The 72,089-nt window shown below is 36.4% G+C and overlaps 2 protein-coding genes across 2 annotated transcripts; both read right to left on the bottom strand.

Moving 5' to 3' along the window:
* Window positions 1–24,737: 24,737 nt before the first annotated feature.
* On the bottom strand, window positions 24,738–38,232 carry LOC121422007. The gene is made up of 7 exons (XM_041616810.1): window positions 37,862–38,232; window positions 31,569–31,850; window positions 30,550–30,624; window positions 29,812–29,849; window positions 29,373–29,419; window positions 27,948–28,065; window positions 24,738–26,580 (listed from the first exon to the last, which is right to left on the bottom strand). The coding sequence occupies exons 1-7, from the start codon at window positions 38,123–38,125 to the stop codon at window positions 24,738–24,740; spliced, it is 2,667 nt and encodes an 888-aa protein (XP_041472744.1). The 5' UTR covers window positions 38,126–38,232.
* A 2,778-nt stretch (window positions 38,233–41,010) lies between these two features.
* On the bottom strand, window positions 41,011–57,751 carry LOC121422006. The gene is made up of 7 exons (XM_041616809.1): window positions 57,290–57,751; window positions 54,205–54,241; window positions 52,211–52,310; window positions 50,789–50,942; window positions 48,876–49,068; window positions 48,281–48,562; window positions 41,011–41,491 (listed from the first exon to the last, which is right to left on the bottom strand). The coding sequence occupies exons 2-7, from the start codon at window positions 54,223–54,225 to the stop codon at window positions 41,147–41,149; spliced, it is 1,095 nt and encodes a 364-aa protein (XP_041472743.1). The 5' UTR covers window positions 54,226–54,241; window positions 57,290–57,751; the 3' UTR covers window positions 41,011–41,146.
* Between the last annotated feature and the right edge of the window lie 14,338 nt (window positions 57,752–72,089).

Genomic DNA, 72,089 nt, shown 5'->3' with positions numbered 1-72,089 from the left:
GAAAGCGAGAAAAGATGGAAAGCAAAAACCGTATTTATTTTGCCTTGGCTAGGAGAATGAAACTCAATTCAGCAGACATTAACACTAATGAGGTTGACAAGTACAATTCATCCAAACAGAAGCAAATGCAATCAGTTTGGGTTACCCACCAAGCATGGATCCAGAGTCAGACTTTGACGGGGTGCTAATTTGTCACAGGAGAATTTTTCGCTAAAGTTTGTGGATATGGGTGAACTATTTTAAAATGCTTTAAGCGAGGAAAGATGGAGAGAGCAAAACGGCAAAAAATAGTGATTTTGGGAGGGGGGCTGTCAACATACTATGATGTTGACAAGTACAGTTTAAACAAATACAAATATCTGGGATTACCCACCAGACATACCATAATGTTGACAAGTACAGTTTAAACAACTACAAATATCTGGGATTACCCACCAGACGCGGATCCCGAGTAATGGGGTGTTGCAATAAACTAGCGATCAATTGCAAGTCAATTTTCGGTCACTAAATCAATCATAAATCTTGCAGTTAATAGCAAATTAGTGACTGATTGCTGATTTGCTCCTTGAAACAAGAAGTTTAATCTTAATTTGCTACAGATAACGTTCGATCTAGTATTGTAAAATTGCAACAGAATATTTGTAATTGATCGCAAATATTTTCTTGCAACACCCGCCAAGACTTTAGGAGAAATTAAACCTCAAAAGTGGGTAGGCCCTACATCGCTCCATTTCACGCGGTGCGCGATTAAACTATTTCGTGGGATGCACCGTTATATCTTCCTTCCGCCACCCCCTGAATCCGCGCCTGCCCCCTGTTGCACCCACAAATGTAATAACGCCCACAAATGTAATAACGCCCACAAATGTAATAACACTTTACCCACAAATGTAATAACGCCCACAAATGTAATAACACTTTACCCACAAATGTAATAATTTCACCCACAAATGTAATAATGCACTTTACCCACAAATGTAATAATTTTTGATCGCCCACAAATGTAATAATGACTTTACCCACAAATGTAATAAATTTGAAGGGATTTTTGGCAAATCCGTTCTGAACTAAAATCGTATAGTAATGCGTTCATATAGCACAAAAGTGCAAAGTCTCTCTTCCTGACCCGGTTGATTAACATATAATATAAATCCAAAGTCTTTATTCCAGACCCGGTTGTTTAAAAAATTATAATATAAATCCAAAGTCTTTATTCCAGACCCGGTTGTTTCAAAAATAATAATATGAGCCAAAAGTCTTTATTCCAGACCCGGTTGCTTAAAAAATTATAATATACAAGTAAGTACAAAGTCTTTATTCCAGACCCGGTTGTTTCAAAAATAATCATATGAGCCTAAAGTCTTTATTCCAGACCCGATTGTTTCAAAAATGATAATATAAGTCCAAAGTCTTTTCTCCAGACCCGGTTGTTTAAAAATTATAATATAAATCCAAAGTCTTTTTCCAGACCCTGTTGTTTCAAAAATTATAATATAAATCCAAAGTCTTTATTCCAGACCCAGTTTTTTAAAAAATTAAGTCCAAAGTCTTTATTCCAGACCCGGTTGTTTCAAAAATTATAATATAAGTACAAAGTCTTTATTCCAGACCCGATTGTTTCAAAAATGATAATATAAGTCCAAAGTCTTTTCTCCAGACCCGGTTGTTTAAAAAATTATAATATAAATCCAAAGTCTTTTTCCAGACCCGGATGTTTCAAAAATTTAATATAAATCCAAAGTCATTATTCCAGACCAGGTTGTTTCAAAAATAATAATATGAGCCCAAAGTCTTTATTCCAGACCCGGTTGTTTAAAAAATTATAACATAAGTACAAAGTCTTTATTCCAGACCCGGTTGTTTAAAAAATAATCATATGAGCCTAAAGTCTTTATTCCAGACCCGGTTGTTTCAAAAATGATAATATAAGTCCAAAGTCTTTTCTCCAGACCCAGTTGTTTCAAAAATGATAATATAAGTCCAAAGTCTTTTCACCAGACCCGGTTGTTTCAAAAATTATAATATAAATTCAAAGTCTTTTTTCAGAACCTGTTGTTTCAAAAATTATAATATAAATCCAAAGTTTTTATTCCAGACCCATTTCTTTAAAAAATAATTATATAATTCCAAAGTCTTTATTCCAGACCCGATTGTTTCAAATATTATGAAGTCCAAACTAAGATACGATAATGATGTTCCGGTGGAATAAAAATGAGAATCGAGCCTAGTCTTCTCTCTAGACCCAGTTAATTAAAACTGGTGGAATCAAAGTCTTTGTTGTTGTTTTAAATTATACTTAACTTATTGTGAATATACGCGCTATGAGTAAATTGAGAATCAAGCATAGTCTTTTCTCCAGACCCGGTTATTTAAAACTAAAACCCTATAGTAATGCCTTCATATAGCACAAAAGTCCAGTCTTTTTCCAGACGCAGTAGTTTCAAAAATTATAATGTAAGTCCAAAGTCTTTTTTCCAACCCAGTTATTTAAAAAATTATAATATAAGTCCAAACTAAGATACCATAATGATATTCCAGTGGAAAAAAAGAAAATCGAGCTTAGCCTTTTCTCCCAACCCTGTTATTCAAAAATTGTAAATAACAATACAACAACAACAAAAACCGTATAAAGACCCCATAATCTTATTAATGCTGGATAACATGGACATATAGCATAGTCTTTCAGCCAGACCCAGTCATTTGTTTTTCAAAATAAGGCTAAGAGTAAAAATATAAATAACTCCAAATCTAATACCAAGCAATCCTTGAACCTAAGAACATGTTTTTAAAAAGAGGTTTAGAATGTTGTCTTTACTCCAGACCTAATCATTACAAAAATTACGAAAAAAATCTTCTAACATACGACCCTATCATATTCTCTTGGAATAACATGAGTTGTAAAACGGACTCTTTCCTCCAGACCAGGTTATCTAAGAAATGAATTAAAAAAGAAAATCAAATCTAAAACCAATTTTTAAAATTTACACCCAGTAAAAAAATATGTCTGTACCCCACACCCAGATTCTTTTGTATAATAATACTAAGACCCCTACAAAACATTGTAATTATGCATTTGCAAAGAAAACGTCCATTTTCCAGACTTGGTTATTATTCAAAAATAAAATTGTCTGAAACAAATACCCAATAATCTAACTACTGTGAAATAACATGGAGATCGATCGTAGACTTTCCTCCAGACACAATTATTTCAAGAATAAAAAAACAATAAAACCCAACCCCCAACAACGAATCTAAGAACCAACAATCCTCCAAATTAAGACCAAGTACAAAAGCACATGTTTAGAGCGTTGCCTCTATTCCAGACCCAGTCATTTACAAATTAATTCAAACAATCTTAAAACATAAGACTTTGTCATATTCTTATTCCTGTTGAATAACATTATTATTATGCTTAGACCTTCGTCTAGACCTAGCTATTTATAAGATAAACAAATATTGAAAAAAAATCAAAGCTGAGACCAATCTTTAAAATTAAACCCAGTTAAAATGCTTGGGTTTAGAGAGTTGTCTTTACCCCACATCCAGATCTCTTAAAATACAAATTAAGCAAAAGATTAATCTAAAAACTTAGACACCAGCATCTCCCAAACTATAAAACCCTGTGATAAGGCATACCGTAAGTTGGTATACAACTTGTTTTTGTTTCATGGAAGTGAAATAAATAAAATTGAATTGAATTGAATTGAATACCACAAAAACGTCAAATTAATAAAAGGTGTAAATATTCAGATCTGAATGGTACGCGCCTTAAAAACCCAAAATAACAACAACAACAACGTTATTCTACATCAATGATACTGTGGCGTCTTTGTTAATATAGTTTGTCTGTTTTTATCGTTTCTAATAATTTCCTATTTTGAAATAACTGCATGGGTCTAGAGCAAAGACTACACCATATTTAAAGACTGGGCGTTGTGCACCTGTAATCCAAGCTATGTGGGAAAGATTTTCTTTTATATAATATCTCATAGATCGTCGATCAACAACCTTATCGTTTACGGGAAGTAATCCCCATATTGTGTGCTGATATCTTATTCCTCAGTTTTTTGTTTTATATGTATTTAAAGGTTTTGTGTTTTTTTTTCATAAAAAAGGAATGAATATACAAGAAATAATAATAATAAACAAGTGGAATGCCTCTGACCGTCTCACCTGCATCACGCGATTCAACATAGCAGCAGTGCTGACTTTGAAAACTACTATAACTCGAACAAGATGTTAAGTGATACTTGGTTACTCTTATTTCCACGTTTTATGAACTAGACCAATACACTTACAGAGATAGGATGGTAATTCAACAAATACCCCCAATGTGGCCAAAATTCATTGACCTCACATGACCTTTGACCTTGATCATGTGACTTGAAACTTGCACAGGATATTCAGTGATACTTGATTACTCTTATGTCCAAGTTTCAAAAGTCAGATCAATAAACTTGCAAAGTTATGATGGTAATTCAACAGATACCCCATTATGGCCAAAGTTCATTGACCTTTGACCTTGGTCATGTGACCTAAAATGCACACAAAATGTTCAGTGATACTTGATTACTCTTATGTCCAAGTTTTAAGAACTAGACCAACATATTTTCAAAGTTATGATGATAATTCAACAACAAAAAATCCCAATTCGGCCAAAGTTCATTGACCCTAAATGACCTTTGACCTTGATCATGTGACCTGAAACTTGCCCAGGATGTTCAGTGATACTTGATTACTATTATGTCCAAGTTTCATGAATCAGATCCAAAACCTTTTTAAGTTTTGATTGTAATTCATCAGATACCCCCAAATCGGCCAAAGTTCATTGACCTTAAATGACATTTGACCTTGGTCATGTGACGTACAACTCATGCAGGATGTTTGGTGATACTTGATTAACCTTATGTCCAAGTTTAATGAACTAGGTCTATATATTTTTTAAGTTATGATGATATTTCAAAATCTTAACCTCAGGTTAAGATTTTGATGTTGATTCCCCCAACATGGTCTAAGTTCATTGACCCTAAATGACTTTTGACCTTGGTCATGTGACGTGAAACTCTAATAGGATGTTAAGTAATACTTGGTTAACCTTATGGCCAGGTTTCATGAACTAGGTTTCTATACTTTCTAAGTTATGATGTCATTTCAAAAACTATTCTTAGGTTAAGATTTGATGTTGACGCCGCCGCCGCCGCCGTCGCCGTCGGAAAAGCAGCGCCTATAGTCTCACTCTGCTATGCAGGTGAGACAAAAAGAAGTAATAAAAATAATACTAAATAAATAGTTACCCTACTTCTCATACAGTGGGAGGCAAAAATAGTCAATCATGACTTATTGCCAAATAAAAACATGGAATGGAATGGTTATCCCCTCTTGTTAGAATGTTTTTCTTTTATATGATATATCATAGATCGTCAATCAACAACTTTATCGTTTTCGGGAAGTAATCCCCCTATTGTTTACTGATATCTTATTTCTCAGTTTTTTTTTTCATATGTATTTTAATGTTTTGTTATTTAGGTGTTTTCAAAGAAAAAAGGAAGGAATATACAAGAAATTATTTTTTTTAACAGACAAGTCCACCCCAACAAAAACTTGATATGAATAAAAAAAAGAAAAATTCGACAAGCATAACACTGAAAATTTCATCAAAATCGGATGTAAAATAAGAAAGTTATGGCATTTTAATGTTTCGCTTCATTTCACAAAACAGTTATATGCACATCTCGGTCGGTATGCAAATGAGGAACTGATGACATCACTCACTCACTATTTCTTTTGTATTTTCTTAAATGAAATATGTAATATTTTTTTTTCGTCATTGTCATGTGAAATGAGGTTTCATTCCTCCCTGCAACACGTGGAAATGTATTATTTTAACATTTTGTGCTTTAGGCAAGGAGGTCCTTATCGTCAAATTCGTAAAAATTGAAATAATGTATAATTCAAACAATGAAAACCAAAAGAAAGAGTGAGTGAGGGACATCATCGACTCTCTCATTTGGATGTGGCTGGCTCGTTCATATAACTATTTTGTTAAAAATAAACAAAACTTTGAAATGTCATAACATTCTTATTTTACATCCGATTTTGATGAAATCTTTAGCATTGTGCTTGTCTGATTTTTCTCTATTGATTCAAATCAACATTTTTCTGAAGAGGTCTTTGTTTTGTTGTTGTTGTGTTTTTAATGACTTTTATAACTGACAGAAAGACTACGCTACATTTCCATGTTATTCAACATAAATAGGTTCGCGGGTCTTTGTTTTTTTATAATTATTATATTTTTTTAATAAATGGGTCTGGAAAAAAGACTTTGGACTTATATTCTTGTTTTTTAATTAACCGGGTCTTTAAAAAAGGATTTCGCATTTTTGTGCCATATAAACACATTACTATAAAGTTTCAGCTTTTAGTTACCAGGTCTGGAACAAAGACTATGCTTGATTTTCAATTTACCATTAGCGTCTGGAGAAACGACTAAGCTCGATTCTCATTTTTATTCCACTGGAATATCCTTAATGTATCCCATTTGGGATTAAAATTATAATTTTTGAAATAACCGGGTCTGGACAAAATACTTTGGATTTATATCATGATTTTTTTAAACACCCGGGTCTGGAAAAAAGATTTTGGATTCATATCATGAATTTTGAAACAACAGGCTCTGGAAAAAGACTTTGGACTTGCATTATTATTTTTTAAACAACCGGGTCTGGAATAAAGACTTTGGACTTATATAATCATTTTTGAAACAATCGGGTCTGGAATAAAGACTTTTGGCTCATATGATTATTTTTTAAACAACTGGGTCTGGAATAAAGACTTTGGACTTATATTATTATTTTTTAAACAACTGGGTCTGGAATAAAGACTTTTGATTTATATTATAATTTTTGAAACAACAGGGCTTGGAAAAAGACTTTGGATTTATATTATAATTTTTGAAACAACTGGTTATGGAGAAAAGACTTTGGACTTATATAATCATTTTTTAAACAATCGGGTCTAGAATAAAGACTTGGATTATATGATTATTTTTTAAACAACCGGGTCTGGAATAAAGACTTTGGACTTATATTATTATTTTCTAAACAACCGGGTCTGGAATAAAGACTTTGGATTTATATTATAATTTTTGAAACAACAGGGTCTGGAAAAAGACTTTGGATTTATATTATAATTTTTGAAACAACCGGGTCTGGAATAAAGACTTTGGGCTCATATTATTATTTTTGAAACAACCGGGTCTGGAATAAAGACTTTGGGCTCATATTATTTTCAAAACAACTGGGTCTGGAATAAAGACTTTGGATTTATATTATGATTTTTTAAACAACCAGGTCTGGAATAAAGACTTTGGACTTATATTATAATTTTCTAAACAACCGGGTCTGGAATAAAGACTTTTGATTTATATTATAATTTTTGTAACAACCGGGTCTGGAATAAAGACTTTGGGCTCATATTATTATTTTTGAAACAACCGGGTCTGGAATAAAGACTTTGGGCTCATATTATTATTTTTGAAACAACCGGGTCTGGAATAAAGACTTTGGGCTCATATTATTTTCAAAACAACAGGGTCTGGAATAAAGACTTTGGATTTATATTATAATTTTTTAAACAACCAGGTCTGGAATAAAGACTTTGGACTTATATTATAATTTTCTAAACAACCGGGTCTGGAATAAAGACTTTTGATTTATATTATAATTTTTGTAACAACCGGGTCTGGAATAAAGACTTTGGGCTCATATTATTATTTTTGAAACAACCGGGTCTGGAATAAAGACTTTGGGCTCATATTATTATTTTCGAAACAACCGGGTCTGGAATAAAGACTTTAGATTTATATTATAATTTTTGAAACAACCGGGTCTGGAATAAAGACTTTGGGCTCATATTATTATTTTTGAAACAACCGGGTCTGGAATAAAGACTTTGGATTTATATTATAATTTTTGAAAAAAACCGAGTTTGGAATAAAGACTTTGGATTTATATTATAATTTGTTAATTAACCGGGTCAGGAAATGAGACTTTGCACGTTTGTGCTAAATGAACGCATTACTATACGATTTTAGCTTAGAACGGATTTGCCAAAAATCCCTTCAAATTTATTACATTTGTGGGTAAAGTCATTATTACATTTGTGGGCGATCAAAAATTATTACATTTGTGGGTAAAGTGCATTATTACATTTGTGGGTGAAATTATTACATTTGTGGGTAAAGTGTTATTACATTTGTGGGCGTTATTACATTTGTGGGTAAAGTGTGATTACATTTGTGGGCGTTATTACATTTGTGGGCGATTATTACATTTGTGGGTGTAACACCCCCCCCCCCAATAAAAAATACCCACCAGTAGCGGAGAGGGAGGGGGTACATCAGATCTTCACATGTTTCTCAGCTTACCCTATGGTTGCATGGTGGTTCAAAAATAAAGATTTGAAAAAAAAAAGGAAAAACATGAGAAAGAAGGCTTGTAATAAACTCGTTTATTTAAAGACAGACACCGATCCAAATTCTCCGTTAGAACCACAAAGTGACTGGTGCATTTACTTATTTGTGTGTTTTCCTGTAGATATTTATGGAGCGGATGTAATAGCTTCTGTTTCAGACGGCTTGCATCTATCGAGTCAAATTTATTTGTTTTCTATTATCAATATGTGATTAGAAAGAACATATTTTAGTGGCGATGCTACAAGAATATTATCACTTGATATTGAAAACATCAAGCATCTGTGATTAAAAGTAACTGGTCACTTTGACAATAAAATGCATATAGAATAACACTTTATTTTATTGTTATTATCATTGTCCTAACTAGGGAAATTCCGTTTTAACCAATCTAAATAAAAAAAAGAACAAAAAAGAACAAAATGTGCATGTGTGTGCGGGTGTGTGTGTGTGCGCTCACCCTTACTTGCATTACAAATACCTGTGAGGACATGGAGAAGTTACATTACTTCTGAGGACTTCTTTAAAAATGCATTAAAAGTTTTAAAACTTGAAACGTAATTATCCGTACAAATCCTAAAATTAATATCAAATATTCTGATTCATCTTGTTATTGAACTAAAAAAAATGCAATCGTTGTGAGGACTTGTTAGATACTAATATACTTTTGAGGACTATACTGACTGGTATGCGGAATGTGTGTGTGCTCATATTATTAACCATAATTACGAGGACGTTCGTGTGTGTGCCCATAATAACTATAATTATGAGGACTGGTGTGTGTGCCCCTCATACCTATAATTATGAGGACTATTGTGTGTGAGCCCCTCATGATTATAATTATGAGGACTCACACAATCAAGTATGTAAGAGCAACGTAATGAGGACTTGTGTGTGCGTGTGCCCATAATAATAACCATAATTACGAGGACGTGTTTGTGTGCCCATAATAACTATGAGGACTATTGTGTGTGAGCCCCTCATGACTATAATTATGAGGACTTGTGTGTGTGTCTAACAACTATGAGGACTTGTGTGTGTCCCCATATTAATAACTACAATTATGAGGACTAGTGTGTGTGTGTGCCCTTATTAATAACTATAATTACGAAGACTTGTGTGTATGCCCATATTAATAACTATAATTATGAGGACTTGTATGTGTGCCCAACAACTATGAGGACTTGTGTGTGTGCGCCCATATTAATAACTATAATTATGACGACTTGTGTGTGTGTCCCCATATTAATAACTATAATTACGAGGACTTGTGTGTATGCCCATATTAATAACTATAATTATGAGGACTTGTATGTGTGCCCAACAACTATGAGGACTTGTGTGTGTGCGCCCATATTAATAACTATAATTTCAAGGACTTGTGTGTGTGTCCCCATATTAATAACTACAATTATGAGGACTAGTGTGTGTGTGCCCTATAACTATAATTACGAGGACTTGTGTGCGCGCCCATATTAAGATGACTTGTGTGTATGCCCAATTAATAACTATAATTATGAGGACGAGTGTGTGTGCCCATATTAATAACTATAATTATGATGACTTGTGTGTGCGCCCATATTAATAAATATAATTATAAGGACTAGTGTGAGTGTGTGTGCCCCTCATAACTATAATAATGAGGACTATTGTGTGTGAGCCCCTCATGATTATAATTATGAGGACTCACACAATCAAGTATGTAAGAGCAACGTAATGAGGACTTGTGTGTGCGTGTGCCCATGTTAATAACCATAATTACGAGGACGTGTTTGTGTGCCCATAATAACTATAATTATGAGGACTTGTGTGTGTGTCCCTCATAACTATAATTATGAGGACTATTGTGTGTGAGCCCCTCATAAATATAATTATGAGGACTTGTGTGTGTGCCTAACAACTATGAGGACTTGTGTGTGTGTCCCCATATTAATAACTACAATTATGAGGACTAGTGTGTGTGTGTGCCCTTATTAATAACTATAATTACGAAGACTTGTGTGTATGCCCATATTAATAACTATAATTATGAGGACTTGTATGTGTGCCCAACAACTATGAGGACTAGTGTGTGTGTGCCCTTATTAATAACTATAATTACGAGGATTTGTGTGCGCGCCCATATTAAGATGACTTGTGTGTGCGCCCATATACAGAACTATAATTATAAGGACTTGTGTGTATGCCCATATTAATAACTATAATTATGAGGACATGTGCCCATATTAATAACTATAATTATGATGACTTGTGTGTGCGCCCATATAAATATAATTGTGGGGACGAGTGTGTGTGCCCATATTAATCACTATAATGAAGATGACTTGTGTGTGCGCCCATATAAATAACTATAATTATGAGGACGAGTGTGTGTGCCCATATTAATAACTATAATTATGAGGACTTGTGTGTGTGTGACCCTCATAACTATAATTATGAGGACGGGTATGTGTGCGGTCAAATTGCCAAAATTATATTTTTGACGGAAAATGCACTTCCCAATGTTTTCACAAAAAAATCAAGCTTAGCCAAAATTATGGCGTTAAAGTAATTTTTCTTGAAAACTCTGCCCATCAATACACAAAAACTGTCATAATTATGTGAGTGGGAGTCTGAAGATTGGCATTAAAGCAAAATTATCATTTCGTTGTACGTGAGAACCTTCATTTACATAATTCTTGGTACATGGTGCTCTCAAAAAGACCCTTGTGACTTTTGAAAAGTAACATTTTTTTCTCTTATGCGTGTTCACTCACGCACGAAATATGGAATTATGCTGATTTTTACACACAAGCTAGCTAGAAAGTTGAATAACATTACCTGTAAATTTTGTTACTGGACACTTGCCCGTTAAAAAGTTATGCTCCTTTCAAGTAGGGGGGGAATAACTTTTTTGTTGCGTTTATAATAATCTCTCTCTGTTTAAAAGAAAGTTCAAACTGTATAATCTCATTTTCACACACTTATCAATCTGATTTTATATTGTAATTTCTTTATTTGTATCTTTAAATGTATATGTATGAGTTATTGCAGATATTACAACCTTGTTACTATGTATTTTAAGGGAACTTTACTTCACAAAGCCACCAGAATGGCTTTTCTTAAGTTCTTTTTTTTTCATTCCGTTTGTGACATCAATGAATCAATGAACTGATTATACTCTCTAATGTGACTTGGTTTTCTATTAATTTATACTGCTTTATACACATATGTTTTATATTTGTACTTTATTCTTTTGGAATTGAAATAAATGCATGAACAGCAGCAACAACAAATTAAGAGGACTAGTGTGTGCCCATATTAATAAATATAAATATGAGGACTAGTGTGAGTGTGTGTGCCCCTCATAACTATAATAATGAGGACAAGTGTGTGTGTGCTCATATTAATATCTATAATTATGAGGACTGACACAATAGTATGTTGGGCAACAGAATGAGGAATTTGTGAATTTGCCCATATCAATAACAATTAAATTGAATAATATGAATGACTGATATAAGAATGTGATAGTAAATATATATAATGAGCTCAAACTTTGACTTTTCCTATTGAAACAGAACAGGCAAAATTTGATCAAATTATAATTTTTTACTATTACGCTATTATAGGCAGGGCCCATTTGTTTTATACTTGTATCATAATATCCCGACGGTTCTGTTTATGCTATGTGATAGTTAAAACTACCACATCATGTCTCAAATCACTCTAATCATTATATATAACTTTTTTAATTGCTGTCTGAAGTGGTTTTGGCATTAGGTTGGAAACATTTACAAACACAATTGGGCAAACTACTTTGAACCCCCCCCACCCCCAACAAACTTGAAACAGGTTTCACTGTAAAGGGCTCAGGCGCAGATTAAAATTGAAAAACCCATTGCAAATATATTTCTTGAATAAAAATCTAAATTGAGTGTAAATAACCCATGCGCACGCTTCTGCAACTTCAATTTGCAATGTTCTACATACAGGTGTATTCTGTATTTCCAACGTAATTTTTCCTGTGACATCAGCCTACTATATGCACACAAATGTATTAAACTAAATGGCCACAAAAACACTAAAGTCACAAACAAGAAATTACATTGAACACCTAATTCAAACATTCATATTAAGGCTTTATTCATCTGTTTTGATAATTTCTAAAATAATTACATAAGTCTGTATCAGTTTTCTACAGAGCAAAGTTTAAAGCTAGTCTCTATTTATCATCGAAACAACACCAAAAAATTATTGAGACACTATAAAGATAAGGTAAAATTTCTGAATTGAACCTGTACCCATTAGAACCTTAATTGCTTAAAGAGACAAAATAATGTCATGCACTTTTTGATGGCTCTAGTCCAATGTGTTGTAATACACCCACTTTGTACCATTTTGAATATCAAATGAAAGGTAAAAATCCAAAAGTTGCAAAGACTCTCACTGAATGTGCCCATCTTTTCAATAAAACACAACTGTAGGGGAAGGCGGGGTAAGTTGAGCATAGGGGCAAGTTGAGCCACCAGCCCCAGGCCAATAATGAATGAGTCAGACATTGTGGTGGTGTCATGTATTGATGACCCATAGCATAACCCCTAAACCCACCATATTGTTTTCAACTTTGAAACAAAAAGTAGTTTTTTAGAGGGAAAAATATGAATTTCAGCCAAAAAAGTAAAAAAGAGTGTGAAATAGATAAGTGCTATATAACACACACGTCTTTAAATACAATAAAGACATGATAACAACATTATTAGTCCAGGTATGGATCTTCATTATTGTCATAGTCTTTTATATGATGGATGCATACTAAATGTGTGGATACAAAATTATCGCACTAAGTTCGGACTGGGGTAAGTTGAGCCAAACAGCATGGGGCAAGTTGAGCCATGGTAATTCCTATGGTAATGTATCTTAAAAAACAAACAAACCATAAAAATAGATTGAAATGCTGGCTGAAAGGAGCAAATTTACATGACTGCTCTTTTCCTTTTAAAGGATGTTAGTATTTATAGAGAATTAGCAAGTGAAAAGACTTTAAACAAAAAATTGACATGCTGGTTCTCCCCTCATACATTTTGTACATAGTTTTTGTGGCTCAACTTACCCCAGAAGGTGGCTCAAACTTACCCCATATATGGGGCAAGTTGAGCCATTTGACATTGTTTTTTTCAAAGGTCACGATGACTTTCAGTGTGGGGATAGAAAGTTATATATAGGTGGAAAATATTTCACAAGAATTAAATTTCAAGGCAAGGTACTTATTTCGACAAGATTATTAATCATATCAATTCTAACATGCAAAAAGCAAAAACTGTCACAACTTACCCCGCCTTCCCCTACTGATCACATGCCAACACTCACAAATTGTCATGGGGCAATGAGCCTTTAAAAGCAGCATGTGAGTAGCTTAATTATAAACCATTTTTGAAATTGCACTTTGTTCAGTTAATTAGCATAATTTCCTTAAAACAACCTTTACCGTGCTTTTTGAAGCACCGAAATGTTCAGTCAACCTTGCCTAAGTCGAATCTGTTGGGACTGAAGAAATAGCTTTGACTTAGAGAGAATTCAAGTTATGAGGGGTAAAAACAATAGAATGTAAAGAGAAGAGGACTTGAAAAGACCTTCGACTTAGGCGATTATTTGACTTATGCGAGGTCGACTTAGACTTAGACATGGTATTACCACATTATGCGAATGAAATGTTTTTATATCAAATGCGGCATGGTTTCTAGATTAAATTTTGAAGTGTCTCAACATCTTTTTGTGGCAGTTAATTTGACTATTTATGAGAAAATACTTTCAATCTAATGAATTTATCAAGAACTTCACTTGTAAACTTACAAGAACTGGTACACAAAAAAGGTATAGGTGCAATATAATTATGTAGTATTAAATTCAACATCAAAAGTAAGTGCCCTCTCCCGAAGAACCCCCCATGATTGCCATAGAATCAATTTCTTTTCAAAGTAACACCAAGAAAAGGATATAGCTATGGTATAGAAACCAGTTTCTATACTGCCCTATTTGATATCTTCATGCTGGTCATGATATTAATATCGATTTGTCCCATCAAGGTTCATGAAGGATTGTAAACAATGTTTTGGCACAACACCTCACTGGTGTTGTCGTTTCTAAGTTTGCAAAAAATCGCACTGTCCGTTAGGGAGTCATGAGACCTTTTGTGACCAAAGGTACGATTTTTTTTTTCATTTAGTGTAGAAAACCAATAGCAAAGTGATTTTTTCCTTTCTATTTTGGCTGTGGATTTTCAGGTAAATTTCAAGCACACCTTATTTTCCCATAATACAGGTCTGTTTCGTTTCTACTTCAATATCCTCGGGATTTACATACCCTTTGTACATGTTGGTATGAGTATATTGTTTTTCCCAATTTTTTTCAGGTTTTTCACACCCAACACAGGACAACCACGTAACCTGCATACCTGCAAAAATAAACCTTTTTCCTGTTTTTATATTCGCGGATCATTGTATACATGATGTTAATCAAAAATGGCAGCATGGATGTAATTCTTATCTGAAAAAAGCATCCTCTAAAACATGTTTATTGGCATGACTGGAATGATCTTGTAAAATATAAAGTACTATTTTAACACATCATGAAAACAAGTGTATAATAATGATCTCCCATTGGGTTCCAATGGTTAAACAATCTTTTGAACAATCTCTAAAACAAACGTCAAACTTGATACGGTTTAATACCATTAATCATACTTCTGTTTACAAATCTCGGTGCAGCGATGTCAGCTATTAGGAGCACTTACTTAGCGTATATTATTAACTACAATTAAGAGGACACAACAATGTATGTAAAGGCAACTTGGCATAGTTTTATGTTTGGCATCGGAGGGGGATAATTGGCACGACGGCGCCAAAATGCTGCTTTCATGCACAATGTGCCCCCTAGAAGCTGGAATATTTTTGATTTTTTAAAAAACTATTTGGTAAAATTTGGTGAATACTCTTAATGAAATTTAGATAAATCATCACCATGCCTATGTTTCATGTTGAAAAGTGGTCTTTTATATATACACCCATGCACAATATTGTCCACCCCTGTCAAATATTGGGGGGGGGTATATTAAGTCCCCAGTTTTCCTTGATACAGAAAACGGAAAGATTTCACAGAATTTGTTATGGGAAGAAAACAGAATTCACAGCATTTCACGGAAAAAACAATTATCAAACCAAAAAATTTTAATTACAAAAAGTACAGTGAAATCATGAAAATCAAAGCAAATTCCAATTAAACGAAACAGTGTGTCAGTGGAAAATCTGCCGATCAAACACGTTTGCAGTGTTAAGCATGTGTTCGCCAAGCTTATCCTGCAGTGCATGTTTAAAATGGAAATTTATGCTTTTTAAAGATTTTCACTGTTTACAATTGATTTATGTGTTGTACATGTCACCGAAGGAAACAAAATTTGCATTCTAGGAAATGGAAAACTGGTGACTTTGGGATATATACAACTGTGCTGACTGTAAAGCACACTGACCTCAATGCACTGAGATAGGTAAATGGAAAGCAGAACAAATATGTTTCATAAAAATGCAAAATACAACTTTTGGTAGCACTATTTAAATCTCAAACTTCAACATTACTACTGTTTTTAACAACTCTGAAAAAATTATGAACACATGAAACCTTCATAAAAATGCAAACTACAACTACCAATAATTTACAAAATGTAAGTGTCCCAACACAACCTCTTGACACAAACTTACTCGTTTCTGTTGAAGGGGGACTTTTTGATACAGATATATGGGTTGTCTATCCAAATAATGAAAGGAAAGTCATTTTATCAGCTTTAATAATGATAATTCTGGTGTAGAACAATTTCTTTGACGTTAAACAATATCATTACGTCATATGTCACTTTATATGCATTGCTTTTTTTGCATATAGGTTGCATCTCTTCTCTGGTAAGAAATCTGGTGTATCATACAAATGAAATATCATTATGTACAGAGAAAGCCCAATCCCAAACAACTTCTAATTGGATGGCCTCAGAGAGGGACATTAGCATATGACTCGGCCTTCACAATATTTTACCCATTTGCCTGAATACACCCAAGCAACCTGTGAACCATTAATAATCTATAATCTCTGTTTGGGAAAGTTACCCAATTGCATAATGACACATCAGAGATGTAACTTGCATTCCAGCAAAAAGCCTGAAAACGTGCATAAAATCAAAGCAATAAGCACCAAAATGGGCTGAAAATAAATGAAAGTAAACTTTGGCTTCCAAAAAGCCTGAAAAGTTACATCTCTGATACATGTATGGCTACTGGACCAGCTGGCCTGTTTGCATACGCGCTAATAAAGGACATCAAACTATCGCGTGATCTGCGTGTATTACGTAATGAGCAAGGCAGGCTAGTTGGCACAGTGCTGAGGTAATATTCGAAGTAGACTTTAAAATAACATCACATTGGGCTCAGTTCGAATGCATATCGATACACTCCCCTGTGTATACCTCCAACTTGGATTGTCTCGACAGACAAACTTTACACCAAGTATATGCACAACATAGCAAGAGAAATCAACAACACATTATAGGAGAAATCAAACCCTGAAATGAATCCTTTACCAATAGGATACAACATTATATGGACAGGAAGCTCTTAAATACACTACTGAAAAGTATGGATGTGTTCTAGGCTATGCTGTGACCGGAGAGGGCGGTTTCCTGGGAACAAAACGCTCGACTAACAGCCTGTCAGAAGTCATGAGGCAGTTATGGCAAGATGGTTAGAACAGTAGTAACAGGAAGATAACTTTTATCTACATGTATCTACTACCCTAGAATTCTTGCCTTTTTGTTTTTATACCCATTTTACAGGAAGATAACTTTTATCTACATGTATCTACTACCCTAGAATTCTTGCCTTTTTGTTTTTGTACCCATTTTACCTGGGCTTGATTCTAAAAATATCAGTAATGTCACCAGTATAATATCGCTTTTGAGAACAAATCTAGTTCATGACTGGTACTCCTTTGAGCAAGAATAAGGTGCAACATCTATCACGAGCATGTGTGATTATTACTCATACTATGTTAGCAAAGTAGGAAACAAACGGGGTCAGGCCTTTCTGAAACTGACCCCTGGTTCCTGTACTCAAAAACATAGATACACAATTTTTATTCTCGTCACAACCTGTTTGGGCAATAATTCGGCCTGGTTTCTTGACGAATTTTAGGTCAACCAGATGTCAAACTATTTCAATAACCATCCATTGCCTCTCTTTACGTTCACTGCTGCACCAAGTAATATAAAGTAACCTAAAGTCCATGAAATCCTGTGAAACAAGAGTCTCCTGGTTCTTGGTTCTTATTTCACTATTTGATGGAGTGTCGCACCTCATATTGCAAGTTCCATATCGCTCTTTGCATTGGCACTAGCTAAAAGGAGTATAGTAGCAATCATATCAAAACATCTAACTTTGGGAATTTGGATGAACATTGTTTTATCCTCATCACTTTCATTAAAAACAAGTTCAGACAGTGAAGATATGCAAAATACATGTACTTTAAAAGCAATTAGCTACAGTAACTACAATTCGTAATGCTCTTAAATTCCTTGTTCTTTAGGTTAACAATTTGTACAAACAAAAAATATGTGATCAAGGTGTTAGAGGTACAGTTTCTTTGCCAATGGATTTTTGCACTGGAAGTTATTTGCTACTTCTTTTATCATCCGAGAGACAATATTTTGCTTTCCAGTGCTTACTATCGTCTTACAATGTTATCCTTTTTGTAGTTTTCCTATGATTTACGACACGACTTGTTTTGTTTGATTTTGTTGTGTACTCTAAATTTTATTTTATCCCAAGGGATATCCTGCAGAACTGGAACCTTCTGTTGCAAAGCGACTACCTCATGCTTTTGAGGTACAGTATGTGTCCTGACATGTTTGACAAAGTGTTTGTCTACTGCCTCCTGTTGCTTGCGGCTCCACTTAATTTTCTTGCGCAAGCCTGTATGAAGAAATCAATGAGAATGAAATTATAAAATAATGAGAATGTTGTAAAATAGTTTTCTTTTTCTTCCATAGTCAGCAGTCAGGTATTCACATATTGCTATTTTCAACAAGGGCCCAAGGGGGCTAAATGCTCAGCTGACTTGACGAAGTTCCCTGTGGCACCCACCCCCCACCCCATAATAGGTGAGCGGCAAGACACACCTTTTCCCTCAAAGCATCTTTTTCATCAAAACACAAAACTCAAATTTGATGATGTCACATGAACACTTTAACTTTCTACAAAAATTTGACCAAGCGATGAACTGCATTTGCCGAAAACAGGTATTTGTCAACTTAGGAAATTCATATTTCTTAACCCTAACTAGGCTGGGGGGGGGGCACTTCCCAGCCCCCACCCCACCTCTGGACGAAGATCGCGATCATCTGGCCGCGTGAATTTTTTTTTTAGCGCGCCGCTCGCTGACTTTTTCAAGTCTTCTGCAACTTTTACGACCATGAGATCTCACAAAATACTCCGGCCTAGTTAGGGTTAACCATCACAAGATGAGCAACTATTATGCCAATACCTTTCTGTGATCTTTTGGGTAGATTTTGGCACTGGTGACGTTTATCATTACGATTCGGTTCTGCATCACGGTTCAGTTGGTTCGGTTCTGCATCAAAGCTTGGATTTGGTTCTGTATCAGAGCTTGGATTTGGTTCTGCATCAGAGTTCTCGTCTTCTGAACATGGCTCTACAGAATTAATATTAACACACACAAAAAAAAACCCTAGCACTTGAATAAGATATCTAGATAAGAAGCTAAGCCACACCCAATAAGACTTTATGATGAAATCTTTACAAAGTTTCCCACACATCCGAAAAATATGTCTTGCACACCTTCCCACCAAAACCAATGTGTGTGCCAAGTTTCATGACCATTGGTCAAAAACTGAGGAGGTGGTTCGCAATGCAAGATTTTTAATTGATTTTTTTTGCAATAAATATGCCATTTCCATGGCAAAAAAATTTCCCACACATCCCCCCAAAATACGTCGTGCACATCTCCCCACCAAAATCATTGGTCAAAAACTGAGGAAGGAGTTCGCTCCGCAAGGTTTTGCAACGGACCGCCCGCCAGTAGACTGATACCGATATACCCCCTTCAAATTTTGTTAGGCAGGGGTGTAAAAAAGTTGTACTAGCCTACCCTAAAAATTACTCCCCGACCCTAGAGTTTTTTTTTAATTATTACTGCGCAATTTCATACGAAAATTGCGCAATGTCACAAGAATTCTCAATAAAGCAATTCAAAGAAAATTTGTATGGATTATTTTTGAAGTTTCAAGCATATATTTTTATTTCTGCCTGCACTTTCTATGTACAAGTAACTCTGCCTAAGTCAAATCTCTTGGGACCATCAAAACCGGTCCGATTTAGGATAAATTTGACTTACAAGTGGTAAATGACACAGGTTTACTATAATTTGTTTAAAGAAATTTCTTCAACTTAGGCAATTATTCGACTTAGAGATGTTTGACTTAGGCAGAGTTGACTGTATAAATAGGGTATGTATGTATCAATGGGCGTACTGCACTGCTAGGTAAAAAAAAAAAAAAAAATCAGTAAAAACTAGATGATCTCGACTGCATGCAGTCAAAATTAATGCCTCCGCCCTTTGCCAGATCTGATATGGTATACACTTTAACAGAAGTTTGAAGTAAAAATGTTGAACCATTCAACCAGATAGCCAAGTGAGGACATACATACATGTACATGAATGCAAAATAGCAAAGCAATTAAACAGTTCACCTGTTTGACAATGATGTGTGTGGTACATAAACGGATGGTAAAAGTGAGGACGTGTGAATGATACAGCACAAACAGTTTAACACTACAGCTTGACCATGTGTGCAACACAGCGTAATAATTAAACAGTTCATCTGTTTGACCATATAAGTGAGGACATATGTGGTACAGAAACAGATAGTAAAAGTGAGGACGTGTGAATGATACAGCACAAATAGTTTAAAGCTTGTGTATAGTTTTGGTAAATTCACCAAAATGTGCCTATCACTATTCCAATTCATTGCTAGCTAATATGAATGGGTATGCCCTAAGATAGTTATGATGTGGAGGATATGAAATGAATATGTGTTTTACAGGGTAAATTTTGCGATTTTACATGGAAATTTAACTTTATCGGGTTACCCGATAAAGTAAGAAAATATGTATGTTTTTTTGTGTTTCAATTAAAACCTATTCCAAATCATGGAATGGGCTGAAACTTTCAAGATATGTTCTTTGTCTGTAACTTTTGAATATCTAATCACTAAATTTATAAAAATAAGTGCTTAAATGCTAATTTTTTAATTTAAAAGAATCATCACTGAGAGAGGGCGCTATATATTCAAAATTTGAATATTTGAAATATTCTCAGAGAAGTGTCCGTTGGGAAAATATCTAACGGTCACTATGCTTCAGTAAGACTATCATATTTGATGATATTCGATTATCAATCACATTGTTGACCTTTTACCAAAGCTATACACAGGCTTTAACTGCTTGTGTGCAACACAGCATAATAATTAAACAGTTCATCTGTTTGACCATATAAGTGAGGACGTGTGTGGTACAGAAACAAAGTGAGGACGTGTGTGTGATACAGCACAAACAGTTCAACTGTTTGACCATGTGTGCAACACAGCATAATAATTAAACAGTTCACCTGTTTGACAATGATGTGTGTGGTACAGAAACGGATGGTGAAAGTGAGGATGTGTGTGTGATACAGCCCAAACAGTTCAACTATTTGAACATGTTTGCAACACAGCATAAGAATTAAACAGTTCAGCTGTTTGAGGGCGTGTGTGGTACAGAAACAGATAGTAAAAGTGAGGATGTGTGTGTGATACAGCACAAATAATTTAACTGTTTGACCATGTGTGCAACACAGCATAATAATTAAACAGTTCATCTGTTTGACAATACAAATAAGGACTTGTGTGGTACAGAAACAGATGGTAGAATTGAGGACGTGTGTGTGATACAGCACAAACAGTTCAGGGCAAGTCCAAGCTATTTCGCAGCGGTAACGCATGGGATATCAGAGGAAAAACCAGGCCCTTTTTCAAATCAAACGTTGAAACCCTAGTTCCATGGAATGGCAATGCGTTTTCAACTCACTACCCAAGCGTTACATCAACCGATTCTGAAAAATGATGCACCTTTAGTACTCCAAGACAGTTTAACTTGAAAAATCTTAGCCCTACCATATCAAAAGTATACATTTTCTGAATGGAAAATTCATGAGGAATTATTTTATGGTAATTTATTCATTGGTAACGCATGGAACCATAAAAATACTCCTTTTTTAGCTTTGAATTTGCTCACAAAACTGTCTGAATTCAAAAGGCATATCAAAACTTGTAGTTCTTCTTATATAATCAACATGCCAAATACAAATTTTCACGTAAATCCAACTTTCAGTTTACTTGCAATGTTTAGTTTACAAAAACATGTATGATAACGCATGGAACAATTTTTCCACCATGCGTTATGCAATAAATATGCAGCAATATTCTGTGTACAAATTTTCTTCTGAATATTACTGTTCAGAACATAAAATACATACGTACATGTACCTGTAGCAAAATACATGTAATGACTAGTAACATTTATAAGAAGATTAAAAACTTAAAATATAATCATAGGCATACGAGGGGGGTTAGGTGGGTGGGGTGCTGCCCCCCCCCACAAATTTTTCGACTTGCAATTTTTTGGAAAAAAGACTAATATTCAACCAGAACCCCTTGATTTTTCCCGCAAGCAAGAGAGAAAATATTTGGGCAACAGACCTCACCCCCCCCCCCCATCAAACTGGTCACTGTAAACCTATGAATGTTTAATGAATTTCATAGACCTCCCACATTTTTAATTTTTAAGTTTAACAGAGTAATTTGACCTGCTATTTCAGCAGGTACCTGCTGTTGTTCATTTCAAATGTATCTAGCACATGATGGTCAGTATGTAGACCTTGGCAAGGATGTGTACAAATATATAACTTAACTTTACACAAACCAAGATATAATTTGAATAGTAAAAAGCCTTAATTGTTATCATGGTGAATTGCTTTTACTATTATTCTTGGGGGGGGGCACGATAATCCACAGTGGACAATTCCCTGGGAACTGGATGACTCTCATCCAGACTATTCCTCACCAAGACAATTCTGCACTAGGGCGACTCCAAGCAGGGTGACTCCCACCAGGGCAACTCCCCACAAGGACAATTCCCCACTAGGACAACTACCCACAAAATGAATACTAAGTACTACTACAAATTAGGTATCTTTGTGAAGAACAATACATGGGCAAACTTTTGATGTAAATAACTATATTAGAAATTATTGATAGGTAAAATATATGTAAATTAAAACATATTTGTTTGAAGGAAATTTCACAGAAATTTATAGATTTTCTTCTGAAATTTTTAGATTAAAATCATAATTTAATTCTTGGACATAATGATGTGAATAAGTTTAGAATCATTGTACGGAAAATTAAATGTCCGTTAAATTGGTATGCAACAGAACAGGAAAAACTTCAACAATGATGATATAAATGATTTAACGTGTAAATGCATATTTACACTTTGACGAGTTTTATTCATTTTGCATGGTTGCCTTGGAAACCATATATTTTTCAAGTCTTACGATCTTTCAATTGCCAAGGTCTTTTCTTGACCCTGTCAGAAAATGCTTGTCGGCAAGCCCCACCATTTGCTACCCCCTAAAACCATAACTAGAGCACTTTTTCAGCTTTTCTCGCTTGAAAAGGAGCAGATTCTGCAAATCACAACTTTTCAGTAAAATTACCATAAAATCAAAATGCCTTCATGAAATTTGATGACTTTTGTGTCAAATAAAATTTGAAGTGTTTATCTACCAAATAATATAAACAATAATTATATTCATTCATTCATGGCTTTGTACTTAAGAGTGTTTTGTAACACTTTTTCTGGGCCACCCTGTATAAATACAGCCTTTGATTTTTAATATTTTTTATTTGTACAAGTGAAAGTTAAGATCGTTGCTAGTGGCCAACAACAAAATATAACTGGAATAGACATGAAAAGTACATTGCTTTTAAGAGAAACACTGAAATGGATGTGAAAATATGAATATGTCTTGTACAGTATCTGAGTGAGCACATATATATACTTCCAAGGTTTATGATCATCACAAAATTCCCCATCAAAACATTTTGTGCATAACATCACTGAAATGCATTATTGATTAATCTTTTAACCCTATCTAGGCCGGGGTATTTTGGGAGTTCCTATGGCCGGGGGGGGGGCCTCCCAGGCCCCCCCTAAGATCTCGGCCGTCGACCGCGCGCCGAAAATTGGCACGCGGGTTGCCTGGGACATAATCTACAAGATTGTATAGTAATTTAATTCATGCAAATCGCTATTAAGTGATTATGCTAATTTATGCGTAATTAGTATGCGAAATCATACTTTTTCCTCTAACTCCCTAAATAAAGCTCCAAATGTACTAATTTTTGGTATAGAAACTCTTTGTGGTGTCCTTAGCAAATGAACATGAAAAAAATTGGGATATCAAGTCATTTTCTTATGTATTATATTGTTTTTCGCAATTTCTTATGTATTTCTTTGTTTTTTACACCTTTTGTTTTTCATTGTTTTTTCAATGAAATTTGTTGGGGACTCTTCTGTGATCATAAAAAGCCTAAAATGAATACATTTAGACTAGCAAAGCTAAAAATAATCATACATTAATGAATTTTGGTTGAAAACACAATTTGCATTGACTTTGTACACGAAACCATGTTTTTGAGCAATTTTCAGTCAGACATGCACTTACTTAATGTTGCGTAATTTCGGAACCACGTACCCGGGTGATGCAAAATTGGTTTCAAAAGTTGCGCGAGACTTGAAAGTAAAAAGTCAGCGAGCGGCGTGGTCAAAAAATTTTGCGCGGCGAAAATATCACACAATTCGTTGAGGGGGGGGCCTCCGAGGCCCCCCCGGCCTAGATAGGGTTAAAGATGAAGCAAAATGAATCTGAAATCAAAATGCACATGTTCCTGGATTCATCACTTTTGTTTCCTGCAATAATCTAATCAGAGCTCAGGATAAGAGCATCCCAACAAAGTCTTTTAAAAGAGGGTACACATACTTGAACTTTTCTATTTAATTACAAGTGATTGAATAAAATAAAAATCAATGCTAATGTCCACTGGTGAGAAACAATCTATTCATTCAAAGTACTAAATGCATTGAAACAAAAGGAGAAGCATGTGCTTAGAGAGTTCCAACTCATTTTGCATGATTCCATCAGTAAATAACTTACCATCCAGGCTCACGTTGATGTCATCCAGTGACTGTCCTGCAAAGTTGGCTAGGGTGCCCTTCTCCATCAACAGAAGAAGTTTTGAGATCTTCGCAACTTGTAGGGTGTTCTCAGGGAGCCTGTAGAAGTTCCGGTGAACATCTATATTGTGACCCATAAACCCAGCTAGCAGGTCCAACTCATTGTTACGCAAAGAGAGTACTTGTGCCATGGTTCCAACATGCTTGCGAAGTTTTGTTGATGTAATGTATTCTGGATGTTCTGCACTACTCTCATCTGCGAACTTCCTGAGACAGTCTGAAGCTCGATACGGGAAGTTACCTGAAGGTCTAGCAAAGAGAAAGCCGTTGCTTTCATCTACTCCAACTGGTCCTCTCTGTGATATCAGCAGCTCTATATCCTCTATCATTTGCCCTGTTAGAAGAATCGGCACCCTTCTTCCTCTTTTTCCACATATCACTGCATGGTGCAGACCTGCACACAGCTTCTTCTCCCAACAAGACAGGCCATCCAACACATCACTATTTTCTTCAATCTTGCGATTCTGGAAGTCACTTACTTTTATCCGTTCAGCTTCCCCTGATCTTCTTCTGTTAAACATTACTAATTGACAAAGTAAGGCTGAAGAAAGCATGCTGTATTGGACTGCAGGGTTCTGCGATTCCTGCTGAATTGTTGCGGCACATTCTCTGATCCTTGCCGTCACATATCGGTGCACTATCGATACGTCACTTGAAATTGGAAGAGTAGTCGGTTTGTGCCATTTCCGCTGCTGAAGTGTTGTCAAGGCTGCACTCGACACATTCTGACTCCACTCCAAAACACATAAATCGTTAAAGTCTGTGGCTCTTGCCTTCATAACTGGATCAGCATGCTGCAAAGCCTTGCTCTTCAAAATCTTGGCACACCGTTTCAAGCAGTGCCCTAGTTTGAGGGCAAGTGAGGGTGTTACGTATCTCCCAGTGTCTTCATTATGTCCTGCTAAGTTTTTCACTGCTTGTGTGATGTCTCTGAACTTATTCGGATTAATACAATCTTCTAATGATTGTACAGAGGAATCAAGTTTCCTCATCTCCTGCAGAAGTCTTGCTGCCTCCCTCATTTTACAACTTACATACTGGTAGTTCTGAGAAGTGAGCTCTACTTGATTCAGAAACTGACAGCCCAATTTAATGATCATGGGGTCATGCCTGGCTATGAATGATATTTCACCTGAAGTCATTGTTGCAAAGACCTTCTCCTTCAGTTTCCTGGGCACTGAGTCTGGCAAAGGCAAGAGTGTTTCACATCGAGCTTGCAGGGATTTCCCACCTTTTTTTCGTAGATCGGATTGTCTCATGAAACAGTTTTTTTTGTGTCGCCACATATCCATACGCAGGTAGTACCCAAAGCATTCATCACATGGGATGTAGTCACGGGGATTGGAAATGTAAGTTGGTCTTCTAGCAGGTATAATGTACCCTCTGTTTTGTTTCAGAACTTGTACGTTGTGGGCATGGTTTCCTTTGTTCCTTATTAGAGCCAACAGATTCTTCCTTTCTTTGCTCTTTTTAGGGAAAGATAAGGCTTGGGCAACTTCAGTTTCGTTTCCATGCGCTGCTTCAAGATGTCTGGGTAGTTTAGCAACTTCAATCATACAGTAAGGGCAACACTGATGTTTGTCCCACTTCCTTTTATTTTTGCTGTTCTTTGTTGTCAAGACATACATCCCCAGCGGGAAATCTTCTGAACTGGCGCTGTCACAATCGCTAACTGTGTCACTGTGAATAGAAAAAAAAAAAAAAAACAATTTTTATTAATCTGTATCAATTCTAGTTGAAAAGACGTTAAGTTTACTGCTCCTTAAAATTTCCCCTCTGTTTAGAAAGTCATCACATTAACATTCCAAGTATTGAACTCGGTGCTGCTTCTGTGTAAAAAAAATCAATGCATTTTTCTTTCTTCAGATACTTTAATATTTGCAGACACTTAACCCTATTCTAACTGGGCTATTTCAGACCAAGTTTCTACTTGGGGGGGTAATAACTAATTATGCAAATTTATGCATAAAATCACACTTTCTGCTTTATTTCACTTAATGCTCCTAGAAATATCATTTTTGGTGTAAATATTCTTTATATCATTCCTCACAATACTACTTGAAAAGATTTTTGGTATGACAATGTATTTCTTATGTTTTTTATTGTTTTATGAATTTCTTATGTATTTCTTTGTTTTTTCGACCCTTTTTTTCCATTGTTTTTTCAATGAAAATTATTGCCGAACATTTTTGAAGCATGTTTATGCTAAAATAAATTAATTTCCGCCCATAAAAGTGAAAATATCTACATCTTTGTGAATTCTGACTGAAATTATAATTTCCATTGACTTTGTACACAAAATCACGTTTTTGAGCCATTTTCGGTCTGACATGCATGTACAAAAGGTGGCGCGGCGACTTATTAACCGTACGCCCGATTTTCGCGAAAATAGTCTTAAAAGTTGTGCAAGACTTAAAAGTAAAAAGTCAGCGAGTCTCCCAGTGAGAAAATTTTGCGCGGCGGAGTGATCGCGAAATTCGTGGAGGGGGGTCAAATTGACCCCCCCAGTTAGAATAGGGTTAAACTTAAAACTTCCAACAAAAGTCCAAAGTAAGCAAATATTTCCATATTTCACAAGTATGGATAAACATTTTAGATGCATAATTCAAATTGCAATTGTGCTGTAATTGAGCTGCATGATTCTCAGCACAGAGTGTCAATAACAACAAAGCCTCCGCATCTGTAGGTGGTACAAAGAAGTCACTGCAGACACTTCTGTTCCTTTGTCCAAGACTAACGCAAAGACACTATTAGATTTGCCTTTTTACATTTTTTAAATTTGCATACAAAACATATTGATTAAATAAAGCAAAATATATGGAGCATAATTCATTATTTTTTTCCCTCACCATTTTCATCCATGCATAACATCTTGATACCTCCTTTCTCAGTTAAAAAATAATATAATTCACTGTAAACTCCATGTAGTGCTTTACTGGTAGGCATACACATACAAACAATTAACAACATGATCTGAAAGATTGCAGGGAATTAAAGACATATTAAGTAATTGAATTATTGACATAAAGCGTACATTGTCTACTTACTCATAGTCTTCCAGTAAGCGCTGAAGTTCCACGTCAACATCTGAATCAATTTCTGATTCAATTTCACCCTCATCGTCTGATTCATCTTCACTCTTTCCAGATCCTGAGGGTAGCCATTCTATCAAAACAGACAACTCATATGAATTTCATTCAGATTGAAAACATAAAATATGAGACAGGGGGTCCCGGCCTAGTTTGTGGTAATGTTTTTGTCTCTATTGTGTGTTGTTGATTGGCTTTGTTTTTGGGAAAAAAAGCTATAGCTTTTGTAAGAGAGGGTCGTGTGGTGATTAAAGAAAATAAGGCATTTACAGTTATTATAGATCAATAAAATGAAGAATTAATAAAAGAAAATTATCTCATTAATTTTTTTCTCATATACCAAAACTATCTTGTGGCTTCAACTTTGTCTTTAATTAATCTACATTTAACCTTTTTTTCGGGAACACCTGGTATGCATTTTAGCCCTTTGCGGTGTATTTGAACAATTTCACACCCTGGACCAGCTTTTAACAAAACAAATCCTGCTCTTTATATTATGTACCCCTGTCTGTGAATTATTGGGGCTCAGTAGCGAGTCATCTCGATTGGCCTTTACAGCCTTCTATACATCTTCTACAAGCATAAATTGAGAATTTTTGTTTTTTAATGAAGCCACAATTTAGTTCACCTATTTGACCATACAAAAAATGTGTACAACACAGCATAACAATTGAACAGTTCATATTTTTTACCATACAAGTGAGGATGTGTGTGATACAGTATTAACAGTTCAACTGATTTGCAAATGAGGACATGTGTAAGCAGCACAGTATAACAATTGAACACTTCATATGTTTGACTATATAAGTGAGGACATAACTGAAAAGGGAACTTTGTTATAGATACAAATAATGTGTGTATATAGAATAACTGAACAGTTTACTTCTTTGAGTGTAATACAGGATAAGGATTGATTCACTTGTTTGATCATTTTAACAGGATAAGTATGTAATACAGCTCAACAACTGAGTATGCCCAACTGCAGGATGGCGTGACTTTTTATTCACCCAGATGCTTTTGATACTTTGTTTTGTTTCATTCATTCACAAGACCTATTAACTTGAAATTCACTTGCAGCTAGACGTAACATGAGCAAATATCATGTGATAAATTAATATCTTAGCTTTCAAGGTTTCATGTATGAGTCCCTTGTGACTTTTTTGTGACACTAGGTACAACTGTGGAAAATTTGACCAAAAACAAAACAAAAGAGGCTAGTACCAGCTCTTGGGATGGGACATTCCATGCCCAAATTCAGTATCACAATATTAAATTTGATATTTTAAGCAATTTTCCTTTTCCTCAAATGGCAAACATGCATGGCATCTCATTGTTTGGTTTTTTTTTGTTTTTTTTTACGGCAAATTTAATGCATGCACTTACCATCGCTGTCATCATCTTCGGAGAAACATCTAATATCACTCTTCACACTGTAGAATATAAGATGCAAAATAGATAAGATTAATATGCATTGGAACATAATTAGTGTAGCATATGCACATTAGCAAACACTTTATTAACTTCTTGTTTGATTTTGTCACCCAATGCAAAATCTAGAAAATATGCATATTGACTGTATTTATCAGCAAAGGAAGAGAAATGTGATAAAGGTCTGACATACTTAAATTGTGCTGCTGTGTACAGGGGTCCCATAAGACGGACAAAAATGTGAATGGTAGGCATGAGAATGATACATATGCCTGATTAGTTGCCGCGTACTGTGACTATCAAAAGCGTCCTTTGGTAAAGCATTTTTTTGTTGCACTGCACATTCATATTTTATATAGCTAGGGGTTTTCTTCAATAATCCATTATGTCTCACCTGTTGATATCCTTAGATGTCTTCTGATATTTTTTCACCTGCAGATAGACAAGAGTATTTGACACAAGGGAGTTATTAACATCATAAACTTGATCACAAGACAAATTTCCTTAGAGTTTCTGATAACCAATTTGGTTCCCTGTCCTCTACACGTGAAAAAGGAAGAATAATTTGATTGATGGGATATCTTTGCAAACTTACATGATTCTATGAGCTAATAAACACCAACTTAATATGTTCAATTATCCTGTTTGTGCTTTTGTGTTGATGACTGTAACTTGAGCATCTAATTTAAAATGTGGCATAGCCCTAGAAACCCCTATGATATTTCTATTCACTAGATTTATCACAGAAGATGTAAACTTTCAGCAAACAAGTTTGGTGGAGCACAAGTAATTTGATAACTTTGGTAAATCAGAAACTACATGACTGATTTATTTACTATCTCCTACTGTGAGTCTCATCATTCACTGACAATATCGTTTGATCATACATTTTCGCCAAAATGGAAGAACATTTGTGTGTTACCTGAATATAGCAAGCCACTATCTAAATCTAAATTTGACAGCAACAGGGAAACTATAAGAATAGCTTATCCATTCATCATCTTTTTCCAAAAAAATGCAAAACAATGATTTTTAAAAAGAAATTGATGTGACCAATCATGTGCTTAATTGACAGAGAGATGTTGTAATCATGTGTATACTCATGACTATGGTACAGTTCAAATAAACATACCCTTCTATCTGATGAATGTTCACTCCTGTCTCTATGTTTTCCATGACGGTGCTTGTTTCTCCACCTGGATGTACTCTAATACAGATACATAAAACAGGAGCATATTAAAAAGCTTGCGCAAAAAATTAAACAATAGAAAACACGTGACATACCAACAATGACATATGCAAAAGCCAGAAAAAAAAATGCAATACATCTAATATTTTACTTGTTGAAAAATACAGAGGAAGACATGAAATTTCTGCCCGTTGAAAAGTCCAGACACTAGCCATGCAAAATACAAATAGGACCAGACTTTCCAAAAATTACATATTTGCCTTAATAACCTCACTGATCATCTCATGTGCAAACCTCAGACAATAGGTCATTATCTGCCCTAGAGTGAACACCGGAAATTATGGTTATTTTCTGTGCCTCTGTAAATACCCGAGATGAGAAACAAATAATGTTGTGTTCACAGTGAAAAATGTTAGTTAAAAGTGTAATTACTGTGTAAAACCGCTATGCAAATTTGTACTTTACAGGAAGTGTCCCAAAATATAAATGTGAAAGAATATTCAGGGTGTCCTGCAAAAAGTGGGTATGAAAAAATGTGCAAATAACTAGAGATGTGTATTATATACATTTTGTCACTACCAAATGTTACTCTCACATCTTTTAGAAAGTTGCAAAAATTCAAGATCAGAAAACTGAACACTTTTGAAAATATGATCTCAAATGCAAACCTTGCTGTAGTCAATTTATTGATCTAAAGGAGTGCGTCTTTCTGGCAATGCAGTTGTAATGCCCAACTCGTCAAACTTGTATACGCAATAGATACATCTTGCATTTGAAGTAAAATTTCCGACACTAAACCAGCAAATGAATTCTGTTTTTTGTGAAAAGTTAATTAATAAGATCATGAAAAATTGTATGCACGACAAATAAACATTTCATCTCTGGTCCTATTCCTGTGTTACGAACATTTCTTTTTCCCCATTTTTTCTGGGACACACTATATGGTTACACCAGCAGCTTACCTGCTCTTCATGTTCATAACTGCTAACAGTAGGATTAGCACCCTCTCGCGGCTCCCTTTCATGACTCTCGTCTCCGTCTGACTGCGAGAGTGCATCAGCGACCATACATGTAGGTATCCTACCCTCTCTGGCAGTTGACTCCTGTTGCTTGGTAACCTCCTGTTGCCTGGTTACCCTGGCCTGTGCCTCCTGCAGATCTTTGGTGGTGGTTTCCTTAGTGGTGATGGGCTGGGCTTCGGCGCTTGTACTGGCCTCCTTGCTTCCACGCCCTATGGACATCACCTATGGATAGGAATTTGTAGGATCGGATATGAATCACACTATTGTTCCACTTGAAGATCATCCTCCCCAACCCCACTCTACCATCCCCTTGGTAGATATGTATACTGCACCTAGCTGTCAATAAAAGGAGTAAGTTTCACAAATGTAATTCCAAAACTGGATTGGATAGCAAATGTTACTTCATAATGTGATTTTTATAGCTATAAACAAAAAACGACCCTGTAAAACTTGGGCCCAATTTTCTTTTCTCTGGACAGGAATGACCTGAACGGGAATACAGGCCCCGCTCCTGAAAACGTACCTGTTTTCTCCATGGTAGATCTGTGACACCATAGTCTAATTAGAGTCCTGCGATGTGGTTTTTGTTACACCCTGGCCCTGTAAAACTCCAGCCCAATTTTTTTTCCCTGGACAGCACCTACCTGAACGGCAATACAGGCCCTGCTCCCAAACCAGCCTACTAATTCTTGCCCCTGACTTGACTGACCTGATGTGATGCATCATCAACCCTACCCGATTTTAGAAATTCAGCCATATTCATGCAATATACCAAGTTCCAGATGATGATGCAGATATAAAGAAACAAATTATCAAAAGTTCCATGTAAAAATTATGCAAATTTCTTGCAGAACATATAGCTAATTAAACAACAAAATTTTCAAATTTCTAGTGTTTATCTCTTTAATTGAAGACAATAGAAAACTTTCAGCACTTGCCATCGCTCCCAGAAAGCATTTTTTTTTAGGCCTGCTGTAACGCTGGAATTAGCTATACATGTATGTTTTAATAACCAGGGATGTAAGTGGAGCTCCAAAACAAATCCAGAAACTTCAGCGGGGGTCCGGAGGCGGCAGCCCCCAGCGGGGTTGCAGGGTCGCGGCGTCGAAAAAACGTGGCTTCAAGAATTTTCCATTCGCGCTAGTCTAGGAATGAGTCGGTTTTCTCCAGAAAATGAGCGAGAATGAGAGAGGAAGAGGAAATGTTCGTCGATCAAAAAAAAAAAAAAAATCCAGATCAAAGAAAAATCCGGAAAACTTGCATCCTTGAATAACAAGCGAACAGTTCACCTGATAGCCAAGTGAGGACATGTATGCATACATGTACATTCATGCAAAATAGCAAAGCAATTAAACAGTTCACCTGTTTGACTATGATGTTTGTGGTACAGAAACAGATAGTAAAAGTGAGGACGTGTGTGATACAGCACAAACAGTTCAACTGTTTGACCATGTGTGCAACACAGCATAAGAAATAAACAGTTCACCTGTTTGACCATAGGGAGGATGTGTGTGGTACAGAAACAGATGGTAAAAGTGCAGATGTGTGAGTGATACAGCACAAACAGTTTAACTGTTGACCATATAAGGGTCAAAGCCAAAAATAAGGGACCGCGACGGGACGGAATTTGATAGAGTTTTAGGCTCACAAAAAGAAAAATTAATATTTCAGCCGCCATTTACCTTCACTAATATGTCGAGCTTACTTGAAAGTATCAATCTGCAAAAAAAAATTTTTTGAATACATTTCGTTTTCACGGCAACGTCAAATATTCGTTGCGCGACGGGACGGAATGAAAATATCACTGGTTTTTTAAAAGAAAATTCAAACAAGAATTCTATCAAAGTTAATAAGCAAAGCTGACCATGTCAGGTGGGGTCTATTTGTTACTGTCCCATAGGTCACTAGTAAAAAAAGAGCTAGCAATTAAATCTAATAGATTATGATTTATAGACGATTTCCTAAAGGCATGTCAATTCCGTCCTGTCGCGCGACAGGACGGAAAATATGTTCTATGTACAAAGTGAATGGGAATTCAGAGAAGGGGGAAAAATTCACTTTTTTGTCACAAATTTTCAAATCGCCATAGCGATAGAACTAATGATCCAAATTAAGTACAAATGGTATCATTGGAAAGGGAATCAAATAGACTATCTGAAAAAGTTGTTATTTTAAAAATAGCAGCACTATAACGTGTCATGACCTTTTGACCTTTATTTTGACCTTAGATTTGACCTTGTGTATCCTGCGTCCTTGTGCCAATTTTTTGAAATCTGAATCCCATGACACTATTTTACATAATAATAACAATTTGGATGTATACATTTATTATTTGTTTCTTTTCTAGCCCTCTCAAAATTGGCTTAATTGCAAAAAATGATATTACAGTCCCATACATAACTATCTGTGTTGTGTCAATGTAGAGACCTGAAAGCGCGACGGGACGGAAAATGTTGAAACGTCATATTTTTCTTATGAGTGGAGTATCATTTCATTTAGGGGCGAGGATGTAGAGCCCCACTTATAAATTGATACATTCTAGAACATGGGTGACCCATCTTGTGTTTTTCATAGAAGAAAAATAACAATTATGTGTCAAAGTACAAAAAACCTGAAAAAACACAATTTTTTCCCCTAAAAATGTGAATTTTGACCCTTAATATAAAACAATTTTTGATTTTTTTTTTCAGGAATGCAATGCTCCTAGATAGGGTATTCCATAATAAAAGTTGATATTGCCCTAACTTTTTAGGTTTTAATCTAAATTAATTAAACGTACATTTTCCGTCCCGTCGCGTAGAGAGGGCGCTATTTCCACATTCAAAGGCATTTTACAAGAAAGTCGGCAGTCTTTTATATTGGACATATACATTTCCGGAATCTTTGGAATCTCAGCTTTCATATGATATATAATACTAGATATAACTACCAATTTGAAAATTTGACCAAAGTGAACAATACTTTTGGCTTTGACCCATAAGTGAAGGCATGTGTGCAACACAGCATAATAATTAAACAGTTACCTGTTTGACCATACAAATGAGGACTTGTGTGGTACAGAAACAGATGGTAGAATTGAGGACGAGTGTGTGATACAACACAAACAGTTCAGGGCAAGTCCAAGCTATTTTGCAGCGGTAATTCAAATGATGAAACCCTCGTCCTGTGGAATGGCAATGCGTTTTGAACTCGTTTCCCAAGCGTAACGTCACCCAATTCTGAAAATGATGCACCTTTCGTGCTTCAAGACAGTTTAACTTGAAAAATCTTAGCCCTACCATATCAAAAGTATACATTTTCTGAATGGAAAATTCATGAGGAATTATTTTATGGTAATTTATTATATTATGGTTATATTATGGTCAAACAGTTCAACTGTTTGACCATGTGTGCAACACAGCATAATAATTAAACAGTTCACCTGTTTGACAATGATGTGTGTGGTACAGAAACGGATGGTAAAAGTGAGGACGTGTGTGTGATACAGCCCAAACAGTTCAACTATTTGAACATGTTTGCAACAGAATTAAACAGTTCAGCTGTTTGAGGGCGTGTGTGGTACAGAAACAGATAGTAAAAGTGAGGATGTGTGTGATACAGCACAAATAATTTAACTGTTTGACCATGTGTGCAACACAGCATAATAATTAAACAGTTCATCTGTTTGACAATACAAATAAGGACTTGTGTGGTACAGAAACAGATGGTAGAATTGAGGACGTGTGTGTGATACAGCACAAACAGTTCAGGGCAAGTCCAAGCTATTTCGCAGCGGTAACGCATGGGATATCAGAGGAAAAACCAGGCCCTTTTTCAAATCAAACGTTGAAACCCTAGTTCCATGGAATGGCAATGCGTTTTCAACTCACTACCCAAGCGTTACATCAACCGATTCTGAAAAATGATGCACCTTTAGTACTCCAAGACAGTTTAACTTGAAAAATCTTAGCCCTACCATATCAAAAGTATACATTTTCTGAATGGAAAATTCATGAGGAATTATTTTATGGTAATTTATTCATTGGTAACGCATGGGACCATAAAAATACTCCTTTTTTTAGCTTTGAATTTGCTCACAAAACTGTCTGAATTCAAAAGGCATATCAAAACTTGTAGTTCTTCTTATATAATCAACATGCCAAATACAAATTTTCACGTAAATCCAACTTTCAGTTTACTTGCAATGTTTAGTTTACAAAAACATGTATGATAACGCATGGAACAATTTTTCCACCATGCGTTATGCAATAAATATGCAGCAATATTCTGTGTACAAATTTTCTTCTGAATATTACTGTTCAGAACATAAAATACATACGTACATGTACCTGTAGCAAAATACATGTAATGACTAGTAACATAAGAAGATTAAAAACTTAAAATATAATCATAGGCATACGAGGGGGGTTAGGTGGGTGGGGTGCTGCCCCCCCCCACAAATTTTTCGACTTGCAATTTTTTGGAAAAAAGACTAATATTCAACCAGAACCCCTTGATTTTTCCCGCAAGCAAGAGAGAAAATATTTGGGCAACAGACCTCAACCCCCCCCCCCCCCGCCCCATCAAACTGGTCACTGTAAACCTATGAATGTTTAATGAATTTCATAGTCCTCCCACATTTTTTATTTTTAAGTTTAACAGAGTAATTTGACCTGCTATTTCAGCAGGTACCTGCTGTTGTTCATTTCAAATATTTCTAGCACATGATGGCCAGTATGTAGACCTTGACAAGGATGTGTACTTATACAGGGTGTATCAATAAAACCTTTACACTTTTTAAACGTCCATCAAAAATGCAATTCAAAATATTATCAATATTTTGTCTTGTTAATGGATGCTCCATAGTCTGATCTATCAAGTGCCCCTTACTAAATTATTTTTCATTCACGCTTGGATGAGCACCAACTGTTTATGTCCAGCGTATAAAAAATGCCTTGCGCCAAAATCAGCTATCGTGATAATTGCTCCCATTCAAAGAAAATTCCCTGAGTCATGAATTTATGAGGATGTTATGATAGTCTAAGCATTTTTGTCACAATTTTCTTTAGATTTTAGTAATCTCATTTGTTTATGCGTTGATTAGAATTAATAATAGGCCTTTATGGAATTACGTTAAGGATCATTTAAATGATATATCACACCATCTGCTTGATGACTTAACAACTGATTGATATTGCCTAATTCACTTGATTATAGAAAATTCAACAGTTTGTTGACTGTTTGATTTACTGATTGATTGGTTAATTGATTTGTTGATTGATTGATATTTTTAATGAATAATCGATCGAATGAATGATTTACTGGTTAAATTATTTGAAAATGGTTCTTTTTGGTACTCTTTGACTGAGCTGCTTTAATGTCTTTGGGGGAGATGTGTTTTTATGTTGGGAATATGTAAAGGGAGATCGTTACGTATTGGAATTATCAATTTTCATCAACGCATAAATGAATAAGATCAATGAAACTTCACAGAAATTCTGACAGAATAGCAAAATCATATGCTCAGAGAAACTTCTTTGAATGAGAGTGATTGTTCTGATGAGTTGTTTAAATTCGCCTCATGTCCATTTTGGCGCAAGGCATTTTTGACACCCTGAACATAAACAGTTGGTGTTCACGGAAGCGTGATTGAAAATTGATTCTGTAAGTGGTGCTTAATAGATGGAGTATCCATAAATATGAAAATCTCTTGATAATAGTTTGAAATGCAATTTTGACAGATGTTTCAAAAGTGTATAGTTTTTATTGAAACACGCTGTATATAACTTAACTTTACACAAATCAAACAATTAAACCAAGATATATAATTTAAATAGTAAAAGGCCTTAATTGTTAGCATGTGAATTGCTTTTACTATTATTCTGGGGGGGGCACGATAATCCACAGTGGACAATTCCCTGGGAACTGAATGACTCTCATCCAGACTATTCCTCACCAAGACAATTCTGCACTAGGGCGACTCCCAGCAGGGTGACTCCCAAGGAAACCACCACCAAAGATCATCTAGCCACTAGGACAACTACCCACAAAATGAATTGAAAGGATCAGGTGAAAGAAAAGGCTCGTCACAAGGCATTACATGTAGCTCAAGGAATATGCACGAATTTGAATATTTAATAAACTTGTATGCAGGACAAATAAAACATTTCATCTCTGGTCCTGTTCCTGTGTTACAAACATTTCCTTTTCCCCACTTTTCTGGGACACACTATATGGTTACACCTTCAGCTTACCTGCTCTTCATGTTCATAACTGCTAACATTAGGATTAGCACCCTCTCGCGGCTCCCTTTCACGACTCTCGTCTCCGTCTGACTGCGAGAGTGCATCAGCGACCATACATGTAGGTATCCTACCCTCTCTGGCAGTTGACTCCTGTTGCTTGGTAACCTCCTGTTGCCCGGTTACCCTGGCCTGTGCCTCCTGCAGATCTTTGGTGTTGATGGGCGGGGCTTCGGCGCTTGTCCTGGCCTCCGTGCTTCCAGGCCTTATGGACATCACCTATGGATAGGAATTTGTAGGATCAGATATGAATCACACTATTGTTCCACTTGAAGATCATCCTCCCCAACCCCACTCTACCATCCCCTTGGTAGATATGTATACTGCACCTAGCTGTCAATAAAGGGAGTAAGTTTCACAAATGTAATTCCAAAACTGGATTGGATAGCGAATGTTACTCCATAGTGTGATTTTTATAGCTTGATCTCAAATAGCAAACAAAAAACGACCCTGCAAAACTTGGGCCCAATTTTCTTTTCCCTGGACAGGAATGACCTGAACGGGAATACAGGCCCCGCTCCTGAAAACGTACCTGTTTTCTCCATGGTAGATCTGTGACACCATAGTCTAATTAGAGTCCTGCGATGTGGTGTTTGTTACACCCTGGCCCTGTAAAACTCCAGCCCAATTTTCTTTTGCCTGGACAGCACCTACCTGAATGGCAATACAGGCCCTGCTCCCAAACCAGCCTACTAATTTTTGCCCCTGACTTGACTGACCTGATGTGATGCATCATCAACCCTACCCGATTTTAGAAATTCAGCCATATTCATGCAATATACCAAGTTGCAGAGGATGATGCAGATACAAAGAAACAAATTATCAAAAGTTCCATGTAAAAATTATGCAAATTTCTTGCAGAACATATAGCTAATTAAACAACAAAATTTTCAAATTTCTAGTGTTTATCTCTTAATTGAAGACAATAGAACATTTTCAGCACTTGTCATTGCTCCCAGAAAGCATATTTTTAGGCCTGCTGTAACGCTGGAATTACCTATACATGTTTGTTTTAATAACAATCGAACAGTTCATCTGATATAGCCAAGTGAGGACATACATGTGTACATACATGTACATGAATGCAAAATAGCAAAGCAATTAAACAGTTAACCTGTTTGACAATGATGTGTGTGGTACAGAAACGGATGGTAAAAGTGAGGACGTGTTACCCTGGTCATAGCAAGGCGGCCATGTTAAGCGCTCTACCATATCAGGTACCCATTTACACCTGGGTGGAGAGTGGCAAATGTGGATTAATGTCTTGCCAAAGGACGTTGGTACCGAGTTTGGATTCGAACCCTCAACCTCTTGATTGAAAGTGAAGTGATGAACCGCTACACCACGACAATTTTTCCAGCATGCGTTATGCAATAAATATACAGCAATATTCTGTGCACAAATTTTCTTCTGAATATAGTACATAAAATACATACGTACATGTACCGGTAGCAAAATACATGTAATGACTAGTAACATAAGATTAAAAACTTAAAATATAATCATAGGCATACGAGGGGGGTTAGGTGGGTGGGGTGCTGCCCCCCCCCCCCTCCCTCACGAACTTTTAAACTGGCAATTTGTTGGAAAAAAGACTAATATTCAAGCAGAACCACTTGATTTTTCCGGCAAGCATGAGAGAAAATATTTGGGCAACAGACCTCATCCCCCCTATCAAACTGGTCACTGTGCACCTATGAATGTTTAATGAATTTCATAGACCTCCCACATTTTTAATTTTAAGTTTAACAGAGTAATTTGACCTGCTATTTCAGCAGGTACCTGCTGTTGTTCATTTCATATGTATCTAGCACATGATGGTCAGTATGTAGACCTTGGCAAGGATGTGTACATATATATAACTTAACTTTACACAAACCAAACAATTAAACCAAGATATAATTTGAATAGTAAAAGGCCTAAATTGTTAGCACGATGAATTGCTTTTTACTATTTATTTTTTTTTTTTTTGGGGGGGGGTTCAAGATAATCCACAGTGGACAATTCCCTGGGCACTGGATGACTCTCTCATTCAGACTATTCCTCACCAAGACAATTCTGCACTAAGGCGACTCCCAGCAGGGTGACTCCCACCAGGGCATCTCCCCACTAGGACTATTCCCCACTAGGAACACTACCCACAAAATGAATTGAAAGAATCAGGTGAATGTAAAGGCTCGTCACAAGGCATTACATGTAGCTCAAGGAATATGCACGAATTTGAATATTTAAGATATTGTATGCAGGACAAATAAAACATTTCATCTCTGGTCCTGTTCCTGTGTTACAAACACATGACGAAAATCTCGCGTTTGAGGGCTGTATACCCCATTTTTCCTTATCATCTAATATCTTCTCCCAGTAATACAAATCCTATTGCCCTCAAGCATGAAATTTAAGTATAGAAACACCTGTTTCTTGACCTCGGTCCGAAGATAATTTACCCCAGCATCTATACGGTCACAGCAGGGGGCCACACACGATGGATTGCAATGTGTGTAGTTCCGGCGAGCGCATGGATGTATACACGCGTTGATAGAAAGTTTTTTCTTCCTTTTTTTCTTTCTTTCTTTCTTTCTTTCCTTCCTTCCTTCTTTCTTTCTTTCTTTCTTTCTCTCTCTTCCTTCCTTCCTTTCTTTCTTTCTTTCTTTCTCTCTCTCTTCCTTCCTTTCTTTCTTTCTTCCTTTCTTTCTTTCCTTCTTTCTCTCTGTCTGGCTGTCTAATTCTTTTCTTTCTAGACTTATTTTCTTCATCCACCCCCTTTCTACACCTCTAAAGAACGTACGTGCATTTGCCAATCATATCGAGTGAACCCATTTTCTTGCTGGACGGACAGAAACTATGCATGCATCGCGGTCCTTGCATGCTAAGCATACCGTAATTTTTATTCGCTCACTTTCCTTATTTCAAGGTCGATTTTCTTCGTTCGAAGTTGAAAATGGACTAGTATTGGATGTCTGAATGTAATATGCCTTTGAAAACGTGATTAATATCGAATACAATAATTTCATTCCGAAGATCCTTCTACAGGCAGACAAGTCTTACGTAATAGCACAGCGTTGTTTATCATTTCGTCCTTGGCTCAACGCTCATTTAGCTGGCCCGTGGTGGTGAAATCGAGACAAGGGGATTACCTGGCCAAGATGGGTTTATCGGGGTTGGAAAAGTTGTTTGAGATATTCCAAACACAAATCGGGGTATAAAACCGCAGTTTGCAGTCCGAAGTGAGGTCGAGAATCAAACGGGAAATTTTCGTAATGATTTCCTTTTCCCCACTTTTCTGGGACACACTGTATGGTTACACCTGCAGCTCACCTGCTCTTCATGTTCATAACTGCTAACAGTAGGATTAGCACCCTCTCGCGGCTCCCTTTCATGACTCTCGTCTTCGTCTGCCTGCGAGAGTGCATCAGCGACCATACATGTAGGTATCCTACCCTCTCTGGCAGTTGGCTCCTGTTGCTTGGTAACCTCCTGTTGCCCGGTTACCCTGGCCTGTGCCTCCTGCAGATCTTTGGTGTTGATGGGCGGGGCTTCGGCGCTTGTCCTGGCCTCCGTGCTTCCAGGCCTTATGGACATCACCTATGGATAGGAATTTGTAGGATCAGATATGAATCACACTATTGTTCCACTTGAAGATCATCCTCCCCAACCCCACTCTACCATCCCCTTGGTAGATATGTATACTGCACCTAGCTGTCAATAAAGGGAGTAAGTTTCACAAATGTAATTCCAAAACTGGATTGGATAGCAAATGTTACTTCATAATGTGATTTTTATAGCTTGATCTCAAATAACAAACAAAAAACGACCCTGTAAAACTTGGGCCCAATTTTCTTTTCTCTAGACAGGATTGACCTGAACGGGAATACAGGCCCCGCTCCTGAAAACGTACCTGTTTTCTCCATGGTAGATCTGTGACACCATAGTCTAATTAGAGTCCTGCGATGTGGTTTTTGTTACACCCTGGCCCTGTAAAACTCCAGCCCAATTTTTTTTCCCTGGACAGCACCTACCTGAACGGCAATACAGGCCCTGCTCCCAAACCAGCCTACTAATTCTTGCCCCTGACTTGACTGACCTGATGTGATGCATCATCAACCCTACCCGATTTTAGAAATTCAGCCATATTCATGCAATATACCAAGTTCCAGATGATGATGCAGATATAAAGAAACAAATTATCAAAAGTTCCATGTAAAAATTATGCAAATTTCTTGCAGAACATAGCTAATTAAACAACAAAATTTTCAAATTTCTAGCGTTTATCTCTTTAATTGAAGACAATAGAAAACTTTCAGCACTTGCCATTGCTCCCAGAAAGCATTTTTTTTTAGGCCTGCTGTAACGCTAGAATTGGCTATACATGTATGTTTTAATAACCAGGGATGTAAGTGGAGCTCCAAAACAAATCCAGAAACTTCAGCGGGGGTCCGGGGGCGGCAGCCCCCAGCGGGGTTGCAGGGTCGCGGCGTCGAGAAAACGTGGCTTCAAGAATTTTCCATTCGCGCTAGTCTAGGAATGAGTCGGTTTTCACCGGAAAATGAGCGAGAATGAGAGAGGAAGAAGAAATGTTCGTCGATCAAAAAAAAAAAAAAAAAAAATCCAGATCAAAGAAAAATCCGGAAAACTTGCATCCTTGAATAACAATCGAACAGTTCACCTGATAGCCAAGTGAGGACATGTATGCATACATGTACATGCATGCAAAATAGCAAAGCAATTAAACAGTTCACCTGTTTGACTATGATGTTTGTGGTACAGAAACAGATAATAAAAGTGAGGATGTGTGTGATACAGCACAAACAGTTTAACTGTTTGACTATGTGTGCAACATAGCATAATAATTAAACAGTTCTCCTGTTTGACAATGTTTATGGTACAGAAACAGATGATAAAAGTGAGGACGTGTGTGTGATACAGCACAAATAGTTTAACTGTTTGACCATGTTGGCAACACAGCATAAGAATTAAACAGTTCACCTGTTTGACCATATAAGTGAGGACATGTGTGGTACAGAAACAGATAGTAAAAGTGAGGACGTGTGTGTGATACAGCACAAACAGTTTAACTGTTTGACCATGTGTGCAACACAGCATAATAATTAAACAGTTCACCTGTTTGACCATATAAGTGAAGACGTGTGTGGTAAAGAAACAAAGTAAGGACGTGTGTGTGATACAGCACAAACAGTTCAACTGTTTGACCATGTGTGCAACACAGCATAAGAATTAAACAGTTCACCTGTTTGACAATGATGTGTGTGGTACAGAAACGGATGGTAAAAGTGAGGACGTGTGTGTGATACAGCACAAACAGTTCAACTGTTTGAACATGTTTGCAACATAGCATAATAATTAAACAGTTCAGCTGTTTCAGGACATGTGTGGTACAGAAACAGATAGTAAAAGTGAGGATGTGTGTGTGATACAGCACAACCAGTTCAGGGCAAGTCCAAGCTGTTTTGCAGCGGTAATGCATGGGATATCAGAGGAAAAACCAGGCCCTTTTTCAAATTAAATTTTGAAACCCTAGTTCTATGGAATGGCAATGCGTTTTGAACTCACTACCCAAGCGTTACATCATCCGATTCTGAAAGTGATGCACCTTTCGTACTCCAAGACAGTTTAACTTGGAACAAGAAAAGATACGACTGCGTCTCCTATATGCCTCGGCTTGAATTCATATAATTCATAAGCCCCATGGATCTGCCGCTACAGGTATTACAAAGTTGATGTGCATACATTAAATTGAATCAAATCATCTTCTCATGGTGGTACATACTACACATGTACATGCAGTTAATCACAAGTGGCCATGCGTTTTGAATTGGGCCAGTTTCGTGTGACATGATTTTGCAACATGAAAATTGTGTCTTTTTTATTTGAATCTCTGTAACTTTAAAAACTAAACCCATTACATGAAAAAGTATACATTTTCTGAAAGGAAATTAACTGAGGATTTCAGAAAAGTGCTAAAAAATTACATTGGGTGTGAGCATTTGAAGTTATGGAACCAAATAATACCTAAAAACCATGGCAACAAATACCAAACTTTGGAACAGGAAAAAAGTAGTATTGGTGTACCTCACACCTTTAAAAGTGCCACTTTTTAATTCCTCTCATTCAGAGCTTTTCAGACATATATAACATTCCAGGGTCATAGGTTATCAAAATAATTTTGCGCAAGCCGCATTTTTCATAATTTTAACAATGGAATATTTCTAGATTATTATCTGAGAATTGTATTATTTGCCAAAATGATTTCTTAAAACACAAAAAAATTAATCAGGAAATAGAAAGAAAATCTTCCTGTTAACAAATTGATTCTTAAAAGATAAATTTAAAACATAAAAATACATCCTCTGGTACATATGTATATTGTAATAAAACTAAACAATACCAGCAAAGTAATTTTTTGACAACAATTATACAATCAAATTCAATTCTAAAGTGTATATTTTCAAATATTCATAAATCACTACCAAGGTGGAAATCTGCCAGGTTGTAATTTATCTCTTAAAGTTTTCTCTAATTATCACCCATTGTCTGCATGCTAATATCACAATAATCAATTGTTTTAAACAATTAATCTGTTAATTGTTTATACTGTTTTACTAAAGAATTATGATAAATTAATATTTTCCTTTCTAAATATTTGATATTTAAACAATCTCTTAAGTCTCGAAAGTAACCTTAACTGAAGTAGTTATTACACATCGTTAAGAAAAAGACACAGGCATGTTGCTCTTGGGCTTAATTAGTAACTAATTAATAATTAAGCTTAATTACACTAAATTTTAGTTGAAGTTAATCTAAACTAAGTATTATGATGATGAATTATTAATAAAAATCCACAATAGTATGATCTATGGTGACTGCAATCCATCAATGTGCTTCCAGTAGAATTTGCTCCTCCTGATCGTCCTCCACCCCTGACATTTTGCTAATTAACCACTAATTAACAAAAAAATAAAATTATTTTTAAAAACTGTTTGGTATGACTGTATTGATGTTATCATAAGCTTTATTTTGACACAAAATACAACATCATAGCTTGTATATCAGCTGAGAAAATGAAAGGAATGTACCCAAAAATGTCGCGCAGATGTCACAGCTCCACCTATTTACCGGCCCAATTCAAAACGCATGGCCAAATACATGTAGTACCAATTTCTAAGTTCCTACCTCAAACAATTCTTGAGATATTGCGTTGAGGCTAAAAACCTGTAATTTCATGTTAATTGACTTCTGTGACCTCTAACCTACTTACCCGAAAATCTAATCAGTTCATCTTCCTATGCTGATACATACTAGTACCAAGTTTGAAGTTCTTATCTCAAACAGTTCTTGAGATATCGCGGTAACGGTGCTAAACACCTGAAATTTTATGGTACATGTAATTTCATGTAAATTGACCTCTGTGATCTCTGACCTTTGACCTACTTATTCCAAAATCTAATCACTTCACCTTCCTATAGGGATACATACTAGTACCAAGTTTGAAGTTCTTATCTCAAAGAGTTCTTGAGATATTGCGGTAACAGTGCTAAAAACCTTTAATTTCATGCTAATTTCATGTAAATTGACCTCTGACCTTTGACCTACTTATCCAAAAATCTAATCAGTTCATCTTCCTATGGGGATACATACTAGTACCAAGTTTATATTTCTTATCTCAAAGAGTTCTTGAGATTTTGCGGTAACGGTGCTAAAATCTTTAATTTTATGCTAATTTCATGTAAATTGACCTCTGAGCTTTGACCTACTTACCCCAAAATCTAATCAGTTCATCTTCCTATGGGGATACATACTAGTACCAAGTTTGAAGTTCTTATCTCAAAGAGTTCTTGAGATATCGAGGTAACGAGAAGTGGGACGGACGCAAGGACGCACAGACGGCACCCACCTTTGGTGGACGGAGGGATAAAAATCTTAGCCATACCATATCAAAGGTATACATTTTCTGAATGGAAAATTCATGAGGAATTATTTTATGGTAATTTATTCGTTGGTAACGTATGGGACCATAAAAATACTTTTTTTTTTAACTTTGAATTTGCTCACATAACTTTCTGAATTTGAAAAGCAAATCAAAACTTGTAATTCTTATAAAACCTATAATCAACATGTCAAATACAAATTTTCACATAAATCCAACTTCCAGTTTACTTGCAAGGTTAAGTTTACAAATAATAATAATAATAATAATAGTGGCTTCTTGTATAGCGCACATGTCCATCACGTCGTGATGCTCCTGGCGCTTCAATATTATCACCAATATCATTACCCTGGTCATAGCAAGGCGGCCATGTTAAGCGCTCTAGCATATCAGATACCCATTTACAACTGGGTGGAGAGTGGCAAATGTACGTGGATTAATGTCTTGCCAAAGGACGTTAGTACCGAGTTGGGATTCGAACCCTCAACCTCTTGATTGAAAGTGAAGTGATGAACCGCTACACCACGACGCTTCCATGTATGTTAACGCATGGAACAATTTTTCCAGCATGCGTTATGCAATAAATATGCAGCAATATTCTGTGCACAAATTTTCTTCTGAATATTACTGTTCAGTAGGGGAAGGCGGGGTAAGTTGTGACAGTTTTTGCTTTTTGCATGTTAGAATTGATATGATTAATAATCTTGTCGAAATAAGTACCTTGCCTTGAAATTTAATTCTTCTGAAATATTTTCCACCTATATATAACTTTCTATCCCCACACTGAAAGTCATTGTGACCTTTGAAAAAAACGATGTCAAATGGCTCAACTTGCCCCATATATGGGGTAAGTTTGAGCCACCTTCTGGGGTAAGTTGAGCCACAAAAACTATGTACAAAATGTATGAGGGGAGAATCAGCATGCCAATTTTTTGTTTAAAGTCTTTTCACTTGCTGATTCTCTATAAATACTAACATCCTTTAAAAGGAAAAGAGCATTCATGTAAATTTGCTCCTTTCAGCCAGCATTTCAATCGATTTTTATGGTTTGTTTAATTTTAAGATACATTACCATAGGAATTACCAGGGCTCAACTTGCCCCATGCTTTTTGGCTCAACTTACCCCAGTCCGAACTTAGTGCGATAATTTTGTATCCACACATTTATTATGCATCCATCATATAAAAGACTATGACAAGAATGAAGATCCATACCTGGACTAATAATGCTGTTATCATGTCTTGATTATATTTAAAGACGTGTGTGTTTATAAACCACTTATCTATTTCACACTCTTTTTTACTTTTTTGGCTGAAATTCATATTTTTCCCTCTAAAAAAAATACTTTTTGTTTCAAAGTTGAAAACAATATGGTGGGGTTAGGGGTTATGCTATGGGTCATCAATACATGACACCACCACAATGTCTGACTCATTCATTATTGGCCTGGGGCTGGTGGCTCAACTTGCCCCTATGCTCAACTTACCCCGCCTTCCCCTACATAAAATACATACGTACATGTACCGGTAGCAAAATACATGTAATGACTAGTAACATAAGAAGATTAAAAACTTAAAATATAATCATAGGCATACGAGGGGGTTAGGTGGGTGGGGTGCTGCCCTCCCCCCCCCCCCTCACGAACTTTTAAACTGGCAATTTGTTGGAAAAAAGACTAATATTCAAGCAGAACCACTTGATTTTTCCGGCAAGCATGAGAGAAAATATTTGGGCAACAGACCTCATCCCCCCTATCAAACTGGTCACTGTAAACCTATGAATGTTTAATGAATTTCATAGACCTCCCACATTTTTAATTTTAAGTTTAACAGAGTAATTTGACCTGCTATTTCAGCAGGTACCTGCTGTTGTTCATTTCAAATGTATCTAGCACATGATGGTCAGTATGTAGACCTTGGCAAGGATGTGTACATATATATAACTTAACTTTACACAAACCAGACAATTAAACCAAGATATAATTTAAATAGTAAAAGGCCTTAATTGTTAGCATGTGAATTGCTTTTACTATTATTCTTGGGGGGGGGGGGGCACGATAATCCACAGTGGACAATTCCCTGGGAACTGGATGACTCTCATCCAGACTATTCCTCACCAAGACAATTCTGCACTAGGGCGACTCCCAGCAGGGTGACTCCCAAGGAAACCACCACCAAAGATCATCTAGCCACTAGGACAATTCCCCACTAGGACAACTACCCACAAAATGAATTGAAAGAATCAGGTGAATGAAAAGGCTCGTCACAAGGCATTACATGTAGCTCAAGGAATATGCACGAATTTGAATATTTAAGAAACTGTATGCAGGACAAATAAAACATTTCATCTCTGGTCCTGTTCCTGTGTTACAAACATTTCCTTTTCCCCACTTTTCTGGGACACACTATATGGTTACACCTTCAGCTTACCTGCTCTTCATGTTCATAACTGCTAACATTAGGATTAGCACCCTCTCGCGGCTCCCTTTCACGACTCTCGTCTCCGTCTGACTGCGAGAGTGCATCAGCGACCATACATGCAGGTATCCTACCCTCTCTGGCAGTTGACTCCTGTTGCTTGGTAACCTCCTGTTGCCCGGTTACCCTGGCCTGTGCCTCCTGCAGATCTTTGGTGGTGGTTTCCTTAGTGTTGATGGGCTGGGCTTCGGCGCTTGTCCTGGCCTCCGTGCTTCCAGGCCTTATGGACATCACCTATGGATAGGAATTTGTAGGATCAGATATGAATCACACTATTGTTCCACTTGAAGATCATCCTCCCCAACCCCACTCTACCATCCCCTTGGTAGATATGTATACTGCACCTAGCTGTCAATAAAGGGAGTAAGTTTCACAAATGTAATTCCAAAACTGGATTGGATAGCAAATGTTACTTTATGATGTGATTTTTATAGCTTGATCTCAAATAATAAACAAAAAACGACCCTGTAAAACTTGGGCCCAATTTTCTTTTCTCTAGACAGGATTGACCTGAACGGGAATACAGGCCCCGCTCCCGAAAACGTACCTGTTTTCTCCATGGTAGATCTTTGACACCATAGTCGTATCTAATTTCTTTTCCCGCTGCAATATCCATAAGTGCAAATAGGCAAAGGTGGACATTATTGTCAACAAGTACTTTCTTCATTTTGGTATTTGGATTTTTCCATTCATCATTGATCCAACGGGCCATCCCGCAATCCATGTCCGAGGCATCAATCCTGTAAATTAAACGATTGATTGATTGATAGATTTTATTTCTATTTCAATAACACAAAGTTTGAATAAAAATTTAACACAATTAAAGAGTAAAACATATGAAAGATACATTATAACAATTATTCTTAAATTAGGAATATATCTGTACGCGACTGAAATTCATAGTGAAATAAATGGGGGAGCATGCAAAAAAGCAGAGCTTGTAGAGCGCATGCCCCCAAATTAAGTTACATTACAAGAATCAATAGTCGCTACAGTACGTATTGTCAAACAGAATAACTGATCTGAGAAATACACTTGGGTTACAGTGTTTGTAAAAAACAATTAATCCATATTGCCATTCTACTCAATTTAGTGCAGAACCAGTGAAAACACTCCCTTCCCTTCTAACTTGGCACAATATTTTGCTGGGGAACCAAAGACCCCATACAAAATCTCTTTGGTTCCTGCCGAAGCATGATGCCATCCCATCATGCAAATGTAATAAATACTTGTGAACACACATATTTAAAGCATGAAAACTATTCACATGAATTTAGAAGAAAAATGATTCACCAAAATATAGATTAGCTTCCATTACAACAACTTAATTACGGGGCCAAGCACTCGCATTATTATTGATGTATAATTATTCAATGCTTCCATGTGATGTGAAACCAAGAGCTTATTCAGCAAGTCGTGGAGGCTGTGTTTTACACATCTAAATGTATAAATACACAGCAATTTTCTTGCCTATATGTGACCCGTCATACCGAAATCAGACACAAGTCGCGGATGAAAAAGCCGAGAAAATCGGCGGAGAGTAAAAACCGTCAGAATTTGATGAAAAAAATATTTTTTAATTTTCTGATTTGGCCATTATTCATGTATACTCTGTTAAAATTTTGAATGAAAATGATAACGGGAAAGTGTTTAAAAAACAGTTTTTGTGAGAGCCTTTTTTTTTGGTCATAATTTTTTTCCCCCGCACACGACGGAAATGTTCGAGGCATAGAACGTTCGCACAGACACACACGGTAGACAATACAAACATTGTAATTGACTTGAAATCAAAACGAAGTCAAACTTTAGAAGCGTTTTTCTCGAGAAAATGCTTTCAAGAGCCATCATCTATTCGGATTTTAAATGTAATTATCTCAGCTAATACTCACTCCGTAGTGTTTGGTTATATATATCAAATTAAAGCGTGGAAAATGGGGAAACTGGATCAACAATAAAATCAAATTCAAGAAAGTCAACTTGTGTCTGATTTCGGTGTGACGAGTCACATATATTGAACACAAATATTTTAATTTACACACCCAAATGTCCAAATCCCGCCTAAGTCCTTTGTGAAGCATATTCATTATTGACATTCACATCACATGGTGGAATGTACATTGGGGTGACAGGCTGATAATTTGCAACAATATAAGTATGGGCTCCTACTGGACCAAATGTTTTTTTAACAACTTGAAAAGAAATAGGTGCAACTCCTGTCAAATCTATACACGAATCTGCAGAGCGTTTACTGTATTTGGCCCTCTTTTGACGGCACTACAATACACCAGCACGAGACATTTGATTCTCAAAATCAATGGGTTAATAGTACATGAAAAATGCCTATTGTAAGATTGTTGATCCATTATGCAACTGAATTGATGCGAACCCCCGATCTCAGAACAAAACGCAGTTTACTTCAGAGACACGGGAATAAACAGTGTGTCAAACCAAAATACATACCTGTACGTCTTATGCATATGATCATAGTAAAACGCATATGGCTCGTATGTACTCTGTTCATCACTACATGTTTCATCCACACAACTCCTTTCCCCCCTGTACTCCAAAAGGAAATCCCCTCTGTTGACAGACACAGTTGTAAACAATCCGTAACCTGCATAGGGGAAGAACAGGTCAATGGTGGCAATTCAGAGTGCACTAGCTCTGCCACATGACTTTGTAATCCACTTGGCCACATCAAGAGGTTGTCTGGGCATTATAGAACCCTTTCTTTGCACTTGGACACACAAAAAAAATGTCCTTGGTCATCTCTTTGGGATCTAATCAAATACTTTTATTTCTATACTGAGATTTTCAATATCAAATTTAATGAAAAGCAATTCCTAATCTTGATTGTTTCCAGTCTAAAATTTTCTCTTACCCAAGGCTATTTTAGAACACGAGCTGTAACTGTTTTGTCTACACTAAATGGAAGTTATTGTACATGTATGTCCATTTTCAGACTAAATATTTGAGGTCTGTGCTAACTCTCACAGCACATTTGAGGCATTGGTTAACATTGTGTTCACTTTAAAAAAATCTGAGCTGCATGGTCCTAAATGTTATGAGGATATTTTATGGGGTGCAAAAATTAAGCTGTGACAATATGCTTCAAAGTTGTCATTTAGTGCTTCAAAAAAGTGAAAACCTGAAATATCACCTCCATAGACAACTGTGCTGGAATTATTAAAGTGAGGAGAATAAATATGATTTTCACAGAAATCTTGATAGTGAATGTGTTACTTTAATTATTTTTGCATTCTTGGTTGCTTTTTTCATCCATCTGAACATTAGACAGGTCAGACAGCTCAGTTTTTAAATTGTTAAAATCGATCAACCACAATAACTTGTAGCTTTAACAGAGGCTGACCACCGCAGCCCAACTAAGTTCCACTAATGACATTATTTTTGGACAACCCATACACCTTTCAAGGCAGCATTAATTCTTGAAGAACTTTTCCCAGGACAATTATCAAACTCCTTGAACATGTAAGGACATTTTATTTGTGCTCAAGCAACTTTTACAACAGCAAAACCAACAAGCCGCAAGACTTGATGTGATCATGTGCACCAACATAAAGACCACATTGATTGAGTTTACACATGAGACAATCCTGCTTGACTAAAACCAATTTACTATTCATCATATTTAAACAATTGCCCATGCGCACTCTTTCACCACCTTCACTTGCTCCATTCTCTGGCATTTACTATACACTCAATATTGGTAGCAATTAAGGTGTTAAGGATTTGGGGTGCAAATTCACCCTCTAGCTTGTAAAAAATTGAAATATGGAGAGTGTAACTAATTTTACAAGGTCATTCACAAATTAGGAGTTCACATCACCCCTAAAGGCTATCCAAAATTCGCCTCAGACTTACCAATATCATCATTGATGTAGCGCTTCTCAAAGCCAAGGTCTCTATCTGTCCCACTTCGGCAACAGTCTACCGCCATGTTCTCTGGTGTTTTCCGCCTTCTCTGGAATTGGTCAATCAGACAGTATAGCTAGCATTCTTATTTTAAATTGGCAAATGGAGATGTGCCATGAGGTGGAACATTTTTAAAACTTTTCCACTTTCAATATTTAATATGTTAAATTTGTCAAAAAAATGCCATGAACACTACATGAAGCATAAATCAGACAAGGATTAAAGGTAAAAGATAGTCTGGGTTAATCTGAAAACCTTTCAAATTTTTTTTTTTTTTGGAAACTCTATTCTTTGATCATGAGATACTGAATCTCTTTTTTTAATAATTCAGATAGTGAATTATCTTTATATCGGGGTCCTATCAATAGAATTGGGGCAAATTCGCAATGCAGCTCCCTCTGCGTCAAAATTTATATAGGGTTAAACAATATGCACTGAGCTTGGTGGTTGTATACAATGAGCACCAAATTCGGTGCATATTGTGTAATAGTATACAAATTCAGATGCAGAAATGAAATTTTCCAGGGCCCTGGACCCCAGTCATTAGGACTTCCTGCTTTGTGCTTGTGATGTGCGCTTTCGCAGAAAATTTTCAACACTTGCCATCACTCCCAGAAAGATTTTTTTTTAGGCCTGCTATAAGGCTGGAATTGGCTATACATGTATGTTTTAATAACAATCAAACAGTTCACCTGATAGCCAAGTGAGGACATGTATACATACATGTACATGTATGCAAAATAGCAAAGCAATTAAACAGTTCACCTGTTTGACAATGATGTGGGTTGTACAGAAACGGATGGTAAAAGTGAGGACGTGTGAATGATACAGCACAAACAGTTTAACACTACAGCTTGACCATGTGTGCAACACAGCATAATAATTAAACAGTTCATCTGTTTGACCATATAAGTGAGGACATGTGTGGTACAGAAACAGATAGTAAAAGTGAGGACGTGTGTGTGATACAGCACAAACAGTTTAATTGTTTGACCATGTGTGCAACACAGCATAAGAATTAAACAGTTCACCTGTTTGACCATAGGGAGGACGTGGGTGGTACAAGTGAGAACATACATGTGGGTTTTACTAAATATATTTAGAGTCTACTTACTAACTTGCATCTATAAAAGGAAAAGACAAAATTATGAGAAATTAAGAATCATATATTTCAAGAAACAAAGAACAGCTCCCAGCAAACACAAAACGTTTTATTCAGGTCCCGTAGGTCCTCGTCTGAAATGAACGTTTAGAAAACGTTCATATAACGTCCAAGTTGGACTTTCAATTTGTGAAAAAGTAATGGTTTCAAAAAGAACGTTTTTAAACGTTCTTTGGACGTTACAAAATGGAACGTTTTAATCAAAACATTCACAAAACGTTTTATTTGGAACCTTATAACGAGACATATTTTATTGAACGTTTTATGAACGTTCTTAAAACGTCCAAATAGGACTTTATGCAAATGAGTGATAATTTGCATATAATACGTTAGACATATGGAAATAAACGTTTTTAATGATTTTTTTTCTATTTAGCAGTAATAAATTCCTGCTTTTGTGTTTCGTTTTTTTGTAATATTGTTCTGAAACACACATAAAGATTAAAAAACACTAATTCAGTATTGGAATGTACTACCATAACAAATAAAGTAATAACTAACCATTACAAACGATACCTTCAATAAACCATGTGTGCACACAGCGTAATATTTAAACAGTTCATCTGTTTGACCATATAAGTGAGGACATGTGTGGTACAGAAACAGATAGTAAAAGTGAGGACGTGTGTGTGATACAGCACAAACAGTTTAATTGTTTGAACATGTGTGCAACACAGCATAAGAATTAAACAGTTCACCTGTTTGACCATAGGGAGGACGTGTGTGGTACAAGTGAGAACATACATGTGGGTTTTACTAAATATATTTAGAGTCTACTTACATTCGACATTTTAGCACGCATTCAGACTAACTTGCATCTATAAGAGGAAAAGACAAAATTATGAGAAATTAAGAATCATATATTTCAAGAAACAAAGAACAGCTACCCAGCAAACACAAAACGTTTTCAGAACGTTTTAAAAACGTTTTATTCAGGTCCCGTAGGTCCTCGTCTGAAATGAACGTTTAGAAAACGTTCATATAACGTCCAAGTTGGACTTTCAATTTGTGAAAAAGTAATGGTTTCAAAAAGAACGTTTTTAAACGTTCTTTGGACGTTAAAAAATGGAACGTTTTAATCAAAACGTTCACAAAATGTTTTATTTGGAACCTTATAACGAGACATATTTTATTGAACGTTTTATGAACGTTCTTTAAACATCCAAATAGGACTTTATGCAAATGAGTGGTAATTTGCATATAATACGTTAGACATATGGAAATAAACGTTTTTAATGATTTTTTTTCTATTTAGCAGTAATAAATTCCTGCTTTTGTGTTTCGTTTTTTTGTAATATTGTTCTGAAACACACATAAAGATTAAAAAACACTAATTCAGTATTGGAATGTACTAACATAACAAATAAAGTAATAACTAACCATTACAAACAATACCTTCAATTACTGGAGCATTATATAGTGTTAAATCCAAATGAATCCCACTCAAGTCTGCCCTGTAAGCATGATTTTGATTGGAGACTCTTCACTCTTTAGTACCATTCCACAATTGGCCAAGAGCTTGAGGTGCAAATCATAACATTTTTATATCTATTACATTGTTTACATAAAATTTTTAATAGGTTCTCCAAACGTTCCTATAGACATTCTTAAAACATTTTCTGAACGTTCCAAAGGTTTTCTGGACGTCCGCAGAACGTTTTCGGAACGTTTTAAAGGTTTTCTGGACGTCCGCAGAACATCCATGGAACGTTCCAAAGGTTTTTTAAAGGTTTTCTGGGCGTCCGTAGAACGTCCAAAGAACGTTGTGAAAGGTTTTTGGACTTTTATAAGGTTCCAAAGGTTTTCTACAGGTCCTTAAAAATTTTCGAAAGGTTCTTTTTGGGTTTTTAAACGTTTAGAAAACGTTTTCTAAACGTCCATTTGGAACGTTTTATTAATGTCCAAAACCTTCCACAAAAGGACGTTTTCTAAACGTTTTGACAAAACGTCCATAGAACGAACTTGGAACGTTCTTAAAACGTTCAGAAAACGTCCAATTGTTAGCTGAGAGGGAAGCCCATGGCCATAGACCGATGAAACTGGCATCAAACCCGCATATAAATTTTAGTAAATTTTAGAAATCTTACGAACGTTTGAGCTCTGGAGCTCGATCGCCTGGGAGTGGGAGTTTTTTTGTTTTCGTATGGTAGCGGATGGCGAACAGGAAAATGTTCAGAGTTAAAGGGAAGCAAAATTTATTGCCGACAACTTCGGCGGCCGCAAAGCCAAACCAGGGAGTTGGGAAGTTCTCCCTGGCCAAACTCAGCGGTTATATCACAAACAAATGCACACAAAATGCATGTTATTCAAGCTTTCATTTTCAATCAAGGAAGAAATTAATGACCTCGAATTTTCATCAAAATTTGTAATTTAATGATGATAAATCTTCTGTTTCAAACTTTGGATCGATTTTCATGACATTTTCACTTCAAAATCAGCATTTGGAAAAAATATCAAATTAGATTCTAGGCCTATTCAGAGAATGTCGCCAGAGGCAGAGGGCGACAAATTGATGGACGAAGTTTGGGAATGACAATAGACCGGATCGGAGCCCGCGGTAAGCTTTCAGATTTAGGGCTCAAATATCACTTTTGTATCTTATTACAAAATTGAAAGTATAAGTTAGTTAGAATCTACAATAAATTCTCATTCGCTACTCCCAGATAATTCTGCAATGATCTTGAAAACGTATTAGACAGTGCCCTCTGAAATGTGCAAATGTCCAAAATCGACAATATTTTTCATCAAATTCAAATACCAGTGGTGCTTAATAAATAATGCGTTGTGCACCAGAAAAAAAATAATCATAATTTGTCATTTTCTTAAAGAAAAACAGGATTTAGTACAAACTGACAAAATAAGGTCACAGACATAGACTAGTCTATTCTACCCATTTCAGGCCCAATTCGATCTGAATGAAGAGAAAACACATTTTTCTGGGTATTCCTGATTCAAGAAAAAAACCTTTTAGATCTACCCGTGGTGCAATTTTCAGATATTTAATAACGGGTGGTGCTCTGTCTGCCAAATCTCAGAACGAGTGGTGGTAGCCTACCACCACCCATGTTCCACAGTTCAGAGGGCCCAGAATGGCCAGATATTATATTAGAAATGGACGAAGTTTGGGCTCCACATCATAAGTTTTATTGAATTAAACTTTTGTAAAGGATAAATCTAATCCCATTACAAAGGATTGACAAAGATTTATTTTTTTATTTATTTTTTTTGGGGGGGGGGTGGGAGGCAACTTACTCAAGACTGGCCTAGGCTAGGGGCCTAACGTTAGGGCCTAGGCTAGGCTACTGCTGCTGTGTCTGTCTGTGATTGTTATGTGAGCTAGCACATGGCATTTGTCGATCGTCACCTCAAGTCTCAATAATTCATTCAACTCAAGTTCAGAAAATATTTTGCAGGTCTGTCTGGACATGTTTCCTAGCGCTACCACTGGCACTAGGCCTAACTGTTACTGTTAGATCTACCAGTTCATTTCTTGTTTTGACACTACAGTGCTGATGAACTTCTTACGTTCGAAAACAAATTTCATAAACTCCACGTCAAGATCCCTGAATAAAAATATCCAATACATATCTCCAAATATTGTTCTCCATTGCGGTATTGACAGGCAGCGGCAACACTCTGTAATATCAGATGCCTCATAAATATCAGAACAAAGGATAACCCCTTTGGCTTCCGGCGTAATGCTTCCGTAGACGAAAGCCAGGCATGAAGGCATGATTCGACAGATCAGTCTTAGATCTAACGTTAGACCTAGCCCTAGGGCCTAGGCTACACGTCTTGGTCAGCCAGTTAGACCGCGCCGGGTCCAGCCGCCACTTTTTTTTTTTAATAATATAAGTCTAGCTTACCAGCAGTGTTAAAGTCCTCGTCAAGTCAAGCCAGAAGTCAAGTCGAGGACCGCGCCATTTTCCCTCACGCTGATATTTCGCGCTGGATTCCGACGTGACGTCGACGCGACTTAACTGAACGGCCGGATATGGTCCCCAGCCGCTTTACGCGCGCGTCAATGCGTACGTGATTGCTCTAGTATAGTACTAGTAGTATAAACCTCTTTTGCAGCCGTCCGACCCTAGCCCTGTCTACTAAGGCTCGCCAAGCACTCGTCGCCGCTTCGACGCCGAATCTTCACCTAGAAAAAATCGCGCCAAAATGAATCTTTGCCGTATTATATATCGGCCGATGTGAATCTTCGCCGTATAGTTTATAGCGAGCCTGGTGAATCTTTTAGTCCGGCAGTCAGCCCATTGACTTTTGGCCTAAGTGTGCATTGGAATGTTATAGTTTTTTTTTAAACTGATTTTGGCTGGTGATACATGCTTATAAAAATCGCCAATGGTATTTGAATGGTGCCGAATGGTAGTTGAATGGTGATCTAAATGGTAAATGGTACGCGAATGGTATTTAAGTGGTGTTTCAATGGTAAGTTCTTAATGGTAATTGGTAGTTTATTTAATGGTAAATGGTATACCATATACCCAATGGTGTCTCAGCGGTATGTGACTAATGATATGATTGGTATGACGAATGGTATACCATTACCCAATGGTGTCTCAGTGGTATTCAATGGTGTCTCAGTGGTATGTGCTTGTAATGGTATGACTGGTATGATCATTGGTATACCATACACCAATGGTGTCTCAGTGGTATACAATGGTGTCTCAGTGGTATTCAATGGTGTCTCAGTAGTATGTGCCTGTAATGGTATGATTGGTATGATCAATGGTATACCATACACCAATGGTGTCTCAGTGGTATACAATGGTGTCTCAGTGGTATACAATGGTGTCTCAGTGGTATTCAATAGTGTCTCAGTAGTATATGCCTCTAATGGTATGACTGGTATAATGAATGGTATACCATACACCAATGGTGTCTCAGTGGTATACAATGGTGTCTCAGTGGTATTCAATGGTGTCTCAGTAGTATGTGCCTGTAATGGTATGATTGGTATGATCAATGGTATACCGTACACCAATGGTGTCTCACTGGTATACAATGGAGTATCAGTGGTATTCAATAGTGTCTCAGTAGTATATGCCTCTAATGCTATGACTGGTATAATGAATGGTATACCATACACCAATGGTGTCTCAGTGGTATACAATGGTGTCTCAGTGGTATTCAATGGTGTCTCAGTAGTATGTGTCTCTATAATGGTATGACTGGTATGATGAATGGTATACCATATACCAAATTGTGTCTCAGTGGTATTCAATGGTGTCTCAGTAGTATGTGCCTCTATAACATGTATAATGGTATGATTAGTATGGTGAATGGTATACCATTACCCAATGGTGTCTCAGTGGTGTCAAATGGTGTCTGAGTAGTATGTGCCTCTAATGGTATGACTGCATGGTATACCATATACCCAATGGTTTCTCAGTAGTATGTGCCTCTATAATGGTATGATTGGTATCAATGGTATACCATATACCCAATATGGTGTCTTAGTAATATGTGCCTAGTGGTATATATAATCATGTTGGATAATTGTAAAGCCATAGTGGCTTAGTGGTGTTTGCCTAATGAATGCCATTAGTGTTAATGGTGAATGGTATGCCCAGTTGCATTACCCATTATCATAATTCCAAAGATTTAAAGAAAATATATCAAAGATTAAAAGGTATTCAGAGTTAATTAAATATTTGAGCTGTGACTTTTATGCGAGCAGCTTCCCCAAATCAAGTGTAATCGCTCATGATTGTAAACATGGTATCTTGCATTCTTTTAAATTGTCTTTTTCCTTATTAAGTAAAAGGTCTATATGTGTTTAAATATTATTGATCCAGTGGTTATAATACAACATTATAAATTTGTTATATTTTACAATTGTACATGTTACTTTCTAAATTTAAATCTGCAATGGGTGCAAAAACAAAATCAATCGGTCAATGAAATCTTTTTTTATAATAAGGGTTTTGATTTTTAATTAATATGTTTTATTCTATTTTTATAATCATTTTGCTTGTTTATGGCCGCTTTTTATAAAAAAACTATATATTGAGTGTTCCAAGAAGATATTTGCAATCAATCCCAAAATTCGATCAGATGCAAATTTACAGGTGATGATAAACATTAAGTTTATCTAGAACATAACAATTTGGATTTTTTTTATGGATCAGTTGCAAGTTTGCAATGAAAAGTATGACTCTCATGATTTTGGAGTCTGAAATTAATTTGCATTCGATTGCTTCGATTGCAAGTTTCTTGCAATGCCCCATATTTTGCTCAAAATGAATTCACTGTTGGTTGTCTTGGTCCCCCAACCTCTATCAAATTCCCATCCGCAAACCCTGATTTGGTCTGTCTGCAACGTCAAAAGCCCCCTCTGAACCCATTTGTACGCTATTATAGCTGCTTCCAATCATGAATTATTTCTCTCTTTTTTTTTTACAAATGATATTTTCAAAATTCTAATTCTATTTTTTAGGCCCTAATTATTCTTTCCCACTTGTGGACAGTGTTTATAAAGAGGAGAGATATTCTATAGGCCGGTCATTACTTGATTGAAATGATTTATCCACATGGTCTTGCTCCCTCACCCCTATCAAAATTCCCTGCCGCCATCAGGGTATAGTACAATGTAACAGAAAAGAAATCTACAGAATGAAATCTCAATTTCTATCATTACAAAAGCAAATTAAAAGGGAAGATGAGGAGTGAGTAAAAAAATATATATTAAGGGGAAAAAACAAGAAAAGAAAAAAGGCAATGAAGAAAAGAAAGATTAACAGAAAAGAAAAAGACAACGAAAATAAAAAAGAAAATAAGAGAATACAGGAAAAAAAATTGAAGGGATCGAAAACTTTTTTCATAGATTCCAAGATCCAAGGAAAACAGTGACACGCCATCATGGTTTCCAACCCAGAACCAATCGAGAGGAAAAAGAAGACACCCCTGATTTGGTTTTAATTCACCCCCCTCCCCCCCCCCTCCCTTTCGCGTTGGCAAGCAGGGCCGCTTGGCTGCTTGTTAGTTAGCTCTATCGCACGCACGTACGCGCGCGCGCACGTCTAACCGGTACCGTACCGCCAATTGCAATATTTGAAAAAGAAAACTCCATCTACCGGGACCGCCGTTTTGCTGTTGATAAGTCCGTCGATAATTCATCAAAAACTAAAGGAACACGGGTCAGATTCGGACAGCGACTTCAAAGTCATTTGTAGAAGGCTAAACAGTAAGTTCTATAACAATTTTCTTTGATTTATTTCTCAAATTGTCTCAAAATATTAGATGTCGGTGTACTGCCACGACCACTGCACTGCCATTGCCCCGTTGGCGCTGGCCGCTGCTCTACTGGCCGGGACGTGGCTATGACGATAGGGAGTGCTTATGCTTTGTGTTGGCTGAGTTTAGCTCGGCGAGCATGGAATAGATTAGTAATTCGCTCGTATTGCCTGATGTTTATTGTCAATGTTTTACAAAAACCATCTCTGAATACGTTGAATTCATGAATGAATGATTTGTTAATGCTAATGTCAAGACTGTCAAAGCGTTAATTGTGAAACACTGCACAACGTAATTCACTGAAATTGAAAACTTGCCGGTAATGCAGTTTCGCACCGGCTGGTTACCAGCATACCTCATCACCCATATTTGTTCCCAGATGTCATGACAAGTCTCCCAGTCAAATTTCGATGTCAATATATCCACCACTTTTCAATATATCCACCACTTTTCAATATATCGTGATCGGGAATGGCTGTATTTCGGCTTCGATCTCAACTTCGTTGATCGACACGGCGTAGACTAGACATCGCTTCGCAGATCGCTTGGATTCACCGTGCACTGTAATGTTGATATGAACTGAAGTGAGCAACCAAATCATGCGAAAATGTGGCGAACAAACTGCCAGCATGCCGCATGCGAATCTTTGTTCGCATGATTTGGTTGCTAACTTCCGTTCATATCAACATTACGGTGCACGGTGAATCCAAGCGATCCGCGAAGCGACACGGCGTAGACATCGCTTCGCAGATCGCTTGGATTCACCGTGCACCGTAATGTTGATATGAACTGAAGTTAGCAACCAAATCATGCGAAAATGTGGCGAACAAACTGCCAGCATGCCGCATGCGAATCTATGTTCGCATGATTTGGTTGCTAACTTCAGTTCATATCAACATTACGGTGCACGGTGAATCCAAGCGATCCACGAAGCGATGTCGATCAACGACGTTGAGATCGAAGACGAAATACAGCCATTCCCGATCACAATATTTTGAAAAGTGGTGGATATATTGACATCGAAATGTGACTGAGAGACTTGTCATGACATTTGGTAACAAGTATTGGTGATTAGGTGTGCTGGTAATCGGCCGGTGCGAAACTGCATTAGCGCCAACTTGCCGACAAATATTGTTTTGGAATTAGGCCTATAATTTGTTGTTGTTGATAGATGTTGGTAAATGAGATAAAATGGAGGTGAAACATGGTAGGGGTCCTAAAGTTTGAAAAATGATAAAGACTACGCAGCCCCTATAAAGTTACACTGTGCACACCACTCATCGCACATAGGGTGAAATGTGCACTTTGTGTGTGGAACTGTGACTGGACAGAGTGACAAACGATTCCTATTCAATTTTTCTACAGAGGCTGCAATAATTATGCAGAGAAAAGTGGCGCTAATGCAGTTTTGCACCGGCCGATTACCAGCATACCTCATCACCAAAATTTGTTCCCAAATGTCATGACAGGTCTCTCAGTCACATTTCGATGTTAATACCACCTCTTTTCAAAATATCGGGAACGGCTGTATTTAGTCTTCGATCTCGACGCGTTGATCTAATCCGTAGAAATCACTTCGCGGATTGCTTGGATTCGCTGTAATGTTTATTGGGACTGAAGTTAGCAAACAAATCATGCTAACATGTGGCGAACAAACAGCCAGCATGCCGCATGCGAATCTTTTGGTCGCATAACTTTGGTCCATTTCAACATGACGGCAAATCCAAGCGATCCGCAATATTTTGAAAAGTGGTGGGCATATTGTGTATTGACCTCAAAATGTGTGTAGACAAATATTCTGGTGGGGAGTTTTGCTCGAAGTTGGCTGGTGTGAAACTTGTGAAGCATTAATGCGGGTGGTTATTATTAGATCATTTCATGGGGCTAGGCATATCAATTTTTAAAGTAAATTTTATCCTTTTTTAAGTTTGTCCTGTGATCATATTTTATCTGTTTTTATTTATTTACTGATCAAAACTTGCCTAAAACAATGTCTGGAATTCATCCACTGGCATATGATTGTCCATGAACGGATCCATGATTTCTCAAAGGGGGTAGTGGGGCAGATTTTCCCAAGGAAATTTTATATAACAAGCAAACCAAAAAAGAGATCCTCATTCTTGTATGAGACAATATTTTCAATATAAATATTTGCTGTAACTTTCGAAGGGGGGGGGAACACTTGTGTAAGAAAGCCACATTTTTATCTTGCTCTCAAGGTGGGGGCACAGGGGTCCATTGCAGAAAGAGTTGCGTTTAAACCCAGGTCAAAAAATCAATCGCAAGTCCCAAATGCGCGCTGTTGATTGGTTGAAAATCAAGTTGCGTATGATATTTAGAGTTGCGATTTATTGCAACTCAAAATATACAACGGACCCCAGGTCAAATGTGCCCACTTGGATCCGCTTCTGCGATTGTCAATACCAGGGAAATGGAATTTATGTCATCGATTACCCTCCTTTTGAAAATTGCTGCTCTGGAAATTTGATTTCAGATGACATAGCTATTACTAGTATAAAGCATGCACATTTATAATACAGCCTTGTCTGAACTAAGCTGAACAATATCACATTTTATTATTGTATTCCTGAATTGTGGGCTGGTAATCAGAGATCCATGAAAAATATCTCTAAAATTAAAGTTCTAAGATCATTCTTTTTCTATTACTATATTAGTATTCTATTTTTGTTTGTATCTGCACATACATGCAGATTTTACAACACTTAAATTGATTTTATTTCATTTTCAAAGTTTGGACGATGGATACACTGGATGATATGGTAGATGGTCCAGCCTTACATGGGAATGACACGACGGGTGTTGAACACAGAAAACGTGCCGTGTACAAGAAAAAAATGGAGTTTATGAAAGGTATGTGTGTAAGAATTTTCTTCAGTAGGAAAAATTGCAAAGCTTCATGAGATAAAACAGATTGTATTCCTGCAGTGGCATAGCTGAAAAAAAAATCAGTATGTTGGCTGAGGGGTGGACACTTTGTCCTCAGGTATTCATTTGTTGTGGTATTTGTCATCATTGGGGCCTCCCATTAGATAATAGGTTATTTTCTTCCCATCTATGGTTAAACATAAATTTATTTATCATATTTTACAAAATGTTTTGTTGATATTTGTTAATTGGTACCGTTCAATTGAATGGTAGTGTATACTGCAAATTTCTCGATATTTAAAAAAATATAAGAACTTCTAAAGAAAGCTTAAACACACGACAAGCATTGATGTTTTGAACCCTTAGCTAATATATTGTCCTTTGCATTGTTTTCATCCAATATTTCTTATTACAGCTTCAAGGAATTAATCCTGCGGGTACCCATTCACTTCACCTGGGTCTAGTGCAGCATAGTGTGGATAAATTTCAGGCTCAAGGAAAACACACCATGGCTAGGACTCAAATTCATGACCCTCTGTTTGTAAGGTGAGAGTCAGAACCACTAGACCACGATGAACCCAAGCTGATGTCATATCCCCTCTTGTTCTTTTGTATTTTATTACAAGAAGTCATGCTTATTTACACTTTGTCCTCCGAGGACTATAAAAAAAGGAGTGAAAATTTATTTCAAAGACATGTCCACCCTAACAAAAAGTTGATTTGATTAAATAGAGAAAAATGAAACATAAAAATCGGATGAAAAATAAGAAAGGTATGACATTTTTAAGTTTCACTCAATTTCACTTAATAGTTATATGCACATCCTGGTCGGTATGCAAATGAGGGAACTGATGACATCACTCATTCACTTTTCTTTTGTTTTTTTAAATATGAAATATAATTTTCTCCCCATTGACCTATGAAATAAAGTTTTATTTCTCACTGAACATGTGGAGTTACCATTGCTTAACATTATTTGGTTCAGTCCGATCTTGATGAAATATTTTGCATGATGCTTGCCTGATTTTTCTCTGTTGATTCAAAACAACCTTTTCTGTGGTGGACTTGACCTTTAATGTGAAGATATGCATTGCTGGAAATAATGATATGATACTTGGGACATATCATACACACATGTATGAAAATATGAAATAATTATGATTTCATTTCATACAATAAGCCTAGCAAATATTCCTGACGATCATGTGTACATTAGGTTAGTTTTTTACCAAAACATTGTTAAAATTTCAAATTCAATAACTTTGTTATTATTAGATGTTAACGAAATTTTCAGCATGATGTTTTTCTGATTCATTCTCTCCCTACCAAAATCTCCCCTTTTCTATGCTTTCTTTCTATGGTCCCCTTCATTCTCCTTATAACTATTTTATGTGTGATAGAGGTACTCGAGACTGAAAGTTATGTGATATAATTCAAAGTGTACATCAGACAAACAAAAAGCACTGAAAATTTCATCAAAATTTGTTGAGGATTAACGAAGTTATGACGAATTAAAGTTGTTATTTTTTGGTAAAACTGTTCTCTTCAAGTCCTCATGAATATACAAAATCACAATTTATATATTTTTTGTATTATATGAATTCAAATTTTGTCCAAGCTAGGTTGTAAAAAATTACAATTGACTACTGATTCTGTGTAAGACAATAATCATATTATTTCTCACACATAGTTGAGTTATTCATCTGATTCAGCACAGCAAAAATAGAAAAGAAATAAGTGGGTATCTTGTATATATTATTTTATATATTTTGCAAAAAGAGGTCTCTATTTTTTCTGTTTTTTAGTGTTCCAAATTGAATAATTTTCTTTCCCTATTTTCATTATATTTTCTTTCTATGTGTGATATATTATTTATTTCTTAATGTATCTTTATTGTATTTATGATAAACTTTTGGCGTGTTTCTACAGTAAATCATTAAAAACAGTTTATCTTTTCCGGACTCGAATATTCTTATCGCTCTTAAACCAACCTGTTTCTACGGACCGAATAATCTGATTAACTTGCATTTCACTTCGCAAATAGGGCAGAAATCGGAAAATTCAACCTATAACATCAACATTGCATTTCGGTATGTCTCGTTAGGAAAATTTTCAAAATTCATGGTAGATCTCACTCATTGTAGCAGGTATACATGTTTCGCGATCAGCTGGCGAGATTAAACAGGCCAGAATATATGTATACTGTGAGATCGCACTTCTGGGTTCAAGCACTTAAGCCAGACATGCATGCTATTTTGCCCTATGTTTTACAGAAAAGTTAAACGGATTAACATGGCAATAACCACCTCTCAAAGAAAAATGAGAAACCGTATTTTGTGCGATGCAATTTATCAATTAACCGCATCGCGTCTGTTTCTACAGGAAACTTATCCAGGATTCTGGATACTTAGGCGGGTAATACTTTTTAACAATTCTTTGTAGAAACACGCCATTGATATATCTTTTTAGGTGAAAAGAAAAAAAAGAGAACAATTTGGGGGTACTATTTTGCCCCCTTTTGGGGATATTTCATTTCTTCTAGGTGTGGTACCCTTTATTCATTTGGCCATGTGAAGGCTATCGCACATTTTGAGTTTACAATGTAATCTTCGAAATTTGGTGTTCATTAGTTTGTTGTCCAAATTCTGTCTTACATGTAAATTTGTTTATAGGAAAATTAACATAATATCTATGTGGAGTGCAATCATTGATCTCTTGTAGTGTCGCGTAGTCACATGTATTCATAATATGGTGCTTTTATGCCATACCTGTCAATACTCTTTTGTACTTGAACTTATTAGTAAAAAAATGTTTATTAATGTTGTTGAAAGCAATTACACACAACAGATTTAACATCAAGTATCAGGTTTGTATGCAGAACAGTGGTTTTGCCAAGTACGCAATCCATGTAAAAAGCAAAAAGAGAGAACAGGTTTATTTTTGGAAATGTTAGTCTTCATTTGTTGTGTTTTTCAAACTCGATCTGTCTTGATACATGTCTATTTTTTTCATAGCAAGATTGACAGAGATATCAACGAATAGCTAAGTCATATATATTAATAACTTATGTGCTTTAATCATAAAGTCTATACTTGTGAATACTCTGTGCCATTTATGCTGTACTTAAACTTCTTATAGTAAAAGCAATTTAATGACGTTCTTGAAATAACTGCTTTCATTTTTTTTCTTGTGTATACCGGGGTACTTATTCCATTATTAAGCTTTCCATTAGCCCCAGAGATATGCTGTTCACCATTGGTCTACCATTCACTGCACTTTATTGGCTTACTATACATTGCACATCTTTGTTCTACTGTCTACCATTGGTCTACCATTGAATGTACACTTGTCGTCTATAGTGTATGACCAATGGTGTTATTTGAATGGTTGACTAATAGTATAGTGTATGGTATGACAGTATTGTATGGTAAATGGTAGGTCAATGGTGTACAGTGTATGGTAAGCCAATGGTGTATGGTAAGCCTACGGTGTACATTAGTTCAATGGTGTATGGTAGGCCAATGGTGTACTGTAAATGGTAGGTCAATGGTGTTCGGTGTATGGTAGAATGGTGTAAAGTGAATGGTCAATCAATGGTGAACGGTGTACGGCGAATGGTAGTTGAATGGTGAGCGCTGAATGGTACACGAATGGTGTACGTTGAATGGTGTACGGTGAATGATACGCGAATGGTGTACAGTGAATGGTACGCGAATGGTGTACGATGAATGGTACGCGGATGGTGAATGGTACATGAATGGTGTATGGTCAATGGTAGGCGAATGGTGTATGGTGTAAGGCAATTGGTAGGCCAATGGTGTCCAGTGAATGGTGGCTGAATGGTAAATGGTAGGCCAGTGAATGGTGGCTGAATGGTGAATGGTGGTCAATGGTAAACCTGTCTATAGTGGCCATATGGTAGATCAATGGTGAATGGTGTTTGATCAATGGTATATGAATGGTAAATGGTGCTCATGAATATGGTAATAGTAACGTCCCAATTATTTTTAAAAATTAGTTTGAATGGTATACCATTGAGGCTTGAATGGTATACCATTGGTGTATGGTGGGTGCTGTGCGAATGGTATTCCAATGGTATATCAATGGTGTATGATGAATGGTAGTCAATGGTATACCATTCAATTTTTTTTATAAGGGCAAGAATGTTCTGGTGACGAAATATAACAAAAGCGGCCATTTTCTAAGATAGCCCCAATAGAACATGCAGTATAATTGACTATATACACGTGTACCTTATGAGTCATTTTAATTCCCCATTTTTGATTTTGATAAGTTGGGAGAATGGGCATAGACCTAATCAAAACAATTCATAGTGCAATAAATGAAATAATATCAGGATTAAGTGCAAAATTTAAGATACATATGTTGCTGATATAGATGTATAGGCTTATTAATCATATCCAGTGCATCCTTCTGATGTTTTTGTATTACCCTGTTTTGAAAGTAATCTGTTTGGGATGATGCAATATAATAATGTAATGGCAGCTTAAGATTGCCTACATAATACATTAACCTGTGAGGAGGGGAGGAAATATTTCACTCCCTAATAGTTTGACAACCCCCCTTCCCCCAACTCGGATAGTGAACAAATACATACATGACTTTGTGTACTTGTTAAGGATTCAGACAGATACCCCTATCACTCGTTTTTTGGTTGTTTTATTTTTATTTTTTTTTTTTTGGGGGGAAACCGCATCAAACTTGTGCCTTTTACAAGCTTTTGGAAGGGAAGCAGCATAAAATTACTCCGTATTACAAGCTTTTGGAGGGGAAACCAAAAAAAAAACAGGTTTATAAAACCATATTTGGGACTCTATCTCAAGAATGTTCCGGAAAGATTAAAAAACTATACCCCAAAATAAATAATTCAGGGAAATTTCCCTGAGAAAATGCTAAAGACCACAATTTCAATGATTTTTAGTGTTTCCCCCCCGAGCTTAGCCCCTTAAAAATAAATAAATTTTCCTGATATGTAGGGAATGGGCATACATGTATGGTTGACCGCCTGATTGGGAAGAGGTTAACATAATATCTGTTCTTTAAACTGCTGTAAAAATCATTTCAAGCGCTTAATTGATTCTTGCCTATTGTAGCGACCTTTTTTATGTTCCTTCGTGTATCCGTAATCTGTTGGTCTTGGAAATTAGATCCCTCAAGATATTCTTTCAACTCGTCATGTCACATCTCAAGGAAAGCGTTTGGAAGAGTACTTCGGAATTTCTGGCAAGGTGAGCATGTAAGCGCCATAGTCAAGGGCTCTGTAGGTATCTGGAGCAATATGTCTTTGGAGAGTACCTTCATGAGGTATGGAATTGGCAAGAGCGACATCATCAAAACCATGCTCAAACCTGAAACAATGAAGACATGGACCCTCAGCTTGCATGTTCGTGGAAATCTGCTTCAAGACCTATTTGTCAATCAGGAAAATACATCTCATATATCTGCAGACATCTCATATATCTGCAGACCAAGACCAACAGAAAAGGTATCGAAGGTAAATTTCGGGCCCGTTTCTAGAAACCGTCATACGTCTAAGTTCATTGATATTGAAACACAATATCATGTTCATTGGGCAACACATGTCACCATGGTTTGTCTAAGAACTTGACTTCTGAGTCACAGGATCATCCAGAAACTACAGTCAATGTTGTGAATGGCCGTAATGATCCAGAGTGAGTTCATGCTTCTCATGAAATAGGAATGAAGCAGATATGAGAGAATTTGAACACAATCTACCAGACGGTTTCTGTGGTCCTATATAAAAGGAGGCGGTAGTGATGATAATATGGGGTAGAAGGCCATCAGCTTTATTGTCCAGCTATATAGCAAGCCATTAAACTGGCAACCGATAAGGGAAGTTTCATGCAAGTAATCGCAGATGACATTATATCCTTTTGTTTCATTATAACCACGAGCAAGGTCTTTCATCATTTTTAGTGATGGAGTCACCAGTGCCTGCAGTCAACAATCAAAGACAGGACCATCATTGACATATACCTGACACAGTCGACAAGCTGAAAGACATCATTTTCCTGATGCTACCAGGTCATGCACTGACTGGCTGGGACACAGTTGGGGGTATGTTTAAGCATTGGAAAGGGAACTCTGTGGAAGCTCATGAGAAACAATCCTGGGATGCAGGTTCATGGTGTCAGTAGGATATATTGGAGCTTGCTATAGGCAACCCCATAATGTACATCAATCATGTCAATGGCAGAGGCACGTTGGATTATATGGTGATGGAAAGTCCTAACCAGGGGTACATTCCCACTATGGCAATGGAAGTTTTCACTGACATGCTCATCTTCCAACCTGGATCTGGAGGAATGCCCTTGAACCCAGTCCAAATTTCCCAGACCAAAAGATTTTCGATTATGGATGCATATTAATGGTACATAATGCAAAATCTCTACTACCTATTACAGTCTCAGCAGAAGTACATGTGTATTATTATGTAGCTCGTCCAAGCATCCTCAATCTAATTTGATGCCCAAGTACCTACAATGTAGAGACATGCCTTGTATGTACAGTATTTGCATAGGCTGTACAGTATTCTATCCATGTAGTGCCATAACCTGTCAACAGGGTCAAAATGCCCTAACAAGGATTTGCAAGAAATGTTTCCAGAGGTCCAGTAGGAGATGAATCAAACGAATATTAAGAGGGCATTGAAGTTAAGAAAGTACAATTTTAGTTTTAGCTTTATCTAAGTTTTAGAGCAGATACAGAGTTTTATATCACCTTCGCCTACAGCTTTTAAAAAAGCTTTTTGCGCCTAATGCTGAAAGAAACTTATTATGCTTATTGAAGCAAGTCATATATATTAATTTTTTTCTAATGAAAATCATTATTGATTCAATTATTTTTTTTTCACCATCACACCCTCATCTTTTGTTAACAGGAATAAGCAGAGATAATAATCAATAGTGTATCTGCTCTACAATGAGCAAATAATGATGCATATGAAACCGCTGTTACAGCAGTTTGTGCAATGTTTTAAAGCAAATCAGATGGATTGAAGCACTGTTATGCCAAACATTTCATTACGGAGAGGAATATATTGACCATGGTCCCCTCCTCACAGTTTGATTTATTAAATATTAAGCTGCATGATGTCAATAGATCATTATATTGCATCATTCCAAAGAAATTACTTTCAGTAAGAAGCGTATAGTAAAAAAATTAAAAAAAAAAAAATTGTCATATCAGAAGGATACATTGAAGACGATTAAAAGCATGTATGTATCTATATACATATAAGCAACATAGGTATCTTAAATATTGCTCTTGATCAAGATTAATGCACGATGAATTCTCTTCATTATGCCCATCCTCCCAACTTGACTGTCCACTTGAATTTAGATGGGGAAATTAATAAGGTATTCCTGTGTAGGGCCTATATAGTCAATATAGATCTACTGCTTGTTCTATGGGGGCCATCTTGAAAAATGGCCACTTTTGTTATATTTCGCTACCAGAACATGCTTGTATCCCCAAAATAACCTTAGATTTGGATTCTCCACCCCCTAAAACCCCTATATTCCGGATTTTGAATATTTTAGGTATGTTAAGGAAATAGAAAATCCAAGATGGCCGCCGGCGGCCATTTTGGATTTTCGCGTATATCTTAAATTGCTCAATGCTGACAGAGCTCCAGCATGTGGATTGTTAAAATAGAAGGTCTTACCAGTCAAAATCAGTTTTTAAAAAAACCATAACGTTCCAATGCAACCTTACCCCCCTTGGCTGCCGGACTATTTGCCGAATATGTTTTTGAATGTGGTGAATCTTGAACGAGTACCAATTAATTTTCAAAAAGTGAAACGGCGTCGAATAAAAAAATCCATATGGTGAACAGTTGTCGAGTTGCTTGAGTTGTCAGTCGTCGAGTAGCTACAAAGACTCGTTTTTAGTGCCGAAACTTCTTATTTATCGGAAGAATTTGCCTCTAAAAACGTTTCGAAATAAATTCTTTATGAAATGAAGACGGGGCGGATACAATTGCCGAATTAATTGTTTAGTTTGGGATTAATAACGGAACGTTTTTAGTGGCGAAACTTCTTATTTATCGGAAGAACTTGCCTCTAAAAACGTTTCGAAATAAATTCTTTATGAAATGAAGACGGAGCGGATACAATTGCCGAATTAATTGTTTAGTTTTGGATTAATAACGGATCGTTTTTAGCGGCCGAAACTTCTTATTTATCGGAAGAACTTGCCTCTAAAAACGTTTCGAAATAAATTCTTTATGAAATGAAGACGGAGCGGATACAATTGCCGAGTTAATTGTTTAGTTTTGGATTAATAACGGAACGTTTTTAGTGGCGAAACTTCTTATTTATCGGAAGAACTTGCCTCTAAAAACGTTTCGAAATAAATTCTTTATGAAAAGAAGACGGAGCGGATACAATTGCCGAATTAATTGTTTAGTTGAGGATTTCGGATAGTTTTTAGTGCCGAAACTTCTTATTTATGGGAAGAACTGGCCTCTAAAAACGCCGTTCGAAATAAATT

The sequence above is a fragment of the Lytechinus variegatus genome, chromosome 9, assembly GCF_018143015.1.
Source record: "Lytechinus variegatus isolate NC3 chromosome 9, Lvar_3.0, whole genome shotgun sequence".
NCBI classification, from domain to species: domain Eukaryota; kingdom Metazoa; phylum Echinodermata; class Echinoidea; order Temnopleuroida; family Toxopneustidae; genus Lytechinus; species Lytechinus variegatus.
The sequence above is the reverse complement of the archived record's forward strand: the minus strand, read 5'-3'. Positions and strand labels throughout refer to the sequence as shown.

Excerpts from the sequence above, each read along its gene's own strand:
- LOC121422007 (XM_041616810.1), bottom strand. The coding sequence starts at position 38,125 with ATGTCCATAAGGCCTGGAAGCACGGAGGCCAGGACAAGCGCCGAAGCC. Across the intron at positions 31,851-37,861 it reads GTTATGAACATGAAGAGCAG|GTGATGTCCATAGGGCGTGG; the intron begins GTAAGCTGAAGG and ends TCCTATCCATAG. Across the intron at positions 29,850-30,549 it reads AACATTCATCAGATAGAAGG|GTGAAAAAATATCAGAAGAC; the intron begins GTATGTTTATTT and ends GTCTATCTGCAG.
- LOC121422006 (XM_041616809.1), bottom strand. The coding sequence starts at position 54,225 with ATGCGTGCTAAAATGTCGAAT. Across the intron at positions 52,311-54,204 it reads TGCGTGCTAAAATGTCGAAT|AGAAGGCGGAAAACACCAGA; the intron begins GTAAGTAGACTC and ends GACCAATTCCAG. Across the intron at positions 48,563-48,875 it reads ATCTACCATGGAGAAAACAG|GTGATGTCCATAAGGCCTGG; the intron begins GTACGTTTTCGG and ends TCCTATCCATAG.